Genomic DNA, 72089 nt, shown 5'->3' with positions numbered 1-72089 from the left:
AGGAATTCGTAGTGGCCATACCTCGTCCGAATTGCCGTCTTTTGTACATCTCCTTCTTTAACTTTGAGTTGATGGTATCCGGATCGAAGGTCAATCTTCGAGAACACTTTAGCTCCCTTTAATTGATCAAATAGATCATCGATACGAGGTAACGGATATTTGTTTTTGATTGTGACACGGTTTAGCTCGCGGTAGTCTATACATAGCCGCATAGACCCGTCTTTCTTTTTCACGAACAGAACTGGCGCTCCCCATGGCGATACACTCGGGCGTATTAGTCCTCTGTTTATCAATTCTTGGAGTTGTTCCTTCAGCTCTTTCAACTCAGCTGGCGCCATCCGGTAAGGTGCCTTGTAAATAGGTTGCGTTCCTGGTATTACGTCAATGGAGAACTCAATCTCACGATCAGGTGGCAACCCATGAGATGCTTCGGCAAAGACGTCGGAGTATTCGCACGCTATTGGAATGTCTTCCAGTTTTCGTTCGCCTTCTGGCTTAGCTGTAACATAAGCCAAAAATGCCAACGCACCTTGTCGAATATTTTTCTTTGCTTGAATTGCTGAGAGAAGGGGTGGGGTAGCCCGAACTCGAGTACCGTGAAACCTAAATTCTTCAACACCTGGTGGATGAAAAATAACCTCTTTTTCTCTACAATTTATACATGCATAGTATCTTGCCAACCAATCCATTCCTAAGAGTATATCATACCCGAGGGATTTTAAAACAACAAGGTTAGCAGGAAGGACTCTACCCTTTATCATTATTGGGTAGTTCATTACTATCCTATTACATTTTATCCTTTCTACTCCTGGTGTTTGTACTGACAAATCTTGCTCTAATGGTTGTGTACTTATGTGACAAATCTTAGCGTATGGTGCAGAAATGAATGAATGTGTTTGATAAGCGCCGAATGTTGCACATTCAAGCCCCTTAATTTGCATATGTTAATTCTTTAGCGTTGTTATTTGTTTGATTTTGTTTTGTTTTTGTGTTTTCAGGTTATAAATAAAGATGCAATTAATTCCATTCATTTTGGGCTTAAAAGCACACTTTGAGAAGACCTAAGAAGAATCATGATTAAGCTTAACCAATCATGGTTAAGTTTAATCAAATAAAGGAAGAGATTAATTCGGAATTTCTCAAATTGGAGTCAAAATCGGATTGTATTCAATTTTGGATTCTGCATATGTCTCGGTATTTTGGCCATAACTTTCAGCTCAAATATCCGATTGAGGTGATTCAAGCGGCACTGGAAAGCTAACTCAAATTTCTACAAATCATTGTGAAATATCATTTTCCTAATTCGGAGCTTCGCATTGCCAAAATTGCCCCGCAAGATAGGAACGCAATTCTGGGCGAATCCTATTCCGATTTGGACTTAAGTTTTCTTTATCATAATTGGACTTGGACTTAAATCTCCGAAATTTATAGGATTCCCAGGGCTTCTTCTCTTGTCTTAGAAAGTATTTTACTTTTATTGAAATCAAATCATTCTTGTTTTCTGTGATTATGAGGATGATGGTTATACAATGGGTTTAATTGACATATGATCAATAGGATTTGATAGGCCATGCCTAGGGAAGACAGATTGTACTACACCCTAGTTTAGTGTAATTTAGGTAGACAGTTTGTGCCAACCGAAGATGGGTTATGCTTATTCATTGATTTTGTGTATCCTGTTAAAGAATTTGATAATTTATACCTAGGAACACGGGTCGTACCGCATCTTAGTGGTTAGGTGGACGATCCGTGCCAACCGAAGATAGATTATGCTTATTCTTTAATAAGGTAGTTTCTTGTTTATTTATAACATGCATAAAATGAATTTCTGGGATTAATTATGATTAGCCATTGTTGTGCGGATAGAGGTGAAGTCAATACCCTACACTCTCTCTCTTATTTTTAATCTCTTTTATTTTCATGCACTTTAGTTTTTAAAGAAAATCAAATTAATTCTCCTTTTTAATTAAGTTAATTTTGATCTTTTGAATTTTGATAATAAAACCCCTGCAGTCCTTGAGGTTCGACACCCTCTCTATAGCCGTATCCTACAAAGATTCGTCCTATTGCGAGTGGTTATTTTTATAATTGATATTTTTGGTCACAAAAATACCATATCAGTGTTGCTCCAGAATCAAAGAGAGTACACGCAAGAGTACTAAATAGAGGAATGGTACCTGTCACTACTTCATTGTTTGCTTCATCATTCTCGTCGTCATCCACAGGGGTCAACGTATATACTCTCGCCTGAGCAGGCCTTCTTTGTTGAAAGTTATTCCTTTGTGCTCCAGCTTCTCCCGTGGTATTCATCGGACAATCCTTCTTAAAATGCCCCTTTTGACCACATCGAAAACAGCCGGTACTTTCGCTCCTGCAATCTCCAAAATGCATTTTTCCACATTTGGGACAAGCAACCTTCTGACTTCCTACTAGAGGAGAAAAATTCTTGTGATCCGCCGGTTTGGAGCCAGTCCCTACGACAAATCGTTTGGAGGGGTAGGATGCTTGAGGCATTGACCGTTTCCTATGTTCATAAGCTGCAGATGTCTCACTAATTGCCCTCTCAGCAAGGGATGCTACGTTTACTAATCGAGCATAGTTTTTGATCTCATGGCAGACAACTCTTTCCTTGATACGAGAGTTAAGGCCATTTTCAAAACGTTCTGTCTTTGATACTTCGTCAGGAATAAGATTAATACCAAACCTGGCTAACTCAGTGAATTTAATTGAGTATTGTTCCACTGACATAGTACCTTGCACCAAGTTCTGAAATTCAATAGCTCTTAACTGCTTTTGAGACCTTGGGAAATATTGCCTATTGAATTCCTCAACAAACCTTTCCCATGTGATAACAATACCAGGTCCTATCAGCTCTACCTGGGACTTCCACCATTTAAGGGCTTCACCAGTTAGCCTTAATACGGTGTATGTCAGCTTTTCCTCATTTGTACACTTGAGCGTGTCATGCAGCAGTTGGATATCTGAAATCCAAGCTTCAGCTACTGTATGTCCTTGAGTCCCATTGAAAGTACGAAACTGCTGATCAGTAAAGTCACGCATCGAGCAACCGATACGCTCGACTGGTGCAACAGGTTGAGACATCCGTGAAATTGCTTCCGTGAATTGCCTAGTAATATCTCCCATAAATTGGACTAATGTTGGGTGTACACCATCATGGAATGTTGGAGGTGGAGGTGGAGGTGGAGGTGGTATTTCATTGTTTTCATTATGAGGTGCTTCGCCTTCCTCAACGACAGGTACATCACGTCTTCGTACCATAATTCTGTACAAATTAATTAACAACTTATCTATATCAAAGCAAACAACAAAATCACTCAAACATGTAAATAACATAGTTGTGCTTCTATCGCTAATACTTTATTCTCAAACAAAAGTTTTTATAAAAAAGTTATGAGTATTTTATTTAGTGAAGCTCTTGTGTTGTATACCCTAGTCTAGTATGATACTAACTTTCCCATAGAGCAAACTGCTCTGATACCATAATGTAACGCCCCGATATTTGAGCTAGCAAATATCGAAGTCGTGACGCTGCAACTTTAGAAAATACAATCTTACAGCGGAGTATGTATATTTTTTTCTTTTTCTATGACCTAGGAATAACTTACACAACACAGTTGAGCTGACTGAAATACCTCGAGGTGATATATTATTAAATAAAATAGAAACATGGTTTTCATTACAACATATGTACACACTAGGTGTACCAAATATATGCCACAGACGGCACCTAAATTAACATAGTAATATCTATTAAGTTTACACACATCACCATACATAATAAAAGCGATTAACATAAATGAGACTTGCTCCATAGAGTAAGCATAAATCCTGCAGCAGATGGTCTATCAACCATCAAAACCAGTAAAAGGACCATCGTCCTCACTTTCTATCCCTGCATCAAGATCTATGTAAAGATGACGTTATCATATTTACATAGGCAAACAAGTGAGTAATCTATTTTCCTAGATATAAAGACTAAAAAGACTAGTTTGAACAAATAAGATTAAAGACTAAAATATATAATAATGAATGAGTTGTGAATGCAGCGTAATGACAGATTAGTTTGTGTTTTATGATAATCTTTCTTCAGACCTCTTCTCATGAGCTCTCAGCCCGCTTACGTCCGTTATGTCCCTCACACTTTAGAGGTTTACCTGTTTGGTGCTGGCAACTACACCGCCCCAGCTTAGTTATATATTAGGCCTTTTGGACGGTTATATACCCCCATCCACTGAGATACCGACAGTTCCTCGCGGCAATCCACCCAGCTTGTTCTTAAGGTGGCTATCTTATCAGCCCATTTTATTAGACACATTATGCAGTAGTTGTATTGCAAAATTATATCAATAAGACAAAATAAGAATTCCTATAACAATAAAACAAAGCTAGTACTCAGTAAGTATATCCATACTTACTCTCCTTAGTGTAGTATTCTGCTCCACTTCTGCATATAATACATACATACAAACAATACTTAGTTCATTCTCCAATAATATCATTGTTTAAAGACACTCATCTTTTTATATTTATTTATTATCCGTCACTTCATCTTTACTTACTCATTTTATTATATTAATATAAAATAGTCATATATAACTAGTTAAATGACTGAATGTAAATGTTAAATGCATATTTCGGGGATGAGATCAAATGGTCCTTACCGCCAGAAATATGAACAGAAATTTAAATGACATAAAAGAAATGACTGAATGTAAATGTTAAATGCATATTTCGGGGATGAGATCAAATGGTCCTTACCGCCAGAAATATGAACAGAAATTTAAATGACATAAAAGAAATGACTGAATGTAAATGTTAAATGCATATTTCGGGGATGAGATCAAATGGTCCTTACCGCCAGAAATATGAACAGAAATTTAAATGACATAAAAGAAATGACTGAATGTAAATGTTAAATGCATATTTCGGGGATGACATCAAATGGTCTTTACCGCCAGAAATATGAACAGAAATTTAAATGACATAAAAGAAATGACTGAATGTAAATGTTAAATGCATATTTCGGGGATGACATCAAATGGTCTTTACCGCCAGAAATATGAACAGAAATTTAAATGACATAAAAGAAATGACTGAATGTAAATACTGTAAAGTAAATAATATATAGATAATATTATAAGTCCTTAATTGATTTTGTCCACTAACTCTTTATTATTAATTCACTTGTTCCATTACTTTATTTTACATTATACGCTTTATTGGGTCTTTAAACAATTAAATGAGTACAAGTAATAAAAGCAATAAATCATGATATTTATACATGAAACACTTACCCAATAATCCTTTAGAAGTAAAACTCCACCAAATCTTCTCTAGGTAGCTAGTTTTAGAAAAACGCTTGAACACTACAAGAAAGATCTAGGCTATATGGTATTTGAGTAGAACTAAGAAATAAAATGCAAGGAGGAGCAAACAATTTTACTTGTTCTAAGATTGTAAAAACTCAAGTGAAAGTGAATTTAGCTATAGGCTCTATTTATAAGAGAATAGATGGTTAGGATTTATTTTTACACATTTGATCTAAGGGTTGAGATGTATTTAATCAAAAGAATGAACCTAGTCCATATTTCATGCTCTATACCAATTGATATTTTCGTCCAAAATGAGGGCAGTGTATTCCGATTCATTTTTCAATGTCCAAACATACTCCGATTGACATGAAATTTTGAGAGTAGATAGAGGACTCTGAAACAAAACATTTTATATTTTTGGTTCGACTTCATCCGAGTTCGTTTGAGTCTACTTTTGGCCTATACAAAGTTTCCAATTCAACTTAGGCTTTAACTATTTGCATTCCCACTTGGCCACTTGCTTTATTAAATCATTATAATCATGATATTTACTATAATCATCATTACTAGAAGACTTTAAGCTTTCAACAAAGGTGGCTAGCCTTGGTATCTTTCTTTAGCAGTTTTAATCCCATTTAGACAGTATGAAAATTAAGACACTGCTTTTTAGGCCAAAAACTACAAAGCTTCAAATTAATTTCTAACTTCACTAAACACCAATATAAATAATTTATTTACTAGATTGTGTTTAATTATGCTCATAAACATATTAGTGAAGCTAAATTTTAGAATTGAATGGATATACAAAAGATGTCAAAAATCAATGTAATATACTTGTAACACTAAATAGTTATTCAATATCATTAATCCATATATCATTGATCTAATTTATTCATTTATTCTTTTAATCTATTTAATATTGTTTATATGAGAGTTTTTAAAATCGAGGTTGTTACAACTATGCTCAAGCATCTCATTCTGAACCGAAAGGTTTAAGGAAGAAGAAGCAACTAAGTGTAGTTGGCAAACCGGTTGTTAAAAGGCTTAAGAAAGCTGGCAAATGAGGAAAAGGCAAGAAAAGTGGAAAGTGTCACCACTGTGATAAGCATGAATGCCCCAAGTATCTTGCTTCCATAGGTCAAGGTAATGAATCTTCCTTTTTGGTTGAAACATGTTTAGTTGCGAATCCATCAGATTCCTAGTGTGTGGATTTAGGATCAACTAATCTTGTTTGCAATTCATTGCAGGGGTTCCAAGTAACCAGGAGACTGAATGAAGGAGAGATCTACCTGACGCTAGGAGATGGAACTAAGGTTCCGGTTCACTCCATTGGAATTGTTAAACTATCTTTTGATTTAAGAGTTTTAATATTATCAAACTGTGTCTACGTTCCCAACATTCGTAGAAATTTAGTTTCTGGTACTTTTCTGGGTAAACATGGGTATTCCACTGTTTTAAGGGATATAGTGATAATAAGGAAAGGTAATTACATTATTTGTTTTGGTATTATCAATGATGGCTTATATATTATAACTCATGATGAATATGTTGTTAATAATTCTATTTTAGAACCAGCTCATATTGGATGATGATGACCTATCACCAGTGTCCACACCATTAATGGACGCTAGTGATACCTTATTAGCATCCATGTTAGCTTGACGTTGATACATACTCGATTTTCAAGTTTTTTTTTTTTTTTCAATTATTCTCATGGAGGGTCATCATCGTCAACCCAAAGTGGACACAGATGACCTATCACTAGCATCCACAAAATTAATGGATGCTAATGATACCTTCTTAGCTTCCACTTTGGATGGACGAACATACATACTCATTTTCAATTTTTTTTTTTTTTTAATTATTCTCATGGAGGGTCATCACCGTCCACTTTGGGTGGATGCTGATGATATATCACTAGCGTCCACACAATTAATGGACACTGATGATACCTTATTAGCATCCACTTTGGCTAGACACTGATATGTACTCGATTTTTATTTATTTTTTTATTTTAATTATTCTTGTTAGGTTTTAGGTTGGCCTCATTCAATGACTTGTCTTGTAATGTCCCTTTTGTTGTTGTTGTTGTTGTTGTTGTTTTTCTTTATGTTTAAAACTTTGGATAATAGATTTTAGGCTCTCAGAGGCAGTTTGAAGGAGTTACCGATTTCCCGTCACAAGCTGCGTCAAGACGAAACATGTAATGGGGAGTTACTGTGTTCTTGTCAGGAGTGGCGTTAGAATAGGTATGTGACAGAAGTGAAGCTAAAGCTACTATTTTCTCATTAGGAACCTCGTCAGAATGGGACATTTAACGTGACCATGGCTAAAGCTACTATTTTCTCATCAGGAACCTCTTCAGGATGGGGCATATAACGAGACATGTTTGAAGCTATTGTTTTCTCGTCAGAGGCTACGTTAAGGCGAGACAATTAATGGAGATGAGACATTTGTTCTTCACGTCAGGACTGGACTGCTTTCTCATTATGACGTGGGTTGTTTCAGATCTATGAATCTGGCCTTGACGTCATAATGAGAAAGTGTCCTGTTAAGACGTGACGACGGAAATGTCTTCATATTTAAGGATTTTGCTGCTCTGTTTTCTGCAGACTTTTTGGGAGATATTTTTTTTCTAGTTTTCTGTTGATAGAAGTCTGGGTTTTTCTCAACGGGCACTGGGTCTCGGGAGATTGATTCAAGAGAGGACATGATATAGCCTTGGACTGTCCTTTGCTTTTGATTGTTGGCATGTTGCCTTGATTCGTTTGATGACAAGACGATTGTGGGTTTGGTGAACTTGAAGAAGGAAGTCTACCAAAGGGTCTATGAGGAAATGCACTTCGAGTAGAGGTCCTCAAGGTTTTGAGTATTCTCTAGTCTGCAACTCTAAATCTTCATATAGTGATTTCCCGGGTTTGGCTACCCCGTAGTGGTTTTTACCTTTGAGGTGTTCAAAGGGTTTTCCACTTTGTAAAAAAATTTTGTCTTGTGTTTGCGATGTTGTTTATATTCCGCTGTGCTTGTTTTAATTTGATAATTGCTTAGTTCATTGTTTTGATTATTTGGCGATTAGAGGTAGAACACGATCCCAGTTGATCTTTTAGTTGGCATCAAAGCGGGTTCACTCGGTTTTTTACTAACGTCTTGAGCGTGTTTGTTGACCTTTTCATTATGGAACCAAATATTTCTTTTTCTAGTGCCCTTCCTATTTTTTATGGTAAGGATTATGCTCACTAGAAGGTCCGTATGAAAGCCTACTTGAAAGGGCTTAATGACAATATATTGATTACTGTTGAAAAAGGGTTTGTTCAACGTGATGGTGATTTTGACAAATAGAGTAAAGAAGATACGGTGAAGAGCAACTAGAATAACCAAGGGTTAAGCTGTATCTTCAACTTCATTTCTCCATATGAGTTTCAACGGATCACACTTTGTGAGACCTCGAAGGAAGCTTGGGATTTTCTCAAGAAGACTTATGAAGGTTCAAAGGGCGTAAGGCCAAACTTCAAATGTTGACGTCTCGATTTGAGACTGTTAACATGAAGGAAGATGAAACATTTGGTGAATTTTACACCAAATTAAGTGAGATTGGGAACTTTATGCGAGGGCTTGGTGAGGGAGTCCCTGAAGTTAGAGTGGTTGAAAAAATTCTTCAATCACTTCCTCCACATTTTGAGCCAAAGATAATTGCTGTTGAAGAAAGTAAGGATGTAGAGCTACTGGATGTCGATGAATTGGTAGGTTCTCTCACAACCTATGAGAGCATGAGATTCTCTTCCAAAGCAAAGTGCATTGCTTTGAAAACTTCCAAAAAGGAAAAGAAAGTGGTTCATGAAGAATCGAGTGTTGATAAGTCTTCTGATTCTAAACCAATAGCTATGCTAACTAAGAACTTCCACAAGTATCTGAAGCTTGCTAAACAGGCTAGAAGAAGATCATCTGAGTTGCCATCTAAAGGAGAATCTCAGAAGGATTCAAGAGTCAAATGCTACAGTTGCAAGAAAACCCACTTTCCACAACGCTATGAGTGTCAGGTTTCTGGTCACATCCGGGCTGACTCTAGAAACTTGAAGAATGCCAGGGGAAATGCCATGACTGCATCATCGAGTGATGAATCAGAGTCAAATGACTCCGATGACCAAAAAGGGAAGAAGGTTGTTTATATGGCAATTCCAGCCACCATTCAAGGTTTCAGTGATCGTGCATCTGTAAGTTGTTGTGCCAAATACTACCTAAATTAATAGATAATATTTAGTACGTTTTAACTCGCAAGTGCACAAGATCAAAACAATAGTATAGTGCAGCAAGTACGAGGTCGATACCACGAGGATTGTGATTTTGTTTTGAATTAATTAAAATATCAAATTGTCATAGATTTGATATTAAGAAAAATAAAAAGATATAAAGATAAAGTAAAGGTAAAGGCAGGGTTTTTATATCCACCACTAATCATACTTAGATAATATAACAATATGCCAATGCTTTGATCATGTTATGCATATATAATGTTTGTCAACCTAAGGGCATGTCGTAGACTCCTTAAGCTATAAATTTTCCTAAGCAACGAGTTTGGCATGGCGTATACTCTAACTTTTTTCTTTTCTAAAGGATTTAGCATGGTGTATACTAAGTTGTTCCTTAAGAAAGCATATACTCTATGGAAATCGACAAACACATGAGGCCTAGGGCATGGGTGTATACTCCCGGTTCCCCATGTTGATTAACCCAAGAACTGCGGTGTGGATTCTTTTGTTACTTTTATTAAACCCAGGACTCGGCCATCCAAAGTGATTTAACTAACTAGTCCATACCACATGCATATAATGGCTAGTCACATACATATGAGGAATTCATGAAAACAGAAATTAATCAAGTTAAATATCACAACATGATTACCACAAAGGCGTCAATATTGAAATATTAAATAAGCATAATTAGGGCTACAATCTAGCCCTCCTAAAGAGTTAGTTACACATAATGAAAATAAAACTAATAAGAAAAGGGAAAGAAAGAACCGAAAACCGCTCCTAGAAGTAGCCTCCAAATTCCTCTCCCCAAGTTGTGCATCTTCTAAGGATGTTTTTAATTGTGAGGCTTAGAGGTCTATTTATAGGGCTTAGGAGAGTCCTAGAAGCCCTAGTAATCCTAGCAATTTCGGAGATTTAAGTCCTAGTCCAATTAGGAAAAAGAAAACCTAAGTCCAAATCGGAATAGGATTCGCCCAAAATTGCGTTCCTATCTTGCAGGGAGATTTTGGCATTGCGGCGCTCCGAATTAGGAAAATTCTGCTTCACAGTGATTTGTATCATTTTAAGTTATCTTTCCAATGCCACTTGAATCACCTCAATTGGATATTTGAGATGAAAGTTATGCTAAAAATACCGAGACATGTTCAGAATCCAATTTTGCATCCAATCCGATTTGACTTCAATTTGAGAAATTCCGAAAATCATTTCCTTTATTTGATTAAACTTAACCATGATTGGCTAAGCTTAACCATATCTTCTAGGTCTTTCGAATTTGCCCTTTAAGCTTTGAACTTTTCCGGAAACGCTTTCTTTTCTTCCAAAAACCTATAAAACAAAGAAAATACAAAAATGAAGTAAAATGGCATGAATTAACTAAAACTAAAGGATTAAAACGTGTAAGTTAAGGGCTAAAAATATGAATATTTTAGCACTTAACACAGGTGTTGATGGTGTGTCATATGAGAAGGACTCGGATGAAGGATTAGTGAAAAGCAACGGTCATCTTGTGTCTCATGACACCCTTGTCAGAAATTGCACAAATGCTAGGAATAAGTGCAAGGAGCTCCTGAAGTAGCTGACTGCAACTGAAGAAGAAAACATTTCTCTTCAAAACCTATTGGCCTACAAAACAGAAAAAGCCTTAAAGGTAGAAAATAATTCTTTGACTACCAAGTTGTTTGATGCTAATAAAACTTGTGCGAGTTTGCTGAATGAAAATCAGTTCTTGATGAACAGAATGGATGGAATTAAGGGATCCAAAGATGCCCAGAAAGAGGACTCTATCAATGAATCCCCTTCTTCTAAATTGAACACCATTCGGAGCATGCAAATTCTATTTGGTGATAAACATGAAATTGGATATGATCAAAATGCCTCCACTTCAGGAAATGCGATAGCTTCGAAAATTTGATAAATTTTGTTCTTGCCTCACATGCTCACATGTTGTGTTAAGTACTCTTAAGAAAAATGACAAGGGAAAAGGTAGAATTACTAATAGACCTCCAAATTTTTCGGGAATGAGAGGGTCCAGTGGACAAATCTCTCATGCTCCTATGAGGAGAATACATTTTTAGAGGAAAGTTTCCATTTGTAATTTTTGTGGCAAAATAGGTCATATCCGGTCTCACTGTAACGGTCTCTGTCATAGATCTGCAATTAGGGAGAACTCATATGATTATGAGATTGAGACACACAATGACTCCCTTAACCAACTCATTTCCTTTATGAAGGACTTTACCTTTAGGTTGGACAAACTTGAAGGTAATCAGGCTCCTATCTAAATCGGGTTGGGGTTACATGGCTAGTTCTCCTTGCTTATTGTGATATTGTGTGTTCTAGCTCATGCATTGTGTGTTGCAGTGATTTCATTTCGGTGTTTATCCTGTTTCTGGTTGTTTCCTATTGTTACCACTGGTGAAAATTCTAAAGATGTGCTCTTTGAGTCAAGATAGCTTCCCTCCTCCATATTTTTTTGTGTTGGTTGTCCCAAATTGATGGAGTGAGATGCTTCTTTTGTCTAATTGACACAATGTGAACACTATTGAACAGATTTCTTACATTTGAGATGATTCTGTGTATAAGTTTTTGTTTTTGTTTTTCTTTTTTTCTTTTTTTTTGTCAATTAGTCAAGGCATTTCACTTAAAACACATGTTTCAAAATGACAATATTCTTTTTACCAAGGATTTCATGACTTCTTAATTTGAAACTCTGTTTTTGATCTTTTACAAATTGACCCCAATGTTTGTTTTTTCAAATGTTCATGGCATCACCTCCTACAATGACAAGCAATTGATTAAAGATTACGTGTACCTTCTAAATAGTGAATTTCAAATGATGACTTAATTTTTCATCCTTAAAGAAAAAGTTGGTGTCTATGCATTGCAGTAAAAGGTGAAACACGTAAGGGATTGATTCCTCTTCTTAATAAATGACTTAGACAATTGAGGAGGAATGGGTGTGTGACTTTTTGCTCAAGAACCAAAAAAGAAGTGTTCGACTTTTGTCTTAAGTGATAAGCATTTTCCTTTGTGAGTTCTTGACATATGAGGTTTGATTTATGCATTCTCTATTTTTGAAATGATCACTCACTTCATTAATTATGCCTTTGTTGGATTGTTTCCTTCAATTCTTACACGTAAGAATTAAATCAATGAATGTGTCTTGTTCTAATTTGTGTGATCAGAGGATTAACTGATTCTTGAATCTCTCTTTTATCTCTTAAGGAAAGCTTTTTTACTTCACTTATTGTTGTTGGCCTTTTCAAAACAAAAAAGGAAGAGAAGAACAAACAAAGGAGTTTTTGTTTGGGTGCCGTCTTAACAGAGAATGGTTTATGTTTGTCAAACAATTTATTTCCTTTGGTTTTTTTATGTGTTTGTTTATATTTCATCTTGTGACAATTTGGTTTAAATTTACGTTTTATACAATACTGAATGTCTAGTTTTTCTTTGAAGTATTGAATATGGTGCGGTAATGCGTCCTGTGTGAAATTGACGTCAATTGTCTTTTGACTATGTTGAGAGATTTCAATTGATCATTCACATGCTGTGATTGTGAGTTTGTGCCATTTTTGTTCGAATGTGCTTGAGATCTACAAGTGCTATGTTGGCTGTGTCATGTTCTTTGCCTTTGTTTTCATGCATCTCAACCTTGTTTGGATGACTTGAATTGGATATTTGAATAAAAGGTGTTTCTTCGAACCTGTTTGCAATTTTCATGTGCATAGTTTTAACCTACCATGTCCTCATGTTTGTGTTGTGTGCTCATAATGTTTGTATTCCCCCCTAGTTTATACTTTCCAAGGATACAAGTGACACCACTTGAATTTCTTCTTTTTCTTTTATGACAAAATGAGGAGAATGTGGTTTGTTGGAACACTTGTTAGGGAGAGGTTGCTTATGTTAAGGGTATGTTAACATTAGAGCCGGGTTCCTTTTGTGATATCTTTCATATCTCTTGTATTCTTTGTCATGAGATATTTTGGCACTAAATGTTTCATGACACATGCTTGTTTTTCTGTCGTTCTTTGCACTAAATGTGCCATTGTTATTGTTGTTTTATTCTCCTTCCTCTTGTCCTAACAATCGAGTTATTTTTATGCCGAGCATGTGTATTATATATCCCTTTGTCCATTCTGGCAAAAAGGGAGAGAAGTTGTTAGTGTTGAGGGGGAGACTTTGTGGTTATAGGGTTGAATAAATGATATCCATATTTGGTGTGATTATTCATTATTATTCCCCATATGTTTAATGAGTTTGTTTAGTGTTTCTAGAGAATAGGTACAATGCACTTCTTCGATCAACCTTAGTCTAGTAGTGGTTTGTTAGGCTTGGGTGGGATTGTAACATGTTATCATTTACTTGTAATTGTTGTTGTCTCTGATGTGTATTAGTTTTGTCATCAAATGGCCAAAGGGGGAGATTATTAAGTTTTAGAAATTGGCCTTATTCATTGTGCAAAACTTTGCTTGTAACCCTTCTCATCTTCCTCAAGTATCCAGATTAATCAGGACAGGATCGAGATAGTGTGTGGTCTTGACACTTTTGGGATGAGTGCAACAATGATTTTTCGTAAAGTTTCTCATGACCTAGCACTTTGGTTTCGAAGGTTTGCACTTGGATCTCCTTGGGTTTAGTTGGTTTGTTGTCCTTGATGTTTGCGTAAAGTCTTAAACCTCGGATAGGGTTTTGTCATTGAATGGCCAAAGGGGGAGATTGCTAGGTTTTAGGTTGGCCTAATTCAATGACTTGTCTTGAAATGTCCCTTTTGTTGTAGTTGTTTTTCTTTATGTTTAAAACTTTGGCTACTAGATTTTAGGCTCTCAAAAGCAGTTTGGAGGAGTTGCTGGCTTCTTGTCAGAAGCTGTGTCAAGACGAAATAGGTAATCGGGAGTTACTGTTTTCTCATTAAAAGTGGCGTCAAAATGAGGATGTGACAAAAGTGAAGCTAAAGCTACTGTTTTCTCGTCAGGAACCTTGTCAGAACGGGACATGTAACAAGACCATGGCTAAAGCTACTGTTTTCTTGTCCGGAACCTCGTCAAGAGAGAACATGTAACGAGACATATGTTGAAGCTACTGTTTTCTCGTTAGAGGCTACGTTAAGATGAGACAAGTGACAGAGAGGAGACATTTGTTCTTCATGTCAAGACGGGACTGTTTTCTCGTTAAGACGTGGGTTCTTTCAGATCTACGAATCTGACCTTTAAGTCAAAACGAGAAAGTGTTCCATTAGGACGTGACGATAGAAATGTCATCATATTTAAGGATTTTGCTGCTATGTCTTTTGTAGACTTTTTGGGAGAAATTTTTTCTCTGGTTTTCTGTTGATAGAAGTCTCAGTTTTTCTCCATGGGCGCTGAGTCTTGGGAGACTGATTCATGAGAGGACGTGATATAACCTTGGGCTGTCCTTTGCTCTTGATTGTTGGCGTGTTGCCTTGATTTGTTTAATGACAAGAAGATTGTGGGTTTGGTGAGCTTGAAGAAGGAAGTCTACTGAAGGGTTGGTAAGGAAATGAACTCCGTGAAAATGGTCAGGATGGAGACAAGCTGGGATGCTTGTTGTACTTACTAAGTTTAGAGATCCTCAAGGTTGTGTGTATCTTCATATAGTGCTTTTCCGGGTTTTATTGCCCCTGAGTGGTTTTTACCTTTTAAGTTCTCAAAGGGTTTTCCACTTCATAAACAAATCTTGTGTTGTGTTTGCCATGTTTTTTATATTCCACTGTACTTGTTTTAATTTGATAATTGCTTAGTTCGTTGTTTTAATTATTTGGCAATTAGAGGTAGAACACGATCCAAGTAGATCTTTCAATTCTCATGGAGGGTCATCAGCGTCCACCTAAAATGGACGCTAATAACCTATTATCCGTGTCTACTTTTGGTTGTCATCGCTAATAATAGTTAAGAAAACACATTAACCTCAACATTAAAGTGGACTCTGATAATTTATTAGTTGGGTCGACATTTTTCGACCAAAATAGGTAATTGTCGCTGCTATTTGCTTCCCCGCGGGTTGCATAATTTCCCACCAGGATATCAGCGTTGACTCAAAATTGGACGATAATACTAAGCATCATGGTCGACTGGTACCGTCCGCTTTAAAGTGGACAATAATAAAAAGGGAAATTATATATAAACTCCTTAGGTCAACGCGCTTTTTTAAAAAACTCTCTAGGCTTTTTTTTCGCAATTTAGTCCTTGGGTCACTCAAAACTACTAGAAAACTCCTTACCATCAATTTTTGTTAACTGCCGTTAGTCCACTCAAAACTCCATGTTTTATCCGATTAAAATATTCATTTTTTTTTAAAAAATGAAGGATGGCGTTTGCCCACCCCCAGGTGGTTTGGGGAGCCACCCCATGGGTGGAAAGGGGTGGCCGCGAGCCACCCCATGGGTGGAGGGGTGGCCTGCGCGCCACCCCAAGCCACCCAAGGGGGTGGCCGCGAGCCACCCCATGGGGGGTTTGGGGTGGCCTCCCTCCACCCATGGGGTGGCTCCCCAAACCACCTGGGGGTGGCCGCAAGCCACCCAGGGGTGGGTAAACCACCCTCGGGGTGGCTTACGGCCACCCCATAGGGGTTGGGGGGTGGCCAGGGGTGTGGCACTTACCGCCACCCCTGGCCACCCTTCAATTTTTTTTTTTTTTAAGATTTAATTTTTTGAATTAAATTAATAAAAAATGAATATTTTAATCAGATAAAACGGAGAGTTTTGAGTGGACTAACGACAGTTAACAAAAATGGACGGTAGGGAGTTTTCTAGTAGTTTCGAATGACCCAAGGACTAAATTGCCAAAAAAAAAAAACACCCAATGAGTTTTTAAAAAAAACGCGTTAACCTAAGGAGTTTATATATAATTTCCCTAATAAAAAACTATTAGCGTCGACTGTGGAAAGTGGACGCAAATAATGTCGCTACTAAAGAACAGCTTTCTTGTAGTGATCGGCCCTGATCACATGTGTCAAATTCCAAATAAATTTTCCACCATTATTTGCTTGTACAAAATGGATTATTACATGTATTAGTGAATATTTAAACAAACTGCTACAGAAGTGATGTGGTCTTTTGTATACCAAAATATATCAAATAAAATACTACTCGCAATAATACGAATCCATGTAGGATAGGGCTATATTGAGAGTGTCGAACCTCAAAGACTGTTAGGAATTGTTATAAAGTTTTCAAGATCAAAAGTAACTTAAGAAAAGATTTGTGATTTGTTTAGTAACAAAAGTGCATAAAAATAAATGAGAGTTGAAATATAAGAAAGAGAGTGTATGGTGTTGACTTCACCTCTATCCGCACAACAATGGTTAATTATATTTAATCACAAAATTTATTCTATGCATGCTATAAATAAGAAAATACCTTATTAAAGAATAAGTATAATCCATCTTCGGTTGGCACAAAACGTTCACCTAACCACTAAGATGTGGTATGACCAGTCTTCCCTTGGTATTGATTATTTAATTCTTTAATAGGATACACACAATCAAAATGATAAGTATAACCCATCTTCTGTTGGCATGGATCATCCACCTAACCATTAAGATGCGGTACGACTTGTCTTTCCTAGGTATGGCCTATCTAACCCTTTTGATCATATGTCAATTAAAACTGTTGTACAACCATCATCCCCATAATCACAAAAATAAGAATGATTTAAGTTCAATAAAAGTAAAAGACTTTCTAGGACAAGATAAGAATTTCACTAATATTTATTTTGGAATTTAAGAACAATTGCATTTAAACATTAAGAACAATATCAAATTGTAGCAATTCTCATAGTTATACAACCAACATGCATAAACTGAAAATCTATAGATTAAGATACAATCAAACCACTGTATTTGGATAGGGTTACAAAAATACCCCACTAGGGGGTTTAGCTCCTCATGACTTCGCTAAGCCTCCAAGAACTATTTACTGAATTTTTACTCTAGGCAGTGGTGTCTTTCTTCAATGTTTAGAGGCCTATTTATAGGGATTAGGAGAAACCTAAAAGCCCTAGAAACCCTAAGAAAGTTGTAGGTTAGTCTCCTAGTCCAAGTGGGATACTGAAAACCCAATCTAAGGTGGAAAAGGACTATTGTCCTATGTTGTACGCCCGAGTGCGCTTGATCCCAAGGGACTTGCGCTCGAGCACAAGTGAGCTCAAGCCTAGGTGGTGATGCACTCGAGCGCAGGTGCGCTCGAGCCTAACTGGTGGTGCGCTCGAGCGCATGTGCGCTCAAGCCCCTGTCTGGTGAGCTCGATCCCAAGGCCGCCAGAATGCATTCAAATGGTCTTTTAAGCCCAATTTTCACTTGAATTTTTGCATCTATAAAATAAAACCCCGAAACACAAAAACAAAGCAACATCAAACAAATAACAATGCTAAGGAATTAACATATGTGTGTTAAGGGGTTTGAATATGCAACATTCAACGCTCATCACACCCCCAAACTTTCATATTGCTAGTCTCTTTACAATACAAAATTGGAAATAAAACTGAAAAACAAGATAAATCCTTCTTTTGTGGGATGTGCTACTGCATTTAACGTATGCAACAAGCCTTTTAAACCCTTAGGCATCCCTAGAGGACGAGTGAAGCCTCGTGAGGATTTAACTAAATGATACCCACAAACATTGTTCCCACCATGTTATCGCCAAAATGCCGTATCATAAAAATCATGGTTCTCATTCATTAACAAGCTTAACAAAACAAACTCCATCTTCACAATTTCAGGGAATTAAAAATCAAGCTACTAACATGGCATTATGAGATATCACAAGATTCAACTAGTGTAAACTGAACTTAACACATAGTTATGGGGTTTCAAAAATTAATCTCAATAATGCATGGCTCAATACTCAAAATTCCCTGGACCACCCACTGGATAAAACAACCAAGGCTTTTATTATTATTATTATTATTTTATTTGCAGGCTATGCAGTTCTTAGCTCCCTTAAGCTTTCCAATGGACCCATGTATCGAGCATTAAGCCAATGATTCCCAAACCAAATGGCTTTAGGGCATTAGGTGTAAACACCTATAAGGGCTTACTTACTCGAGTCAAAAAGGCTACGAAGCTAAACTAGACATGCTATTAAGCAAACCAAACTTCCAACCTTTTGATGCGAACACTCTCTGCTTAATGAGGCAAGAGGTCCAATTACTCAGTGAAAGTGATCAATATTATTCTCTCTCTCTTTTTTTTCTTTTTTTCTTTTTTTTTTAATTTTTATGCCAAGGTTATTCCTCCAATAAGTAACCCAGCTACATCCAAGATATTGACAACTGACATAATTGATTTCAGATTTCATACCCCACAAACTACATGCTAGTGTACTTGTGAGAATCAAATTGAAATAGGTAATATCTCATACTGCCAAAGAAAGTAACAAAACTCTAAATTCCCTGGTCAAGTGATCATGTGTTCATCATGTTAAGCTCACCAATGAAATACAAATTAGAATTTAAAATCAACAGCATGCTCAAGAATAACTTAGCAAAATATTGGACAATGTTTTGTTCTTCTATACCCCCAAACTTGAATCACACATTGTCCGCAATGTGTGTATAGAACTGAACATAAGAGTAAGATGATAGGAATACCTGAATGAGCAGATATGGGGCATATCATACCCTCAAACTTGTATGCAAAAACACATGTTCTGAAAAAGAAAGTGATACTCCAACCAAGAAACAATCAAATGCACACATTGTTGTCAAAATATAATCAAACTATAGAAATGGAACAACAATGGATAAGATAAAACCTGGAAGTAGATCATGTACCCTGATGAAGTGGGGAGTTAAGCGATAGGGTCTGCGCTCGATCCTATGAGGTATTGCTCAATTTAAATCCGAGTTCTGAAGGATCTTACCTCAATCCTTCAGAAGTCCAATCAAGCTCTTCCAACCCAACTTCTTTATGATCATGTAGCATTACACAAGGAATATGACTCCTCTTATGACCCCAAAATTGCTTCTATCAACTGGGAGACCTTGAGACTTCCCATGGCAATACTCAATGAGTTTGTCCCGAACAGGTTTAGTGATCAATCTTTGGTCTCTATGGGGTCCTCAAACACTAGGACAGCCAAGGAAGTTGACAAAATATTTTCCACCCCAATGAAATCAACTTCAGAAACCTCTGAATGAAATATGTCCCCTATGGGCTTTTCATTAGGCGGTGGAGTACTTGAAGTGAAAGGCACAGATTCCGATCGGTTTCTCCATGATGAGGTTTCAGTTAGAGTATGAGGAAGTGGATCTACAATAGTTTCTTCAATGTCATCCAAGAAGAAGCATTCATTTTGCTCAGGTGCATGCTGGAAGGCATTGAAGATGTTCAGTCTAATCTTCATATTCCCAAAGGAGATCTCCATTACTCTGGTCTGACAGTTGATGCATGCCGCACAGTTGATCTCCCTCAGAGTCTAATTTTGAGGCTCGGATGCTAAAAATGATGAGTGAGCTAGCAGGTGCGATAAAGCAGACGGTGAAATCTCAACTGGAACTTTATACTCTTCAATTCTTCACCGAGATAGACGCCAAGATGGAAGCTCATGTTGAACAAATCATCAACCACCTCAATAGGATGGAAGAAGAAGAGCTTCAAAGTCAGCTGATGGCCAATCCTGATGAACACTACATTGTGGATAAGAGTATTTCTTATCATGAGGAAGCTATCACCACACTAAGGAGTGGAGAGGAAATCGAAAACCACGTGGAAGAGAGGAAGGAGGAGCAAATTGAGGCACCACAGGATCTACATCAGGAAAAAGGCAAGGAAGTGAGCACTGAGGCTTCTTCACCATCAACTCTTATTCCCAAGATGCCATATGAGCCCCGACCACCTATTCCAGGTAATCTGAAATCTTCACTTTTAGGGACATATGACACTCTCCCGATTATTATTGCTTATGACTTACCAAGAGGCCAGGAGAGTAATCTGCAAGAACAAAAAGAGACCATCGAGGTAGAAAAATTCCCTGAGTATTCTCCTCATTTTAATCCAGTTCATGATTCCTTTCTGGATGAGAAACTGCTTGAGAATACTCAGAGTGATCTACCTTGATTTGCGAACATTATGAATTACCTTTCTATAGGTAAAATTCATTCTCTCTGGTCCAAGAGAAGAAAAGATTGGTGCTTTAAATTTAAATTTAAGGGTCAGAGAACACTGTGCGCATCAAGGATGTGGATTCCGTTGACTTGGCAGATTCCATATATTTTGACTAGATGAGTCAGTTTCATAAGATCGAGTGCAGGCCCTGTGCGCTTGACTCCTCACTCCACTAGGGTACATGATCTCCATCCAGGTTTACTTTATCCATTGTTGTTTCATTCCTTGATTATATTTTTACAACAATGTAAGCACTTGATTGGTATTTGGTTGGAGTATCACTTTGTTTTTTAGGACATGTGTTTTTGCATTCAAGTTTGGGGGAATGATATGCCCACATCTGCTCATTCAGGTATTTCTGTACTCTTGATCTTATTCTTTAGTTCTATACATACATTGGGGACAATGTATGATTCAAGTTGGGGGGTATGGAAAAACAAAACACAGTCCATTATTATTGTTATTCTTAAGCATATGGTTGAGCTTTGATTTTGGTTTGAAATTCATTGGTAGGCTTAAAGTTGTGAACACATGATCATATGACTTAGGGATTTTGAGTCTTATTACTTACTTTTGGCAACATGAGATGCTTCTTGTTTCAATTTAAATCTATCTTGAGCACACTAGCACATATCTGTGAGGTATGAATTTTGAGACCAATTATGATTGTTTTCAACATCTTGAATTCTGTTGGGTGACATATTGGGTGAATAACTTTGGCATGCTATAAAAAAAAAAAAAATCAAGTTTGAATTTTCGCTGAGTAACCGGACCTCTTGCCTCATTAAGCAGTGAATGTTCGCGTCAAAAAGTGAAATTTTTGGGTTGATTAATAAAATGGCTAGCTTAGCTTCGTAGCCTTTTTGACTCGAGTTAGTAAGTCCTTAGGGGTGTCTTTACACCTAATGCCCTAAAGCCATTTGGTTTGGGAGACATTGGCCTAACACTCGATACATGAGTCAACTAGAAAGCTTAAGGGAGCTAAGCATTACAAAAACTTTTTTTTTAAAAAAAAAATGTATGCCTTGGTTGTTTCATTTGATATGAAGTCCAATGAATTCTGAGATGGTGATTCATTCATATTGGAATTATTTTGAAGCCTCATGACTATGTGTTGGTTCACTTTGCACAAATTGAAATTTGTGTATCTCAATCTGCCATTTGTAAGTGATTTGACTTGTAAATTCTTTGGAATTTTGGTTTATAATTTTAAGCTTGCTAATGAATGAGAACCATTATTTTTGTGATGCTTTATCCTTTTGAATGACATAATGATGACAATGTTTGTGGGTATCATTCCTGGAAAACCCTCACGAGACTTCACTCGTCCTCTAGGAAATGCCCAGGGGTTTAAAAGACTTGTTGCATATGCTACATGCAATCGTACTTCGTACGAAAGATGGACTTATCTTTTTGTTTCTCAGTTTATTTTCTGTTTTGTATTGCTAAGGGACTAGTAATATGTAAGTTTGGGGGTGTGATAAGCGCCGAATGTTGCACATTCAAGCCCCATAATTTGCATATGTTAATTCCTTAGCGTTGTTATTTGTTTTATTTTGTTTTGTTTTTGTGTTTTCAGGTTATAAATAAAGATGCAATTAATTCCATTGATTTTGGGCTTAAAAGCACACTTTGAGATGATTAAGCGTAGCCAATCATAACAGAGGACTTATATGTTGTGGTTAAGTTTAATCAAATAAAAGAAGGGATTAATTCGGAATTTCTCCAATTGGAGTCAAAATCATATTGGATTCAAATTTGGATTCTGCATATGTCTCGGTATTTTGGCCATAACTTTCAGCTCAAATATTTGATTGAGGTGATTCAAGTGGCGTTAGAAAGCTAACTCAAATTGATACAAATCATTGTGAAATAGTACTTTCCTAATTCGGAGCGCCACAATGCCAAAATTGCCCTGCAAGATAGGAACGCAATTTTGGGCGAATCCTATTCCGATTTGGACTTAGGTTTTTTTTATCCTAATTGGACTTGGACTTAAATATCCGCAATTTCTAGGATTACTAGGGATTCTAGGACTCTCCTAAGCCCTATAAATAGGCATCTAAGCATTGAGAAAAAAGACACACCGCTTCCTAGAGCTAGAAATCAAAAAATTGTCTTTGGAGCTTAGAAGATCATGAGCGGCTAAACCCCTTCGTGGGGTGTCGATATAACCCTATCCAAGCACAATGGTTTGATTGTATTTAATTTCTAGATTTTCAATTTATGCATGTTGATTGTATAACTATGAGGATTGCTACAATTGATTTATGTTCTTAATTATTAAATGCAATTGTTCTTAAATTCCAAAATCAATATTTGTGAAATTCTTCTCTTGTCTTATAAAATATTTTACTTTTATTTATCTCAAATCATTCTTGTTTTCTGTGATTATGAGGATGATGGTTATACAATAGGTTTAATTGACATATGATCAATAGGATTTGATAGGCCATGCCTAGGGAAGACGGGTCGTACCGCATCTTAGTGGTTAGGTAGACGATCCGTGCCAACCGAAGATAGATTATGCTTCTTTTTTAGTAAGGTAGTTTCTTGGTTATTTATAACATGCATAGAATGAATTTCTGTGATTAATTATGATTAACCATTGTTGTGCGGATAAAGATGAAGTCAATACCCTATGCTCTCTCTTATTTTAAATCTCTTTTATTTTCATGCACTTTAAGTTTTAAAGAAAATCAAATCACTCTCTTTTTAATTAAGTTAATTTTAATCTTTCGAATTTTGATAATAAAACTCCTGCAGTCCTTGAGGTTCAACACCCTCTCTATAGCCGTATCCTACAAAGATTCGTCCTATTGCGAGTGGTAATTTTATAATTGATATTTTTGGTCACAAAAATGCCACATCAGTATGCTCTTCTAGCAAATTAGAATTCCTTTCAGACCCAAGTTGTCCAAGAGTGAGTTCAATGTTGGGGTCACAAATAAGTAAAGGCAAAGATAGTGAATGGCGACCCGACATAAACTAAAAAGGAAAAAAAAATAAAAAAAAATAAAAACTAAGACAGAAACTAAAAACTCACAAACGGCCAATAGGTGTGCTGGAATTGAGGTGTTGTAGCTGCTAGAATCTGGCAGGCTGGCGCTAGTGTGCTCGAGTGCACTGCTGAAGATAGGTGCGCATGCAGGCATGAGGGGCTCGAGCGCAGCTTGTTGGGATTGGGCAGTTTGCTGTAAATTCACTTGATCGCACTGGAGGGTGCACTCGAGCTTCGCTGCTACAGGTTTGAGAACAGAAAGTAAAATTAAAAAAATAAAAATAAAAATAAAAACAGAAATTAAGATTAGAAAATAAATAAAAGAAGGAAATAAATTAAGCTAAATTTAATCTTTAAAACATAACAACGAAACCGTTAAGCAATCCCCGGCAACGGCACCAAAAATTGATAAGGTCTTTTGTATACCAAAATATATCAATAATAAACTACCACTCGCAATAGTATGAATCTTTGTACGATAAGGCCATATTGAGGGTGTCGAACTTCAAGAACTGCTAAGAATTATTATCAAGTTTTCAAAATCAAAAGTAACTTAAGAAAAGATTTGTGATTTGTTTTGTAACGAAAGTGCATAAAAATAAATGAGAGTTGAAATATAAGAAAGAGAGTGTAAGGTATTGACTTTACCTCTATCCATACAACAATGGTTAATCATATATAATTAAGAAATTCCTTCTATGCATGCTATAAACAAGAAAATACCTTATTAAAGAATAAGTATAATCCATCTTCGATTGCCACAGATCGTCTACCTAAACACTAAGATGCGGTACGACCTATTTTTCCTAGGTATGGATTATCTAATTCTTTAATATGATACATACAATCAAAAGGATAAGTATAACCCATCATCGGTTGGCACGAATCATCCACCTAACCACTAAGATGTGGTACGACCCGTCTTTCCTAGGTATGGCCTATCTAACCCTCTTGTTCATATGTCAATTAAAACCGTTGTATAACCATCATCCCCATAATCACAGAAAATAAGAATGATTTGAGTTCAATAAAAGTAAAAAACTTTCTAAGACAAGATAAGAATTTCACTAATATTGATTTTGGAATTGAAGAACAATTGCATTTAAACAATAAGAACAATATCAAATTGTAGCAATTCTCATAGTTATACAACCAACATGCATAAACTGAAAATCTGTCGATTAAGATAAAATCAAACCATTGTGCTTGGATAGGGTTACATTAATACCCCACAAGGCGTTTAGCCGCTCATGACTCCGCTAAGCCTCTAAGAACTATTTGCTAAATTTTGCTCTAGGCAGTGGTGTCTTTCTTCAATATTTAGAGGCCTATTTATAGGGATTAGGAGAACCTTAGAAGCCCTAGAAACCCTAAGAAAATCGTAGGTTAGTATCCGAGTCCAAGTGAGAGTCTAAAAACCCAATCCAAGGTGGAAAAGGACTGCTGCTGTGTGCTGTACGCCTAGTGAGCTCGATCCCACGGTCGCCAGAATGCATTCAAATGGTCTCTTAAGCCCAATTTTCACTGGAATTCTTGCATCTATCAAATAAAACCCTGAAACACAAAAATAAAACAAAATCAAACAAATAAAAATGCTCAGGAATTAACATATGTGAGTTTAGGGCTTGAATATGCAACATTTAGCACTCATCAAGAAGCAGTATAAAAACTAGCAACAATATTGTATTTTATTTACATACTTTCAAAGTATCTTAAAAGACTTTACACTACTATAAAATAATCTTAATTAAAAATACATTATTGAATTGTTCAAGGTATAAATATATGCCCATTTAATTGGTGTTCCATATTCTTTTCTGAATGCTGACAAACACTCCCAGTAGTTTGGATCAATTAGTAAATTCTTGGTGGATTTGTTCAATAATTTAATTCTAGAACATCTCAGAATTTTTTTTTTTTTTTTTTTTTTCAATGTACTCAAAAAAATGAACGGTTGTACTTCACAAATTTAATTTGCTAAAAGAAACACAGTACATAATTAATTAATTAGCGGACAAAAAGTAGCTAGTGCATGCAAACAAATCTACTAAAGTGACATGTGTTCCTAAACTATATGAGAAGCACGTGTTTTCTTATTAATATTGCTATTAAAAAAAATATGCGAGAATCAGATGTTATTAAAAAAGCATGTGCTTCTTACATGTTAAGTAACACAAATCACTTTATTAAACTGGCTTGTATGAATTAGCTAAAGCATTTTTTGGATATGGGTCTCGAATTTCAAATTTGTAAAATTAAAATTTGAGTTTTATTGTAAAATATACAACAAGCACAAGGAGATTTTATCAATAATTTTCTATTTTATATCCTTTTTTGTGGAACTAAAAGAATCAAATGACTTTCTTGCTATCTTACATGCACTTACTTTCATTTCAAACCATTTAGATATATCAACTTCGAACATCAAGTTGGTAATCTTGATTATTTTGGAATGTTGAGTTGTGTAGGTTTTAATTACTCACAAGTGCATGAATCATTTGCAATAAAGGGTTTTGCAAGTGCGAGATCGATCCCACAGAAAATTGTGTTTTTGAAAACAATTTTAATCTAAACTAATTAAATCCTAACCTAGTTCCGAAAGGTTTTTGATTTTTGAAATTGAAAACAAACCAAAATAAAATTAATCAAAAGATAAATACTAAGGTTTCAGAATTTACACTCACCAAATCAAAGCACACATTATTATATTTGTTCATACATCTGAATTTCAATAAAATCCTATGCATGTTTTTTTTTTTCTTTTTTCTTTTTAAATAAAAACAACCTATTGAAAGATTCCATGAATCCATCCATTATACAAATCGCAATGCATATCCAACTTAAATCAAAATCATCCAATGTATCCGTTTGATTAACAAAAGACAACGGGTATCCAATTTAAATTGAAAGATGCAATGTATCCATCGGATGAAACACATTGAATATCCAACTTTGGCACAAATGTTAATCTAAACAAGCAATTACCCAAACTTAATCAAATAATTGAATTGAACTTAACATACATTCGACTAAACATCGTAATTGTACGAACACAACATAAAAACATGCAAACAAATCAATGGTGAGGCTTCATCTTCAAACTTAGTTGAAGGTTTAGCCTCTCATGACAAAAGGAATCATAAAGAAACTAATTAACTTTATTAAAATCAAAGAACTTACAAAAGAATTGGTGTTCAGAGCTACAAAAACCCAGAAAACACGAAAATGACAAAGAACAGCGCCCCTGGCGCACCTCCGTGCATTTACAATGAAAAGAATGATATTTATAATGTTAATTAGGGTTTCAGCACTGCCAGGTCGGACAAGTGTGCTCGAGCGTACTCGCTCGTGTCTCAAGGCTTCTGCAGCACAGCGCCTAGGTGTTGGTGAGGGTGCGCTTGAACGTGTCCCTACTGGGCTCGAGCACTGGTGTGCTCGAGCTTACTCACTGGCACTCGATCCCACTTCCCAAAAGAATGCACTTTTTCAAATTCTTTGCATTTTTTCACAATAATACCACAGTTTTCCCTTAGCAACCTGCAAAACACTAAAACATTAAAACACCAAAACTAACAAAAACATCTGAAAATAATAAAGCTAAAGGTTCGACAAATGTAAATTAAGGGGCTCAAATATGCAATATTTGGCACTCGTCAAATATTCCCAAACTTACATTTTGCTAGTCCCTTAGCAAAACAAAATGAAAAACAAAATCAAAGCATGAAACATCTGCTGTCTTGGGACAGATGATTGCATTTAGCATATGCAACAAGCCTTTTAAACCCCTAGGCATCCCTAGAGTACAAGTGAAGTCTTGTGAGGGTTTAACAGCAATGATACCCATAAACATTTTTAGCACTATGTTATTGACAAACATGAACTTCTACGCAAACACATGGTTTTTACATCATACGCAGGTTTAACAAACTGAACACCGCAATCACATCATCAGAACATCCAAAATCACTTCACTCATAGATGGAAATTTAAGACAACACATGCTCCATTTAGTGCAAAGTGAGATTAACATAGAATCATGAAGCTTCAATCTACTCAAGGTTTTTGCGCATTTCGAAATTCATAGGAATTCTATCAGATGAAAACAACCAAGGCTTAAGTCAAGATTTGCTTCTTTTTTTGTGTAGGCTGTGCAATGCTTTGCTCCCTTAAACTTTCTAATTGACCTATGCAACGAGTATTGGGCCAGTGACTCTCAAACCAAATGGTTTTAGGGCACTAAATGTAAAAATATCCTTAAGGGCTTAATTATTCAAGTCAAAAAGGCTATGAACACAAACTAGCCATACAAACAACCAAGTTGAATTTCTCATCTTTTTACGCAAACACTCAATGCTTAGTGAGGCAAGAGGTCCGTTTACTCAATGAGCAACTCAAACTGATTTTTTTTTTAAGCCTAGGTTTCATCAACAATTTATTCTACAGATCTCAAAATACACACTATCCAATTCAAATCTCATACCTCACAGATTCTATGCTAATGTGCTTATGATGATCAACTCAAACATGTGAAATCTCTCTAATCAAAAAATGAGTCAAAAGACTCAAATTCCTAATGATGATGATGGGTTCAAGATGTTTAACAAGCCAATGTAATGTAAACCAAAGTTACAGTGTAACTCATGCTCAATCAACAACATAGCACAATATATATATATATTTTTTTTTATTGAAATAAACAAATAAAGACAAACAAATAACAGACAGTGTATTTTTCCATACCCCCAAACTTAAATCGCACATTGTTCTCAATGTAGGAAGAGACACAATACCAAGAGGTGAGGAAACTGGAGTATGCAAAGGCTAGGATGTCCCCCAAACTTGAACACCAAAACACCTGTCAACAAATCTAATAGCAATATTTTCTCATGAAATCAAACATCAAAATATTAATTGCTCTCAGAAACAAAAAAAAAAAAAAAAAAAAAAAAAAAAAAAAAAAAAAAAAAAAAAAAAAAAAACAAAACAAAACAAGAAACAAATGACAAGAAATAAAATGACAAAAGGAAAAGAACTCAAAAATGAAGTGCGGAAAATAAAAAAGAAAAAATACCGCACTTTCCCCGATTATTTAGGTGTCCAACCAATCCCTTCTACCCTTTCTTCTTTAGAATTTGATATCCCTCTGGAAGGATGTTTCGACATACAGGTAGCCTAGTTGCTTACTTCGAAGGATCTGCTTAGGAACATAGTTCCTAGATTTGTGACCTTGTGTGCATCATTCCTTGAAGATCTCGATATAAGATGGCTCTTCGAGACATTGAAGAACTAAAGCTTGGGGCTCATGAAGTGTCTCAAGAGGGATTGTGATGAAGGAATGAGCTGCAGTACTCACTTCCTTGTCATTGGACAAACTTAGAGTTGACGAGGGCTCACTTTTCTCTAGGTTCTCATCTTGCTCCTCTTTTCCTTTATCCTACTTGTTATCAATATTGAGAGGTTTAGCTGCTTATGAAGATGGGTTAGGGAATGATATCTCAAGGGTTTCCCCATTCTCTGTTCGCATCTCAAGAGTGGAATACAATAAGGCTTCAGGTTACTCACGTATCATATCAAGGTCTAGATCAAATTCAAATTGAGCAAAGCACTCTCCCAAAGGATCATCCAGACTTAGTTCAGTAATAGTTTCCTCAATTTCTTCACTCCCAAGTGTGTTAGTGGATTGGACATGCTTATGATCAGAATTGCTGGAATCATCCTCAACAATCATGTAGTGCCCTCTAGCCATCAACTGACCTTGAAGCTCTTTTCCCTCTATTCTATTATATTCAACAACTAGATGATCGACTTGTCCTTCCAACCTTGTAATTTCTTGAGTGTTTGCCATAGTGGCATCTTTGATCTCTTGAACGGCTTGGTTGGTTGATTGTATACCCTGGTTAATCATTTGCCTGAACGCTTTGAGCATGTCTTCCAATGATAATTGTAGCATTTGAAGGGTGGATTGGCCGGATAGTTGCTTGAAGGATATGAGAGAGTCTTCCAACGAAGATTGATAGCCATATGATAAAGGAATAGAAGACGAATTATCGAACTATGGATATTCAGGATGGTATAGCTCATGAGATTGAGGAGCATAATTTCACGTGGTCTGAGTTGACCATGAGAAATCATAGTGATTGTTCCATCCCGGGGTGTAAAAATTTGAATTTGTTTCAAATCCTGGGCTGGAGAAATTGGTGTTCATTTGCTCATACGAAAAATTGGAAAATTATCTCCAGGACGGACAATTACTAAACCTATGATAAGGGTTGGAGCAGTATGAACATGGTTCATGTAGGTAAAAATTTTGAGAGTAGTTGGTAGAAGCTAGTGTCCTACAACTAAGGGAAGCGTTAAAATTACCAAACGGGAAATTCATGCTTCACCCTCACTCTTTAACATGCAAATTTCCCACATACAAAAATAAGTAACAAAAATACCAAAAACAAAACTCACAAAACGAATCAAAATTCAATTTTGGCAAGAATTCAGCTACTGATCCGTTTTGGTGCAGTCTGCTGAGGTGCGGTCGAGCGCAGGCTAGGTGGGATCAAGCTTAGTTGCACTAACCTGTTAGTGATGCTGTCTGCTGTGTGAGTGCGCTCGAGCACAAAGTGGATAGGACCGAGCACAAGAGAACTGATCTGTCTGCTGCTGCTACCTTGAGTGTTGATGCGCTAGAGCAGATGTGTGAAGTTGTCTAGCACAAGTGTGCTAAACTGCATCACTACTGCCTTGACCACGAGTGCGCTCGAGCATACTGCAATTGCGCTCGAGTATAAGTGTGTTGATGTGCGGATGATGGTTCGGTAGAACTGCAAAACAGTGATAAACAAAAATGAAAAACAAAAGAAAAGAATATATATATTATCAGCAACAGGAATTAAACAAAATTTAAAAAAAAAAAAAAAAAAATTGCAAAATTAAAATCCTAATTATAACAAGTAAAAGGATAAAATCAATTTAGAAATAAATTGAATTCAAAAATCAAGCAATTTCCCGGCAACGGCGCCAAAAACTTGTTGTGCAAATTTTAATTACTCGCAAGTGCACGAATTGTTTGCAATAAAGAGTTTTCCAAGTGCGAGGTCGATCCCACGAAGAATTGTGTTTTTGTAAAAAAAATTTATCTAAACTAATTAAATCCTAAACTAGTTCCAAAAGGTTTTTTGATTTTTGAAATTGAAAACAAAAAAATATAAAATTAATCAAAAGATAAATACTAAGGTTTCAAAATTCACACTCACCAAATGAAAGCACACATTATTATGTTTGTTCATAGATCCGAATTTCAATAAAATCCTATGCATGTTAATTTTTTTATAAAAATAACTTATTGAAAGATTCCATGAATCCATCCATTATACAAATCACAATGCATATCCAACTTAAATCAAAATCACCCAATGTATCCGTTTGATTAACGAAAGACAATGGATATCCAATTTAAATTGGAAGATGCAATGTATCTGTTGTGCAAAATATCTACCTAATTAATGGGTAAATAATTGTACGTTTTAACTGCAAGTGCACAAGGTCAACATAGTAGTATATGGTGCAAGTACAGGATCATTCCCACGAGGATTGCTGAATTTATGTTTAAAAATAGATTCCTTAAGCAAAACAAAAATTGATTGTTGAACTGATGATAATAAAGGGTTAGGCTTCGATATCCACCACTAATTATATTTAGCTAATATAGCAATATGCCAATGCTTTGATGAAGTTATGCATATCTAATGTTTGTCAACCTTAGGGCATGGCGTATACTCCTAAAGCTATAAATTTCCCTAAGCAACGAGTTAGGCATGGTGTATACTCTAACTCTTTTTATTCCTAAGGGATTTAGCATGATTTATACTAAGTTGTTCCTTAGGAAGGCTTATGTTCTATGGAAATCGACAAACACATGAGGCCTAAGGCATGGCATATACTCCCGGTTCCCTATGTTGATTAACCCAAGAATCCAGTGTGGATTACTTTTGTCACTTATGTTAAACCTAGGACTCGGCCAACCAAATTGATTTAACTAACTAGTCCGTACCAGATGCATATGTTGATCAGGCACACACATATGAAGAATTCATGCAAGCAGGTATTAATCAAGTTAAATAGCACAACACGATCATCACAAAGGCGCCAATATTGAAATATTAACAAAACATAACTAGGGCCTCAATCTAGCCCTACTAAATAAGTTAGCTACACATAGAGTTGATGTTAAACATCTTCATAAAATAAAAGAAAAGAAAGGGAAAGAATAAACCCGAGACTTGAACTTGAAGAGCTCCTATTCTTCTCCTTCCCAAGTATATCTATTCTAAAGGCTTAAGGGTCTATTTATAGGCTTTAGAAGTCCTAGACAAAGTAGTAAACCTAGGGATTTCGTAGGGTTTTGAAACCTATTACAATTGGGAGTTGGAAAGCCCTAATATGGAAAGAGTGTCAATCTAGCCGCCACTTGATAAGTCTCCTGCGCACGGGTGCGCTCGATCGCAGCCCGTGTGTGCTCGATCGCAAGTCTGCGATTGATCCTTCTTCTAGCATGCGCTCGATCACTCCTGGCCTGCTTGATGCTGTGTCCTCTTGGGTATTGCGCTCGATCGCAGGTACCCTGCGATTGATCGCAGTATCAAGGAGCTCCAATTGTCTCCATCTTCTCTTTTGAGCCCAAATCACCTAGTTTTACTTCATTTTCTTCTAAAAGCCTGTAAAAGTATGAAAAACACAAAAAGGAATTAAAATGGCCTAATTAACTAAAACCAAAGGATTAAAACATGCAAGTTAAGGGCTGAAAATATGAATATTTTAGCACTTATTAGTATCCGTCGGATGAAATGCATTGAATATCCAAATTTAGCACAAATGCTAATCTAAATAATCTATTACAAGAACTTAATCAAATAATTGAATCGAAATGAACATACATTACACTAAATGTCGGAATTGTACGAACACAACTTGAAAATATGCAAACAAATCAATGGTGAGGCTTCATCTTCAACCTTAGTTGAAGGTTTAGCCTCTCATAACAAAAGGAATCATAAAGAAACTAATTAACTTCAAGCTATATCACGTCCCCTCTTGAATATCAATACCACCAGGACCTAGTACTAGTGGAGAAAACGAGACTTCAGGGAAAAGAGAGCTTCTCAAAATAAAATTCCAAAGTCTGAAGAATGAATAGTGACTAAGAGAGTGTAAACCAAGAAAGTATGACAGCTCTCCAATCATGCTCATATCAAAAATGTTCTTCATTTCCTCAGTGAAAGAGTGAGAATGAGGGTCAACTATAGATTCAAAAACTATGTCGTCCACATAGATTTGAGCAATCAACATATCTTTTCCTTTCTTTCGAATGAAAAGAGTGGAGTCAATTGTTCCGCGAGTAAACCCATGTGAGACAAGATAAGCTGTGAGTCTCTCGTACAATGTTCTACGTGCCTGTTTCAACCCATGCAAGGCTTTCTTCAGCTTGTACACATGATCAGTGTGATGGAGATCCTTGAACACTTTAGGCTATTCCAGTTAGACTTCTTCTTGTGGAATCCCATTTAGAAGGCACTTTTAACATCCATTTGATACAATTTAAAACCAAAATTGCACGCTATTCCAAGAGGAATCCGAATAGACTCAAGTTTGGCAACTGGAGCAAATGTCTCATCAAAGTCTATTCCTTTAATTTGAGTAGAACCCTGAGCAACCAATCTAGCCTTATTTTGTATCACTATGCCATGTTCAACAGACATGTTCTTGAAGATCCATTTTGTACCTACGAAATTCTGGTCACTAGGTCTGGATACCAAGGTCCAAACATTATTTCTAGTAAATTGATTCAACTCCTCGTGAATAGCTTCAATCCAACTTTCATCTTGTTGTGCTTCTTCAACCTCCTTTGGTTTGAATTGAGACAAATAACACATTTGAGAAACTTGATTTAAAACCCAGTTCTGAAGCCTCTTTCCTTCTCCAATTTTTTCTAAAATATTTTCCTTAGGATGATTCAAGATTAGACGTAAAGGAGTATCTTTATAAAAAACTTTAGGGCTAATGGGCTCATCATTTTACTCTGGAGAACCAAATTCCACTATTTCTTTTGGTTCATCCACAGCTGGTTCTGCACTTTCAAGGGGGTGAATCTTGACATCAGAGGATTCATCATGAATCACAACATTTATAGATTCCATGACAATGTCTATTCTACTGTTGTAAACCCGATCTGCTCTACTCAAATGAGAATATCTGAGAAAGATTCCTTCATCACTCTTGGTGTCAAATTTTCCAAGATTTTCCTTGTAACGGAGCTTGAAGTATTTACTTCCAAAATTATGGAAATATTTCACTGTTGGTTTAGTCCCCTTCCAAATCTTGTACGGTGTCTTCTCAATGCTAGGCCTTCGATAAACTCTATTGATAATGTGACAGGCGGTATTGACAGCTTCTCCCCAAAAATATGTAGCAAGGTTCTTCCAGTGTAGCATACCTCGAGTCATATCTTAGATGAATTTATTCTTCCTTTCAACAACTCCATTCTGCTGAGGAGTGATGGGTGAGGAGAATTCCTGTTTTATGCTTGTCTCTTCACAAAGTTTTTCAAAACAATGAGTTCTCAAATTCCTTTCCATGATCACTTCTTATTCGTTGAATGGCACATCCCTTTTCATTTTGGATCCTTTTGAACAAAATTTTGACTTGATCACATGCTTCAAACTTTTCCTTCATTTCTCGTGGGGCTCATTAGATCCATGTGAAGCAACTCCAGAGAATATGTGGTGTGGATGGACTTTATTGCTCTGTGTTGAGACTTGATTTGTTTTCCCAACTGACAGGGTCCACATACTATTTTCTCAAGCTTCCTTAACTTGGGCAGATCACTAATCAGCTCATTCTTGGATGCCCTAAAAATATCCTTGAAATTCAGATGTCCCAGACATTGATGCCATAGTTCAACAATGTCAAACTTGGCTGGCTTACAACTGAGAGTGGTTGAGGGAACAATTCCATAGCAATTATCAGACGTCCTCACACCTCCCATAATCCATTTTCCATCCTCATTGAACACATTGCATTCTTTTTTCGAGAACTAAACAATACAATCTTCATCACATATCTTCCAGATGTTGAGAAGATTTGCTTTTAGATTCTTCACATAGAGTACTTCATGAATCTCTGGAACCCCTTTGATTTCGACTAAGCCCCCTTCCAATAATCTGAGCATGATTATCATCTCCAAATGTAACACGGCCACCCATGTACTCATTTAAACACAGATTTGTCCCCCGACATGTGCTTAGAACAAGCACTGTCTAGGTACCACATACATGAATCGAGAGCTTTTAAAGAAGTGTGAGCAACAAGATCAACATGATCATCTTCTTCAATAGGACACTTCTTGAAAGAGCAACTGCATTGACTAACTGTTGACTATGCACAAAAGAGGAGGGGTATTTATCAGAAATGACACTAGTAAGAAAATCCAATTTGGAATTTATGAGTTTCAACTTTTGTTGAACAAGATTAACATTTTTCTTATTATAGACAATCTTAAAAGACTTGGCATTCTCATGCATCAAAAGAAGACATTTAGCACGAAAATGTCCTTGGACTCCACAGTGAAAACAAGATCCACGTTTCTTAGAGAGACACAAATCATGAGGTGAACAGTCAATAAATCTACTAAGAGACACCCTAGATTGTTGAGCAATCCTAAGATCTTCTCTTTTCATCTCATTAACCAGAGTGAGTCTATCACTATCAATATTAACTCTGTTCAAGTCTTCCTTAATAAGATCATTGTCAGAATTAACAGTGCAAAGTTCTTTAGACATCATATTATAGGAATATAACAAGGCTTTCAAAGAGAGAGTAGGGTTGTTGTTATCAATTTCAATACATTCAGCAGAATTAAGAGATTCAGCAACACTCTCACAAGAAACTAAGGACATATCGAAGTCTTTTCAAAACTCAAGTTCATCCAGAAAAGGAATATTCAAAGCTATGAGAACAACAATCAAAAGAAGATTAAGAACACGCTCAAGACGTTAGTCAAAAATGAGCGAACCTGCTCTGATACCAATTGAAAGCTTATACGGATCATGTTCTACCTCTTAAAACCAAAATATTCAATAGAAAATACTAAGCCATGTTATCAAATAGAAAAACATGCACAGTGGAAGTATAAATCAAACACAACCACAACATAAGGTTTGTTTACGAAGTGGAAAACCCTTGAGCACCTCAAGGTAAAAATTACTCTGGGGCAGCCAAACCCAGGAACCCACTAAACGAAGATTCACAATTATAGAATAGACGATACCCACACCCATAAGTACCTCTAAACTTAGCAAGAACGACAAACCTCTCAACTTGTCTCCATCATGACCACCTTCAAACAGTGACTTCCTTTACCGACCAAAGATACCAACTTTATCATCATCAAGCAAGCAAGGCAACACGCCAAAGGCTAAGTCGCCAAACAAGAGAAAGGGTAGCTTCGAGCTATATTACGGCCCCTCTTGAATATCAACACCACTAGGAACCAGTGCTAAAGGAGAAAACGAGACTTTAGAGAAAAGAGAGCTTCTCAAAGTAAAATTCCAAAGTGTGAAGAATGAACAGTGACTGAAGACTATTTATAGGAGATCCATTTTCTTCATGTCCTAACGGGACACTTTCCAGTTATGATGGAAAGAACAGATTCGTGGATCTGAGAATTCTACGTCTTAACGAGAAAGTAGTTCCGTTATGACAAGAAGAACAAAAGTCTCTTCTTTGTCACATGTCCCATCTTGACGTACCAGCTGACGGGACTCGAGGGAGTCCAACTTTGCTTCCATTAGATTTCCCGTCCTGACGGGGTTCCTGATGAGAAACTAAGGGCTTCAATTTTGCTCTTGTCACATGTCCCATTCTAATGAGCTTCTTGACGAGAAACTAGGGAGTCCAACTTTTGCTTCTGTCACATCCTCGTCTTGACATAGTTCCTGATGAGAAACCAGGAAGTCTAACATCTGCTTTCGTCACATCCTCGTCTTGACACAGTTCTTGACGAAAAACTAGGGAGTCCAACATATGTTCCCATCACATCCTCGTCCTGACGCCGTTCCTGAAGAGAAACTAGTAGCTTCATTTTCCACTCCCATCACATGTCTCGTCCTAACAAGACTCTTGATGCAGCGACAGTAACTTCCCGTTACATGTCCCGTCTTGACAGCAAATCTGATGAGAAAACATAAGCTTCAACATCCAAGCCCATCGTATGTCTCGTCCTAACGGGGGTTCTGATGAGAAAACAGAGAACTCCTCTAAAGACCCTAAAAACAACATAGACTACCCCTCAAACAACCCTTAAGGATTTACACACAAACACTCAAAGTTTTAAACACACAGACAATACAAGAACAGTCATTGAATTAGGCCAATCTAAAACCTAACAATTAAGAACTAAATATTCATAGTATTCTGAAGAATAAGTTTAAATTTGAAGAGCAAGATAGGAGTCAACACTCTTAGATATTATTAGTCATTAATAAGATGATTTCGATGTCTCATAATCCGTGAGGTTGCACGCGTTTTTCATTGGAGGAGTAAGAAGAAAAGTTTTGCCTAATAGCCAACTAGTGGTCGAAATACCAAGTAGTTCTTGCTTTTATAGTTTATTTTAAGAGGACAATATACTTTAGCCCCTTAACCTATTAATACATTTCCATTTACACCTCCAAACTTTAAAAAGTCATATCGGGGCCCCCTGAACTACCACCACGTGTCAAATTAAACACTTTTGCATATCTCTCCCCAAAACAACCCTTGAAGTTATTAAAAATAATTTATGATAAAATTAAATTAAATAAATAAAAAATTGTTTGAACAAAATTTAAGAGAGCTAATATGAAAAAGGCAACCCCTTTTCTGGTATTTTTAGTGTTTCCCAATTTTTGTTTAATTTTTTAATTTTTTTCAAATAGTAATTCTAATAACTTCAAGGGCATTTGAGGCAAAAAATGAAAAAAAGTGCCTAATTTCACACGTGGTGGTTGTTCAATGGGCCTCGATGTTACCTTTCAAAGTTTGGAGGCATAAATGAAAATAAGGTTATAGTTTAGGGGACTAAAATATATTTTCTCTTTATTTTAAAATAGTATAGTTCTTCACATGTTCTTCTTAAAGTTCAATCTTGGCATGAAAATTTATATTTTTCGTTGCGCAATTATGTTTTGCACTCATATTCCCAACAATTAAAACCATATTCATCTATCATATCCGTTACAATATATTACATCAATCTAGTATTCAATCCGAGAAGCAAAAAAATTCCTAAGGGAAACAATTAATTATACCCTAAATCTGGAGGATCGATCCAGATTTAGCATTGAACTAAATGATATAAGTAGCTATTTGACTCACTTCTTTGTTACAAATATGGTTGATATTGGTTTTCCATTTCAGGACGAAACATTAATAACTCATCGTTAGCAGGATTATGATGTTGTTGTTCATCGCAAGAAGGTTGATACCATCTTTCCCAAACATAATGGAAGATGAATATCAAAAGAGCAATGGTGGATGTTCCTCCGGTGATGACAAAGAGGCCCCAAAAACTATTTATTCCAAGACTATCATGATTATAAACAAGCTGAGCGGTGGAGCAATTGAAGGATGAGTTTAAAGAGCACTCAAGCTCTTGCAATTTTCCACTTTCAGACACTTTAAGAACTGCTTTGGAAATATCAGGTAGATAAGGAGAACTCCTCGCAAAAGCCTGAGACATGAGAATAATCTTTTAGACCACACATAAACTTTAAGTGCTTGCAACTTTTCACATTTATACATCTATTTTTTATATTTCTGGAAATGTATATCCAAAAAAAAAAGGACTTTTAATTGGAAAAGCAAAATTAAAGAGTAATTCAAAGCAGATGATGGCTTATTGGGCACTCACAAATCCGAAGCCTCCAACTTTGAATGTTGGTCCCGAAGTGGTGAAACCATCACAATATTTAGCAAGATACATTTTAACATATGGGACCTCAACAAAGGCTGCTGCTATCTCTCCCGACATGAGAGCCTGTGGATAATCATCTTCTGTTCGCATTCTCTTTATGTTGTTTGGATCAAAACCTACGACCACCTCCAAATATTTCACAACAAAGGAATTCGCATCACACCCAACTTTGGCTCCACTCTTTATAAGTGTCTCGACGTCGACCTTTTTTGGATCAATTCTTTGAACGGTAAGCAATGATGTTAGACTGGCAGTGAAACTTTGCGTGATGACTAATGCAACAAATAGCCATACTGCCATAGCCATCCGTGACAAATTGCTGTGTAATTTCTCTCCTACAAGTAAACACATGACTTCATGATTTCCTAGTTTTGAGGGACATAACATACATGAGATCAAGGAAATAGTTATGTAGCATTCCATAGCTTGTACACTATTTATGGATTCTCTAATGTAGTTTAATTTATTTCAGATTGATTGTATTACTGGAAACTTATTTTGTGTATCACACAAACTAGTGTTGATATCTTTGTTGCGTAGATTTCAATGACTTTAAAGTATAAATTACCACTTGTTCCAAAAGTTTAAACTTATAAGAAATAGTAAATTAAATCATTTAATATTCTAAAACTTTTCCTCAAGTGTGGGCTCAAACTCTCCCATAGTAAATGAGACCCAACACGTGGCATACTTAATTAATGGAGACAAGATTTAAACTCAAGATCTTTGCCTCAGATACATAGTAAATTTAATATTTTAATTAATATTCTAACACCCCTTATTTTTTAAAATGTACCTGTAGAACTTTAATTGTTACTATCGTTGTAGTTTAATGGCTTAATGTAAGTAATTAAGAGAAACAAAGAAGGAAGATAAATATGCTTACCATGTAGTGAGAACAATGTTGTGAAGGATAAGGAAAGCATGGTTCCAATTTGGTTCCGTACACTGCCTCTAAAATTTGGGTGGTGATTCCGCTCTATCAACCATACCACAAATCCATTATAAACATTAATGATCCCTGTAAAGGCCCATAGGTAGGTGGTGAATGGCTTCTGAAACAACCAAGCACTTTCTAATCTTTTAGGTTTTGTATATATTAACATCTGGAGACCCGACTCAGCATATGGTTGCGAAAATTCTGCATCTTCACAACGATTGGAAACTATAGCTATATCTCCAACAACTGCATCAAAATGCTTCACAAACACAAGGTAAAAATTCAGCTGAGGCAACTACAGAGATGCAAATTTTTCATTTCATTCTACCAAGCTTTTTGAAGACATAAAAAATTACCCTAACATGCCAAATGAAGCCATTTTGAAATGATGTAATCATAAATGAGATCTAATAGTCATTTATGTTAATGCAAAGCAAAGTTAAGCAAGAACAAGTGTTTAGTATACTGTTTAAATGGACATGTAGTATAAAACGTTTGTAGTAGATAAATAATATAATACCTTAATGTGGACTTGTTCCACCAAAGAATCATAGGTGCCGTCAAATGGTATAAAATCATATGGCAAGTGATATGGAAGAAGTGCTAATGTGGATTTGAAGACTTCGATGGAAAATCCATTGATGATTGGGTTGCCCCCATGATGATCATTTGTCACATTCACAAATTCTCTAAATGTGCTCCCCGTGGGTACTCCTATTTTCAGTCGATGTGAATGATTAGTTGGTATTGCCCATCCTTTTGGCATTGACCAGGGGCTGCCTGGCCAAATCACTTGTCCTAGAAGGTTCATTGACTTATTGTAAATGCTTGGCTTATGGATGCTCTTTGAGAAGCCCAATCCCTCCGTCCAGTACCCAAGTTTCCTGTAACTTTTTCCGGCAACATTAACTATTTGAAAAATGTGAATTGGAGCCAATTTCCACTCAGTACTAAAACTGAATAAACCAGTCAAGCCCTCAAATTTGGTTTTCAATAATTTTTCTAACAACTCTTGTCCATTCCATTTATCCACACAACCACTACTTTTTAAATATGCTGCATGGGCAAGAGCCACTGCCCATGCAGCATCATAGGCCTGCAAAGTAGAAGCTCCTGGCTTTGGAAGTAGCCCATTAGGATATTGCGAACGAAACATATCCTCAAATCGAGATTGGAAATCTTTTGAGCCTTTATTAGAGGTAGAAAAGTAGCTCTTGACTCCCAAGACACCTTGAATCGAGGTAATGGATGACGCATTAAGTGAATCTATTTGACTTGTAATGTCATTGGTGGTGATCCACACAAAGTCCTTCCCCATCATTCCCATCTCATTAGCTTCCTTGAAGATTTTAGTAGCTAATGTAATGGAAGTGTGAACAATGAAAACTCTACATTGTCCATTTTTTAGGCTCTCCAACTTTTTAGATATATAAGCGTAAGGAGAAAAAGGGGAGAAAGCCACAAGTTCATTAATCTTTGCATCGACTTCTTGTATAGCGGTGATGATGTTGGGATTTATGCCACTGGCAACTGGGTTGAAGTCTTCATAGATGATGTTAACTTGTCGCCATTGCCAACTCTGAATTATAGCTGCTACAGCTTTCATCTGAGCATGTACGTTGCGAGCTGCACTACCCAGGAATGGCCATTGGGAAAAGGCCCAAGGTGGGACCTCATTTGACAGTGATACAATAGGGACTTGGGATTCATTGCCAAGCTGAGCAACAAAGACTGCCTCCTGCCATGCTCTAAAGCCTATGATTGCCCTTGCATGATGCTTCTTAATAAGGGTCTTAGCTGCAATCAAAATTGTGAGTTATTCCAATTAATCAAGTGCATAATGGGAAAAAAATGATCTTTTAGTTTTATTTAGATTATTAGTTTTATTAATTTGGTTATTAGTATTTAATTTATATTTTAAGAGTTTAGTGTTATTTTGTAATTCAAGAATGGATTTAGCCTAAAGTTAATAAGACTAGGGGTTAGGATTTTTGTGATTTTCTATTTATTCATTAAAATTGATGAATAAATAGATTTTGTGTCTTGTGAGTTGTAATTACTCTTCTCTAGCTTGTACTCTGACACATAGCATTTCCATGGTGTGATATCAATTTTTCTATTTGATGAGATGCAAATTCTTTATCTTTCCTATATTTTTGTGACAAATCCTTATCATGCTACGTCAATCTTGGTATTAGACAAACATACGCTATACCAGGATGAACACACGAAGCTTGAGGCAATATGGGAGCAACCATTTGCGTTCTTTGCATTCTACAAACTTCAACCACCACAAAGCCCATCCTTTTGGAAAACCCAGTAGCACCCCTAAATACCAACACCCAACAGGCAACCACTGTCATTCAAAAATCAAAAGAAACCAATGAAAAATCCCAAACAGAACCCCAAAGCCTCGATCTTTTGGCAAACCCAAGCCGTGAACAACAACACATCTAGGTGTTCTTAAAGAAGTCATCCAAACTCTTTTCAAGAAGTGGTGAATTAGTGTTGTAGGATGATATTTAATTATATTCTTGGTAAAAACGAAAATAAGGAAATATCAAAAATAATATTGAAGTAGCGCCACTTGATCAGAATTTTACCCGTTCTCAGCCAATCGAAGTACAAAAGGAAAGATTGTCACGATTCCCGCTGATTGTCAATTTTATATCAGGATTTTATTTTATTTTATTTTATTAGGACTTCATTTCCTTAATAGGGTTAGATTTGCTTTAATTATGTCATTTTCTTATTAGGATTTGGTTTACTATTGCTACTAAGATTTAGTTTACTTTCTCTACAAGTATTTCTCTTCTATAAATAGGCTAGGTTATAATGTAAAACTAACTCATTGAATCATTATCAAATCAAATAATTTTCTCTCAAAACTCTTTGGAGTTTGTATTCTTTTCTCAACTTTCAGGTGTGAGCTTATCTTTGGTAGAAGACGAAGACGCTTCTCTTTGCAGAATTAAAGATGCTACTCTTCTGTTAGTTACCTTAGTCTTCCACTACGTTAGTTGGTATCAAAGTAGACTTTATCCTGATCATGGCCAATTAGCGCAACGGTGACAACCTTCTCCAACAACACCGCTTGTAGGGGAGGAGCTCTTTCAAGAGCCAAATTCATAGGTATCCAAGATGGCATTATCCGGATTCGAAGGCCAACTTATACTACAACAACAACTTCTATAACGACGCCGTTCGTGAGAGAGATGTTGTCTCGAGATCCAACTACCAGCAATACATCAAGCGGTCAAAGGCTTTTTGGAGAACTGAATTCCAAGAGCTCTAGCAGACAGTGCAGACGATGCAACAAGAGATGCTTCAGTTGTGGGAAACGTTGGAACGCATGCAGATGGGTTCCCTTCGGAATCACAGGGACAATGATACCAAGATGACTTTGGGATCCGAAGGAAACCCATTCAATATCCTTATGTTGACAGGTTTCTTAATGATAAAGTAAGTCGCATTCCACATTTCCGTAACCATATTCTTGAATCTCCAAATAGGCACTCCGTCTATAAAGTGAATATTAATTATGATGAAAAGGATGTTGAGGCTATTAATTTGGAGTTGCCTTCAGAGAAACAATTTGTGTAGCAACAAATATTTGTTCCAACGACTACACCAATGGAAGAACAACCATCACCACCTTCGTCATTGGTGCAACTCATCACGATCACCACGAAAATTGGCGATTCCCTTGAAGAAAACTGTGAAGTTGAAGATAACATCCAATAAGAAATCGCTGGAGAAATTTTTGTGGAAGTAGACGAAAAGGAAAAATTGTGTGCTGGTGCTATTTATTTAGATTTATCAAAGTACCCTTCTTCGGAGGAGCTGCACATGCCATGTTCCAAAGAAAACTCGAGGACGAGGTTTTTTCAAGTGGTGGTGTTTGATGTACGACGATATTTACCTATATTTTAGGTAAAAATGAAAATAAGGAAAATATCTAAAATAATATTGGAGCAACGCCGTTTAATCAAAATTTTATCCGTTCTTAGACAATGGACATACAAAAGGAAAGAGGAAAGATTGTCACGATTCTCGCTGATTGTCAACTTTATATTAGGATTTTATTTTATTTTACTAGGATTTTATTTCCTTTCCTTAATAGGATTAGACTTGCTTTAATTATTTTCGGTTCCTTATTAGGATTAGTTTTACTATTGCCATTGGGATTATGTTTACTTTCTCTACAAATATTTTTTTTTCTATAAATAGGCTAGCTTATAATATAAAACTAACTCATTGAATCAATATTAAATGAAAGAAATTTTTAAATTTGTAATTCAATGGAGATAGATCGATTAGAATTGATGAATAAACAAATTTTTTTTCTTTGTGAGTTATGAATGCTCTTCTCTTGTGGTGACAATTATCTTGGTCAGAGACGCCAATCCTTTATCTTTCTTGTTTTGAATCTATTTTATGAAAAATCCTTCCGATCAAAAAGGATAGAAAATTATTGATCTGAGCGGTACAATAAAAAATTCTCTTTGTGCAATATGTGATGATAATTGTATTAATGTGTGTATGTGAATGATTACAATTAGCAAAGCATATTGGTAACAAACTCATGATCTTCAGATAACTATTCATATCTGCATTGTGTCTATAAATCACATGCATGCATGCATGGTATAATTGATGTTAGATATTGTTAGTATTTTTGTTGGCTTAATTCGGTTCCAAAATGCAGAGGTTAATATCTACGGGCTCAAACGCTGATATAGAATGCTCAAAATAAAATCTCCATAGTTCGTAATGTAGATTCATGTGTCATGAACATCCTTGCAAATTTCAGCTCAATCAGACCACAAACACTCATTGATCGAAAATATTGATCAAGGACCGACGAAATTTCCAGATTACTGATGATTGATGATTTTCACCCTCTGCAATCCCTGTCTAGACAGGCCCTTCCCTCTTAGGACAACAGTTCTAGAAACTCAATTTCTGTCCTTCGCAAGGCTCTGTCCGGATAGGCCACTAACCTGTCCAGACACCCCATTCCTGTAACAGTTTTAAATGATTTCAAACTGTGTCCTAGGTCTTGGGATTGTGGGGCTATTATAAATACACCTCTATAGAAATAGAGAGGCACGAATTTTCACCCTAGAGAGTTCGTGAGAGGCTGTGTTTAGAGAGAATTATTAGGAGCCTAGTTGTTCCTCTTAGAGGATCTTTGTTATTTTGATTATGAGCGTTATTGAGCAGCCTATCGGAACGGTCAGATAAAGGAGAATCACGTTGAAGAAGATTGTGAGCAGAGGAGACGAATTGGAGGCTTGTCAATTTTACAAAGTCAAGGTCTTGCATCGATTGTAAGTATTCCTAATGTCTGTAATCTCTGGATAATATTTTGATAGTGATTTCCTAACTTTGGCTACCCCGGAGAGGTTTTACTTTTAGATAGTTTTCTAAAAGGTTTCCTCTTCGTCACCAAAATCCTTGTGTGTGATTGCTCACATTTTGGTGATTGTTTTGCTTGGATAAATATCTGTAAATTCCATATAAATTGTGATAAACACATTTTTGGAGTCGTTTAACATTTTTCTATTGGTATCAGAGCGGGTTCACTTCGTGAAGGATTTAATTCCTGAGTGTGATTGTAGTGACCCAAATAATTAACTAAGCTTAGGTAGCTTAGTTACGGGGAATTTGGACTTTGACTAGGATCAGCTAAGAGGGTAATTTGAAAATTTTGGATTGTTTGACTGGACGTACGCTTGGGTTGCCGAACGTATGCTCTTGTCTGTAGTAAAGGACGTACACTAGGGTTGCTGGATGTACGCTTCTATTTTTAGTGCGGACGTGCGCTGACAATAGTATGCCGTACATTGCAAATAATACACGGACGTACGCCCCAATAGTACGGGACGTACGCTACTGTTGGAATACCCCTTGGATAATACTTGGATCGTACGCTACAACCTTTGGACCGCTCTCTAAACAGTACAGGACGTACATTCCAGTAGTACCATACGTCCGCTACTTTTCAGAAAAGTTGATAGTGCCCTCTACTATAAATACCCCTCCCCCCATACAATTTTCTCACCTAGACAACCCCCAGGCTCATCGAAAATCCCTCCTTGTGAGTGTTTTGTGTGAGGTTTGTGAGTTCAGTGCTATCACAGAGGAGGTTCTTGAAGTTTCGCTTCAAGCAGGTAATATCCTAGCTCAGATTTACGTCGTTATGTTGCTTCAATGTTGTCTTAAGTTGCTAGTTTTAGTTCTAGCTGGGTTGCGTTTTAAATCTTGACAAGGCTAGCATTTGACTTGGTTTAACATGATTTCACATGCATGGAGGTTTCATTTTGAGTTGGGAGACCCTAGAGAGCCTTTTGGTAACCTTAAAAATTATTTTGGGAGGATAGGAAGATGGTTGAACCAAATGAGGTTCTACCTGAAACTCTTTGAGCGGACGTATGGCCTCGAGCCCGGACGTATGATCCGAAGTACTTTAGCAAACGTACTTTTCCAGCATTGCATGTCTATTTTATATATATCAAACATGCATATTTTGCAACTCTCATGAAATACATTTTGGAACTACTGTGAACTCTCTTTTGTTGAAAACATGTGTTGATTAATAAGATAAGAATGAGGCTTGTAGAACTATGCATGTAAAAGACTGATAAGACTAATTGCATCGTATGACATGGTACAACGGTACATGCGGGATAACGGCCATGGGCTTACTATACAGGTTAACTTTATGGTCAAATGTGTGTATGGGCTTTGGATCCAATGGATTCGTTACCAAGACGCAACCATTCCCAGTGGATGGACATTATAGGACAGACATCATTAGCGGTGTGGGCCACCCAAGGTTGGACTCGGTCGTGCCGCTAGTGTTATGTACGGCAGACTTACAATATTCGGTGTACCGATGTTGTATTATAGGTCCCTCGGGACAGCGTCAACCCTACTGAAAATGGGTAATATCTTGGGTAGACCATACAGTTGAACTATTACTGTTACTTATGATTATAAGCATATATTATTATATCTATATCACATTCATGATAAACTGTCATCTCATAATGTTGCATGTGCTTTATAAAAAACTGAGTTCACCATTTAATGATAGGTACGTCATGTGCATTTATACTCACTAAGTCGTCGGACTTACCCTTGTATTATTTCCCTTTTTTTTCTCCATATGTACAATTATGTTGTTATAGATAGCTTAGCAGAAGATGGATATTGTGAAGCATCCGATTATCTTGGAGGATTCGATCCGGGAGATGCTTGAGGACTTATTGCAAGCATAGGCGAGCGCTCATGGTAACTAGTACTTTGAGTTACGTCGTAGACTTAAAGCTTTTATGCATGCTTGCATATTTAGGTATAGCATGAATCCCTTGTAACGATGATGTGTATAGTATGATTTCCGCTACTTAATGGTCTTTGGTAGATGCTCTTGTTGTAATGATTGATGTTTATAGAACTTTAATGTTTTTCGCTGCTTAGTATCCTTTGTCTTTTGGAGGAGTAAAGGTCCCTGAGTCTTGTTCAGAGTGGAATAACGCTGGGAGACGAACTGTAGAATTAATTACTAGTTAATTAATTTTTGAGGCGTTATAGTTGGTATCAGAGCTGTTGCTGTTTAGACAATAGGAATTGATCTCTTAAGTGTTAGGCCATGATTTATCAGAGCTTTTGGCTAAGCAGACTCTAGGAATTGATCTAATAGGTGCTAGGAAGTGATCTACCAGAGCATAGGATCGATTTAAGTGTATACAAGGGATACAAAGTTTTGAATCTTGATGATCTTGAGGATGTTGGACTTGAGGATTGTAGGAATTTGATATGGTACTGAAGTCGGGACTAGGACCAATTTGATGATGTAACTTTGGAGATTAGGAATGATCAGCACTAAGATAGGTATATATGGTCTTAAGCATAGATCTACACTAGGATAAGGTTGTAGCAGTGTAGACGCTTAGTAAGGATAGGTTTGCGATTAGGTTTGACGCTTTAAGCGATACACGACGTAGCGCTTTGAAGTAGGGGATGATGATCATTGTGACTGCAGAGATGTCACTGCACGATGGCAATAGGAGCAACGATGGTAAGGGACCATCGCAGCCTGATGCAAAGATGAGAAACATTCTAGACGCCACCCAAGCATTGGAAACTATGGCAAGTCTTTTGGTGGAGGCTTTGGTGAACGTACGAGGAGAAAGGACTTCAAGTGGAAATAAAGGTTGCTCTTTCAAGGAGTTTTATGAGCATTCTATCCCTGCGTTTAAAGGGAACCTGAACTGGAGAAGCGAGGGATTGGCTTAGGAACTTGGAGAAGCTACTACAAGTTATGGATTGCACTGAGGAGCAAAAATTCAAGTATGCGGCCTACAAGTTCTCTAGAGAAGCCAGGCAATGGTGGTACGCTAAGAAGAACTCGCTAGTGATGGAATTAGGAAGCGAGGAGGCCATTACGTGAACCTGATTCAAGGAAGAATTCTATCGGGAGTACTCATGATGCTTAAGAAGGATGACCCCCCAAGAGTTGCAGCCCAGCAAGAAACAGAGTTGTTGGTGTCATCGGGGTGGCAGGCTACATTTTGGTAAATGTGGATCGAGGAAGAGTTTGTGCTACAGATGTGGCAAGGTGGGACACTTCGTTTGAAAATTGCAACCAGGCCAAAAGGAATGGTACTGGGATAAGCGCAACCACTAGGATTGTTTAAGGCATGAGGTTCGCTTTGTTTTGGGATTTGAGGCTCTGTTACTAGTTGTATACTCAGACATCAACCAGTTGTATTTTGTTTTGTACTTGCACTTGTTTTGGGGTTTTGGAGCTAAAAGTGTAACATTAACTAAGAGTTTTGTTAATGCATGATGGTTGTTACGCTATGTTGATGTGTGATGATAAGATTCAGGATTTTGTTAATTGCCCATTAGAAGGATGTTAAGGCTTGATATTTTTGAACTTCGATTCTGGTAAAGGGCAATTGGTGAATCTAGTACCTTTGGATCTTGTATGCATGGATTACATGATTTTGGGTCATATATGAGCTAAGAGATTCTAGAGAATCTTTTTGTACCTGAATGGACTAAGGAGTTCTCGGGTACAGTTGTCTATGGAGACAAAGGAGATGGCTAGAGCTAATCTAAGGATTATAATCGTAAGATCAATTATCTTCCTGGCAAGGCGTAGTAGCTGACACATTAAGTAGGGAGTTGATGGTAGAGCTTGCCGCTCATGGAATTTCCAAACCCTAGTTGGTTATGGAATTCACTAGGATGGGAGTAGAAGTGGTAGATGAGGGTGCAATCAGAATTGCTTACTAGGATTAAGGTTGCTCAATTGGAGGACCCTGAGTGCACCAAGGTCAAGCAATTGCTAAGGCACAAGGGTTTTGTCTTAAGAATGATGGATTGCTCACTCATTTCAAGCAATTGTATGTACAGAGGACGGATGGTCAGTCGAAGCAGACTAACCAAATCCTGGAGGACATGTTACGGGTTTGCGTGTTGGACGTCAGAGGTAGTTGGATTTAGTACCTACTTTTGATCAAGTTCGCTACAAGCGACTATTGGAATGCCGCCTTACGAAGCACTTTATGGATGTAAGTGTCAGTCGCCCTTGTATTGGGACAATGTTGGAAAGAGGTAGATGTTGGGATCTGAAATGATTCAAGATACTCATGACAAAGTGCTTACGATCAAAAAAGGATGAGTGCATCCTAGAGTCAACAAAAGAGCTACGCCGATAACAGGAGACGACCTTTGAAATTCGAAGTAGAAGATTGTGTGATCCTTAAGATGTCATCGATGAGGGGAGTGATGCGATTTGGGATGGAAGGATAGATTGGCATACAGGGTTGCCTTACCCCCAGACTTGGTTAGAACATATGATGTTTTTCCTGTCTCGATGTTAAGGAAGTACATCGCTAATCTAGACTTAGTGGTGGACTACGAACGTTTGAAGATACTGGAAGGACTGACGTACACTGAGGAGCCGGTGAAGATCATGGATTGGAAGGAACAAGTACTATGGACCAAGACAATTCCCATCGTCAAGGTATTATGGCATAATCACGGAGAGAAGTGAAGTAGGACATGCGAAACTATTATCCGCATTTGTTTAAGACTTGATTGGGTATGACTCATTTTCTCAAGATTATACTTGGACAATATACCTATTCCTGTTTGGGTTAAAGCAATAGTCAAGTAAGAAAGAGTTTGTTTTCCTCTATAGGGTTATGGAATAGACCACCGATCAGAACTGTATGTGGAATTACTCATTCTGTAAGTTGATCAACTTGGGTTTCGAGGTTAACGAGGACTGGTACAGTGTAGGAAACAGTGAGTACGATGTCTTTGATGTCTTTACATTGAGGTTCAACGATTTTATTCATATGGTTAATTCTTTTTGGACTGTATGCCTATCTATTACGGTTATGGGTAACCGTTACAATTGGATTATCTAAGAGTAGTCGATTTAGATAATTTGCTTCTGGTTAGGAAGTATAGCATCATGTCAAGGATACCCACGAGCTTGTCTCCAGGTTGAGCTACCGATTTTGGTGAATTTAGGGGTCGTTAAGTTTGACGATGGTTGATATAGTGTGTGTAACCCTTGGTGACTTACAAAATGGATTTGCTACAATTTGTGAGGATGCCAATGTAGATCACTTTATATTGGACAAAGGAGTTCAATGCCAGAAGATCTGATGGGATAAGGTTTTTCCAAGGATGGACTGAGCATGAACCTTATAAGACTACGGACGTTAAGGTGATGTTACTGTTTCTTCTTGTGTCTTGGGCCTACGAAATTTCGTGGAAGAAATTTTTTTAAGGAGGGGAGAATGTAGCAACCCAAATAATTAACTAAGCTTAGGTAGCTTAGTTAGAGGGTTAATTTAGACTTTAGGTCACTAGGATCAACTAGAAGGGCATTTTGGGAATTTTGGATTGTCTGACCGGACATAAGCTAGGGTTACCAGACGTACGCTCTTGTTTGTAGTAAAGGACGTACGCTAAGGTTGCCAGACATACGCTCTTGTTTCTAGTGCAGAAGTACGTGGGGGGACCACCAGACTTACATTGACAATAGTACGTTGTACTCTGCAAATACAACACGGACGTATGCCCCAATAGTACTAGACGTACGCTACTTTGGGAATACCCCTTGGATAATACCTGGATCGAACGCTACAGCCTTTGGACCGCTATGTAAACAGTACCGAACGTACGTTCCAATAATACCGGACATCCGCTACTTTTTAGAGAAGTTGGTAGCGCCTTCTTCTATAAATACCCCTACCCCCCTACGAATTTCTCACCCAGACAACCCCAGGCTCTGCGAAGATCCCTCCTTGTGAGTGTTTTGTGTGAGGTTTCTGAGTTCGGTGTTATCAAAGAGGAGGTTCTTGAAGTTTTGCTTCAAGGAGATAATACGACTAGCTCGTTTTTACGTTGTTATGCTGCTTAAATGTTGTCTTAAGTTGCTAGTTTTAGTTCTAGCTAGGTTGCATTTTAAATCTTGACAAGGTTAGCATTTGACTTGGTTTAACATGATTTTGTATGCATGGAGGTTTCATTTTGAGTTAGGAGACCCTAGAGAGCCTTTTGGAAACCTTAGAAATTAGTTGAGGAGGATAGGAGGATAGTTGAACCAAATGAGGTTCTACCTAAAACTCTCTGAGCGGACGTACGGCCTCGAGCCCAGACGTACAGTCCGAAGTACTTCAGTGGATGTACGGCCAGGAGCCCGGAAGTACGGTCAGAAGTGTTCCAGGGAATGCCACTTTGGCCAGTTGTCTGATACTCTCTCTTTTGATGTTCTAAGTTCGTTTTAGTTGGATTTAGAACTAATAATAGGTCGATTCTCAATATTCGAGGTTATGGAGCCTTAAGGGAATTTTATGAAGGAGCCTTATGGCACATGTGAGTGTAAACTCACATGGATGCTTGTTGTTACTTTTCCCGCATTGCTCGTCTATTTTATATATATCAAACATGCATATTTTGTAACTCTCATGAAATACATTTTGAAACTACTGTGAAATCGTGTGTTGATTATTAAGATAAAAATGAGGCTTGTAAAACTATGCATGTAAAAGATGGATAAGACTAATTGCATCGTATGACATGGTACACCGATACGTGCGGGATAACGGCCATGGGCTTACTATACAGGTTAACTTTATGGTCAAATGTGTGTGTGGGCTTTGGATCCAATGGATTCGTTACCAAGACGCAACCATTCCCAGTGGATGGTCACTATAGGACAAACATCATTAGTGGTGTGGGCCACCCGAGGTCGGACTCGGTCGTCCCGCTAGTGTTATGTGTGGTAGATTTACAATATCTGGGGCATCGGTGTTATATTACAGGTCCCTCGGGACAGCGTCAACCCTGCTGAGAATGGGTAATATCTCGGATAGACCATACGGTTGAACTATTATTGTTACTTATGATTATAAGCATATATTATTATATCTATATCACATCCATAAGAAATTGTTTTCTCATAATGTTGCATATGCTTTATAAACAATTGAGTTCACCATTTAATGATGGGTACGTCATGTACATTTATACTCACTAAGTCGTCAGACTTACCCTTGTATTATTTCCCTTTTTTTCTCCATATGATTCGATCCAGGAGATGCTTGAGGACTTATTGCAAGCATAGGAAAGCGCTCATGGTAACTAGTACTTTGAGTTATGTTGTAGACTTAGAGCTTTTATGCATGCTTGCATATTTAGGTATAGCATGAATCCCTTGTAATGATGATGTGTATAATATGATTTCCGCTACTTAATGACCTTTGGTAGATGATTTGGTTGTAATGATTGATATTTATAGAACTTTAATATTTTTCGCAGCTTAGTATCCTCTGTCTTTTTGAAGAAAAGAGGTCCCTGAGTCTTGTTCGGAGTGGAATAAGGCTGGGAGATGAACCGTGGAGTTAATTACCAGTTAATTAATTTTCAAGACGTTACCGTGATCCTTGTTTCATGTTTAAGATGTCTTAAACCCTTAACACTGTGCCAAATTTTGATGGATCAAATTATGGCTATTAGAAGTCCCGTATGATATTTTTCTTAAAATCCATAGACATTTGGCATGTCATTGAATCTCGATTTACTGTTCCAGAGAAATCGATAGCTGAATGGTCTATTATTGAAAAACAAATTCGTATGGCGAATGACAAAGCTATGAATGCTATATGCTTGGCAATTTCACAAATTGAGTTCTCCAGAATTTCTAATTGTGATAATGCCAAGGATGCATGGGAGATCCTAGAAACTAATGAAGGAACTAATCTTGTTAAAGCTTCAAAACTTCAAATGTTAGTTTCTCAATTCGAGTATATTAAAATGTTAGAGGATGAGACATTCAATGAGTTTTTCGGTAAACTTAGTGAAATTAGAAATTCCATGATAAATTTAGGAAAGAAGGTTTATGACACTAAGCTTATTAGAAAAGTTATGAGATCACTCCCTGAAAGATTCAAAATGAACGTAACTACCATTGAGTCATGCACTGATCTTAATACCATGAGGATAGAAGAGTTAGTTGGTGCCATTCAGACTTATGAGTTTTCCTTGCCTCAACCTAGGAAAAATAAGGATCTTGCCTTTAGAACTTTTACGAAGAACTCTGATGAGTTATCTGATGAGGAATCACCAGATGATGAGGAACTTGCCTTGACAGCTAGAAGGTATTTTAGGAATGAACATAGAATTTCCAAGAGATTTGGAAAACTAAAAAAATAGTACTCAGAATAGAAATGAAAGAGACCCACATGGTCCAAAATGTTATGAGTGTTCTGGCTATAGTCATGTGCACAAGGATTGTGCTAATCTCAAGAGTAATAAGCCAAAAGAACAAAAAGCTTTCAATATTACCTTGAGTGACACTGATGTAGAAGTCCTAGATGAATCTCCTAATTATGTAGCCTTTGTTGCATCCTATGAATTTGATGATTCTAAACAATCAAATGGCCAGTCTGTGTCTGATAATGAATCAAATAGGGTTAGTGATCTTCAAAACTCCTTTGACAATTTAATGGAAAAATTTTCTATGCTTAGAAATACTAATTTGAAAATTGTCAAGGATGTTAAGAATCTTGAGCTTGAAAGGGATAATTTGTTGAAATATTTGAGTGATTCACATGTTGTTTGCAATACTCTTAAATTTGAAAACCATGTGTTAATTTGTTGAAACTAGAAATCACTTGAGCACATTCTCTAGTGAAAAGCTTAATCAAATGTTACATGTTCATAAGCGTTCTAGTGACAGATCTGGTTTAGGATTTGGTAAAATTGCTCATATGTCTTCTAATCTTACTTCTACTCCAAAGACTGTGTTTATTAAACCTATGATAGTAGAAGAAGTTTCTGTTAATGGACATCAAGCAACTGATCAGACTCTACAAGGTAAGAAAGGTAAGAAAATTTTGGTTGAGCCTCATACATCTTACTTTAAGCCTAGAGTCATGCATCCTCCTAGGAAATTACCTTCTCAAAGGTTTGTCCCTACATGTCATCATTGTAGAAAAGTTGGTCACATTCGACCCAACTGTTTTAAATTGAAACCTCAAGTGCATAAGAACAAAAATTATGTTTCTAGGAAAGATTGTGAGGGTTTGGTCATGATGATGAAAGGAGTGCTATCTAGGTTAGATGAGTTAGAAAAAGGCCATAAACCTAGACCTAAGATCACTCAAGTGTGGGTTAGGAAGGATGAAACCATTCACCCCTTGAGGGGGAGTGGTAGTGAACTCACCTTATGTTAGGTGAGTCAATAACATGCCTAGTTTTGATTTTCATGCATATCTTTGCATATCCTAGAGCATGCTGTTTTTTCTTTTTACATTGCATTTTTGTTAATTGTTTTGCATGTGTTTTTGTTTGTGTGCATTTCTTTTGTAAAAAAATTTTAAAAAGACAAAAATATTTATTTGGTTGTTTTCTTTTCCTTCTTTTGTCTTATGAACCTAGATAGTCCATTAATTTTTCATTTTGCTTTTATGGATTTAATTCCTTGCGTCTTGGAATGCTCTTAATATGCATGAGGCGAATTTTTGTTTCAATGGACTTGTTCTTGTGGTTGCATTTTGTTCTCAAGTTTTTGGAGTCGTTAAACGTTTTTCAATTGGTATTAGAGGGGGTTCACTATGTGAAGGATTAAATTCCTGAGTGTGATTCATGTTTCTTGTCTAAGATGTCTCAAACCCTTAACATTGTTCCCCATTTTGATGGATCAAATTATGGCTATTGGAAGTCCCATATAAGATTTTTCTTAAAATTTATAGACGTTTGGTGTGTCATTGAATCTAGATTTAAAGCTCCAGATAAGCCAACAGCTGAATGGTCTAATATTGAAAACCAAACTCGTATGGCAAATGACAAAGTTATGAATGCCCTAAGCTTGGCAATTTCACAAATTGAGTTCTCTAGAATTTCAAATTGTGATAATGCCAAAGATGCATGGGAGATCCTAGAAACTACTTATGAAAGAACAAATCTTGTTAAATCATCAAAACTTCAAATGTTAGTTTCTTAGTTTGATGAAATTAAAATGTTAGAGGATGAAACATTTAATGATTTCTTTGGTAAACTTAGTGAAATTAGAAATTCCATGATAAATCTAGGAAAGAAAGTTTTTGACACTAAGCTGATCAGAAAGGTTATGAGATCACTCCCTGAAAGATTCAGAATGAAGGTAACTACTATTGAGTCATGCACTGATCTTAATACTATGAGGATAGAAGAGTTAGTTGGTTCTCTTCAGACTTATGAGTTTTCTTTGCCTCAACCTAGGAAAAATAAGGATATTGCCCTTAGAACTCTTAGGAAAAACTCTGATGAGTTATCTGATGAGAAATCACCAGATGATGAAGAACTTGCTTTTATAGGTAGAAGGTATTTTAAGAATGAACATAGAATTTCCAAGAGATTTGGAAAACAAAAAGAAAGTACTCACGATAGAAATGAAAGAGGCACACGTGGTCCAAAATGTTATGAGTGTTCTGCATGTGGTCATGTTCACAATGATTGTGCTAACCTCAAGAGTAATAACTCAATAGATTAAAAAGCTTTCAATATTACCTTAAGTGACACTGATGAGGAAGAAACTCCTAATTATATGGCATTTGTTTCATTTTATGATTCTGATGATTCTGATCAATCAGATGTTAAGTCTGCATCTGATAATAAATCAAAAGGGGTTAGTGATCTTCAAAACTCCTTTAACAATTTGATGAAAAAATTTTCTATGCTTAGAAATACTAACTTGAAAATTTTTAAGGATGTTAAGAATCTTGATTTTTGAAAGGGATAATTTGTTGAAATCTTTTAGTGATTCACATATTGTTTGCAATACTCTCAAATCTAAAAATCATGTGTTAATTGCTAAAAATAAAACCCTTCAAAATGATCTGATTGCATTTAATAATCACTTGAGTAAATTCTCTAGTGAAAAGCTTGATAAAATGTTGCATTTTCAAAAGCATTCTAGTGACAGATTTGACTTAGGATTTAATAAAATTACTTCTTTGTCTTCTAACCGTGCTTCTACTTTAGAGATTGTTTCTGTTAAACCAATGAAAGCAGAAGAATCTTCAGGTGAAGGAAAGCCAACAGTTGCTCAAATTCTTCAAGGTAACAAAGGTAAGAAAATCTACATTGAGCCTCATGCATCTTACCCTGAACCTAGAGTCGTGCATCCTCCTAGAAAATTACATTCTCAGATGTTTGTCCCTACATGTCATCACTGTGGAAAAGTGGGTCAGATTTGACCTCATTGTTTTAATTTGAAACCTCATGTGCATATTAATGAAAATTCCTATTCTAGGAAAGAAAGTGAGGGTTTGGTCATAATGATGAGAGAAGTGCTATCTAGCTATGACAGAAGTGACATCTAGGCTAGATAAGTTTGATCAAAGTCATAAGTCTAGACCTAAGATTTCTCAAGTGTGGGTTAGGAATGATGATACCATTCACCCTTTGAGAGGGAGTGGTGATGATCTCACCTTATGTTAGGTGAGTCACCCACATGCCTAGGATTGGTTGTCATGCATTCTTTTGAATATCCTAGAGCAAGTTGTTTTCTATTGCTTTGTTCTGGTATTTTTAGTTTTTCTTTTTGCATTGATTTTTGTTTGTTTGTTTGTGTACCTTTTTGTTTTGGAAAAATTCAAAAAGACAAAAATATTTTACATTGGTTGCTTTCTTTTCTCTCTTTTCTTATGCACATACTTAGTCCATTAATTTCTCTTGTTGCTTCCATGGTTTTAATTCCTTGCGTCTTAGAATGTTCTTAATATGCATAAGATGAAAATTTGTTTCAATGGACTTATTTTTGTGGTTACCTAAAGCGTGAGCTTATGTGATACGTTTTGCCTATGCTTAATCTCTTGTGCACATTTAACCTTATTTTGAGGTGTTTGCTTAACTTTATTTGTGAGGTCTGTTAGGTAACCATATGTGATTTTCGACTAGACATATTTTTCAAATTAACCATATGCTAGTTGAACCTAGGGTTTAAAAATTCCTGCTTTCTCTTTTGTGATAAGCACCACAAGTTTAAGGACACTTTCTCAAGGAGAGAAAGAAACAAAATAGTGAAACAAATAAAATTAAAATATCATATTCCAAAAGGAATTTATTTCACTATGTCAAACTTGTGTAAAGTGTTTTACAAAGAGAAATGTATAGGATGAGAATGGTTAGACCCTAGTATGATAATATTTCATTTTTGATTAATTTGTCTTGTCAAAATCTCGTATTGGTGAAACTTTCTCCTCTTTTTCTAGGATGATAATTTTTTCTCATTTGATGGCTTACATACAAACACTACACAAGCATAGGTTGAATGGAACAATTGTTTTTGCTTAGGTTAAACAATATGAGTTTCTTGTCTTTTCTAGTCTTATGTATATTTTGCATATTTTGAGCATGTTTGGAATATTCATTGTTACAATACATGAGTCGTTGATGTGGTTATCATGTGTTCATTTGACGTTTGAGGGGGAGAAACTTTTTTTTTTTTTTTCCAGTTTCTTGTTTATTATTGAGTCATTAGTTGAGGGGGAGTTTGTGGTTGTGTGTGTTCATGATCTTGCCCGCATACTTCATGCATTTTCGTTTATTTTGTGATCATGAGTTGAGTTTTTTTGTGTTATTCCTATTCCACATAAACCTTGATGTAGTTTGTGAGTGTTTCAGAAAACCTGAAGACCTTTTGTCATTCTGTGACAAAAAGGGGGAGTAATGATGGGAAATGATGGGATGTCTCGGCATATAGGTTTTTGTCACCGAATTGCCAAAGCGAGAGTTTGTTAGTATTTTTGTTGGCTTAATTTAGTTCCAAAATGCAGAGGCTACTGTCCATGGGCTCAAACACTAATATAGAATGCTCATAATCAAATCTCCACCAATCATAATGTGGATTCATATGTCATGAATGTCCCTGCAAAGTTTCAGCTCAATCGGGCCACAAAAACATATCGATCGAAGGTGTTGATCAAGGACCAACGAAATTTCCAAATTGCGGATGAGTGCTGATTTTCAACCCTCTGCAGGCCCTGTCCGGATAGCAGTTCCAGAAACTCAGTTTTTTCCCTCCGCAAGGCCCTGTCCGAACACCACATACCTTTAACAGTTTTAAATGATTTCAAATTGTGTCCTAGGTCTAGAGATTGTGGGGCTATTATAAATACACCTCTATAGAAAGAGAGATGCACAAATTTTCACCTCAGAGAGTTCGTGAGAGGCTGTGTTTAGAAAGAATTATTGTGAGCCTAGGTATTCCTCTTAGAGGATCTTTGTTAGTTGATTCTGAGCGTTATCGAGTAGTATATTAGAATGGTCCGATAAAGGAGAATCATGTTGAAGAAGATTGTGAGCAAAGGAGATGAGTTGGAGGCATATCGATTTTACAGAGTCAATGTCTTGCATCGGTTTGTAAGTGTTCCCAGTGTCTGTAATCTTTGAATAATCTTTCGATAGTGATTTTTTGGATTTGGTTGCTCCGGAGAGGTTTTACTTTTAGATAGTTTTCTAAAAGGTTTCCTATTCGTCACCAAAATCCTTGTGTGTAATTGCTCATATTTTGGTGATTGTTTTGCTTGGATAAATATCTGTAAATTCCGCAAAAATTGTGATAAATACGTTTTTGGAGTCGTTAAGCATTTTTCAGATATTTATTAATTTATTGTTGATTAACTAACACCAGAGAATTCATATATTGAATTTGTTGTGTGATAACTTTCTTTCTTTTTTAATTTTAAAATAGTTTATTAAGACCTATTCGCCCCTCGATCTATAGAGACCCGAAAGATATACATATACTTGTGGAGAATATGCTGGTTGACATGAACTAAGAAGCAAGACAACGAAAAGTACTAGTTCTCACCAGAAGAGGCTGCTCCGATGGGGTCTCCTCGAGAGTTTCTCACATGTAGAGTCACGTTAAGCCGGAGACTCGTCCTCCGGCCATAAAAATCCTTAAGCGCCATCTCCAGTGCTAATTTCTCCTTTTTTCCGGCAAGGGAGGTGTAATCTACAACAACACCTAAACTGAGCTTGCAGTCAAGTTGGCGTTTCTCCAAAGCATCATCCAGTGCGTTGGACGTCCCATTTGAAGAACTAAATACCAAGATGAACAAGAAGATATATAAACAATGGATTGCATGCATTTCTCCTGCTCTTTTGGGCATTTTACACGGACTCAGAGAGTCAGAATATATATATAGATTCTGTCGATCTAACTCATGTCAATATAGCAGTGCCTTCTACGTTATCACCATAAATGGACTTATTCAAAGTTCTTAATTTCCCTAAGATGAACCTTGACTTCCAGCTTTTGGTCGAAAGTCTGAACGCGTTTAATTGACGCTGATTCTAACTATCGCTGTACTTCTTGAGTAATTAATCCCAATACTTCCTCACTTTCTTATGCACGGGTGGCCTCCTTTCCCTTTTTTTTTTTATTTATTTTTTATTTGGGAAAAGTTTACTTTACTCTCGGTAATTTTATGTATTTTTTAATTTGAACTCCAATATTTAAAAATTTGTAATGTACCTTCTTAATGTTTCAAAAATTTACAATTGAGACCCTCCGTAAGTGGACAGAGTCTCAGGTGAGATTTTTATGCATTCTCTTCCAATTTTACACCAATCTAGATATTGAAATTATATGATTACTCTCATTAAAACCCCTCATTATCCCTTGCCCATCCTTTGGGTGGCTTGCGGCCACCCTATAGGGGTTGGGGGATGGTCATGGTTGGCAGCCCCACTACTGGCCACCTCTTCAATTTTTTCTTTTAATATTTAATTTTTAAATTAAATTAATAAAATATTATTATGCTGATGTAGCAAAATGATACTTTTTTATTGGGACTAACGGTGGTTACACAATTTTGATGTATGAATTTTATTGGCATTTTGATTGACCTAGAGAGTAAAAAGTTAAAAAAAAAAAAAAAAAAAAAAACTTAAGAATTTTTTAGTTTTGGCGGATTGACTCAGTGACTTATAATATATTTACCTTTATTATTATTATTATTATTATTAGTTTTTGGTCGAAAATTGATGACTTTAATAGTGTTGGGGAGCTCAATCGGCTGGGACCACGCTTAATGAAGCGGAGGTTATTAGTTCGAATCCCCATTCTCCTCTTGTGTGGACATATCAAAAAAAAAAAATAGTGTTGGGGAGAAAATATCTCACCATGGGCTCCACTCACTCACATTTATTTACAAAATGTCCTAACCACTAACCTAATGACACCTATCCACTTCACTTTAACACTCTAGAATAGAAGGAAAAGAGACAAAGGAGGGAGGGATTTTAGTTTTGGTGAATAGACTTATAATATATTGACCTTTATTTTTATTATAATTATTATTATTATTATTATTGTTAGTTTTTGGTAGAAAATTGATCATGAGCCATCAGCCTTGAATGTGGGAATTGCTTAGATTCCCTATTGCTAGAATATTCCTGAGTATGACAGTTATAATATGACACCTAGGTGTCGACTTTAATAGTGTTAGGGAGAAAATATCTCACCATGGGCTCCACTCACTTACATTTATTTACAAAATGCCCTCACTATTCACCTAATGACACCTAGCTACTCCACTTTAACACTCTAGAATAGAAGGAGAAGAGACGAAGGATGGAGGGGACTTTTCTCCTCTTGCTCCCTCTCACGTCTCTCCCATGAAGACAAAGAAGGGTTCTCCCTTCTTCTTCTACCTCTCCCTCACGACTCTCTCTTCCTCCTCAAAGACGAGCCCTTCCCAGGAACTCTAAGAAGACTACTCCATCCCACGCCTCTCTCTCTCTCTCTCTCTCTCTCTCTCTCTGAGGCTCATCTATCTCTTGTATATCTCACTCAACACACATTGATGCAGCAATAAATCACCATTATATTTTTCCTATCCACGTATAAGATGCTAATTATAATTTAGGCATCGGAGAGTTTTTGACCTCAACCGGAGACCCTCTCACCTTGCCTTTGTTTTGTAAGATCACCAGTGATGTACAAAAAGTCCTCAAATAGCGCAATCATGAAGAAAAATCGTCGAGACATCGAATCCTTGGACCAAAAAATGCATCAACAAATATGAAGAATTAGACCAAGACCAATGTTAATTAATACTACTATTATTGTTGTCTAGCGTGGATGTTCACAGTGATTGAGTTGAAAATCACAAAAATTATTAAGACAATTTCAAAGGACTTAAACCACTACAAAATATCTGCTCAATAAAGATCCAATTGTTGACGCTGTTGGTCTTTAGCGATGACATGTCGATGCTAATAACATCGAAAATATTAATTCAACGATGGTCGACCATTAGCGTCGACTTTTGTGTCTATCCTATTGATCACATATCAACGGGCGACAAATGTTGCAACTAATAATTGAACATTAATGATGACTAATAAAAAAAAATTAAATAAATTTTTAGTTTTATTTATGTAGTTTCTGATGCCAAATTTGCATGAAACTCCTACATACTACTATGTTCTAGAAATGATCTGTCCCTATTGCTATCTTGTCTAAACCAGAAGTCTACAAAGTGAACTTATCTTTGATTCCATCTATAATGCTCTCAAGAATTAACTAACTAGTAATTAACTCGGTGAATCTCCCACTACTTATTTACAACATAAATAAGCCCCATTGGATATATATTAGAAATAGGATTATAGTGGATGAATCTTGAAACGTGACATGTGTTGGATCGGAACTAATGACCATATCAGTGCCAAGAATCATCAGGATCACCTAGTCAGTAACCATACCCATCCAGGCCGGTAAAGTTCACCAATTCAAGGAACATCAATTGCACCCCGCTGCACGGCATTAATAACTGGCCAAATGACATAGAGGAGCTCTTGGAAACTATTGGGTGCACCAACGAGCAGAAGGTGACATAGACTACCTTTAAGTAGTGTGGGAAAACTAAGTGATAGTGGCAAGCAAGGAAGGCATTGCTCATTATTGAATTAGGTACGAAGCAAGCCATTACGTGGGATATATTGAATGATGAGTTCAATAGGCATTTCTTTTCAAGAGTGGTGCAAAAGGCTAAGATGTTGGCTAGATCTCAAGAAACACCTTAGAGAGAGAGAGAGAGAGAGAAAGGTGAAACGTGTAACACTCCGGTCCTAACCCTAGTTAGAAGACTTTAATTTAGACCTTAGGGTTAGTTGAAATCAAGTTGGGCTCAGTTAAGCAAAGTTTGGACTTGAACCTCTCTGGGGGACAGAGACGGAGGGGGGGGGAGGGGGGGTAGGCCATGGTCCTCCCCCCCCCAAAAAAGGAAGGAAAAAAAAATTATAAGTAAAAATAAAATAAAAAAATAATAAAGTAAAGTTTTAATTTTAGTCATTTGGCCTCCTCCAAAGAAAAAATTGGCCCTATTTTTAAATTTTTTGGTCATATCTAATAAAAACTTTTGACCATATTCTTAATTTTTTTTGGCCTATACCCATTAAGTTTTTTTTTTTTTTTTTTTGGCCCTTACGGTAGTCTTTAGTTCATAAAAAACAACCAAAATAATTTTTTTTAATAAAAAAATTCTAAAGAACCAAAAAAAAAAAAATTTTGGCTGGCCCCCTTCCATAAAATTTCCAGGCTCCATCCCTAACTTATACTTAAATAAAATTCATACAAGAATGTTGAAGGTTCGCTGAGAGCAGGCAAAACTTTTTATAACATTCAAAGTCGTCTACGTGATCAAAGCGGCAATGTTATACTTCAATAAAATTCATACGAGAATCTTCTTTCTCGTCAACACAGAAGGTTCGCTGAGAGCAGACAAAACTTTTTATAACATTCAAAGTCGTCTACGTGATCAAAGCGGCAATGTTATAATTAGAGACAGAGGGAGGGGGGGACCGGGGTAGGCCATGGTCCCCCCAAAATAAGGACAAAAAAAAATATAAGTAAAAAAAAAATAAAGTAAAGTTTTAATTTTAGTCACTCGGCCTCTTCCCAAAAAAAAAAATTGGCCCTATTTTTAAATTTTTTTGCCATATCCAATCAAAACTTTTGGCCCTATTCTTAATTTTTTTGGCCCATGCCCATTAAGTTTTTTTTGTTTTTGTTTTTTTTTTTTTTTTTAATTTTTGGCCCTTACGGTAATCTTTAATTCATAAAAAACAACCAAAATAATTTTTTTTTAATAAAAAAATTCTAAAGAACCGAGAAAAAAAAAAAAAATTGCCTAGGCCCCTTTCATAAAATTTCCTGGCTCCGTCCCTGCTGGGGGAGGATTGCAGATAGAGGATAACCTCTATAAGGAGGTGGTGTAAACCACCTCCTTTGTGCCCACCAATTAGAATTGGACAGCTAGGATTATCACATCAAAGCAAATGAGGTGAAAAACACCGGATTAAAACACCAACTCACATCATTCACAAAAGACAAAATCCTCTTTTTTCTCCTCTCCCTCTCTCTTTCTCTCCATTGGCGCCGTGCATCCCAGCCAGAGCTTGCCAACACAAACCCAACCGGTACTCCCCTCTCTCTCTCTCACTCTCACAGACACACATCGGCAGCAGAGAAAAAAATTTCTCTGCTGCCCAGTGCTTTCTCACTCTCACAGACACACCCCGACCCAGCGCTTTCTCACTCTCACTCTCACAGACACACACCGGCAGCAGAGAAAAAAATTTCTCTGCTGCCCAGTGCTTTCTCCTCTCTCACTCACGACACAATTTCTCTCTTACCGAAATTATTTCTCTGATTTTCTCTCACAATGTGATTTTTCATTTGCACAAATACAATTTGATTTTTCATATTTCTTTGTTTTCACTCTCACCGAATACTGTGTGATTTTTTTTTTTTTTTTATTTCCTTGAATTCTCATTTTAGTTGTATTGGTAGGGTAGGATTATTGGCTATGATATCAAAAGCAAGATGTTAAGTTTAGATTTTTTATAAGAAAAAATGTATGAAGTTGAGATTTTAGTAGTTATAATTTAAGAATGTTGTTATCCTCTGGCAGGATCTCTAGGATGAGTACTAGTATCGAAGAACTTGACAAAATATCATTTTGTGATGAGTTTATTGAAGATGGGCATGTTGACAATGAAATGATAAAAGATCAAAATGATTTGAAGCAACCAATCGCAAGTATTGCCTCATTTAATGGTCCAAAGGAACCATGTCTTGATATGGAATTTGATGAATTAGAAGATGCTCGTGCATGTTATAATGCGTATGCAAGGCGGAATGGTTTTAGTATTCGAATAAGTCATTCTCGACTAGCTAAGGATAAGTCAGTAAATGGGATAGAATATGTTTGTTCAAGAGAAGGCTTCCGTCATAAAAGTTATCAAGAGAAAACCTATACAAACCCGAAGCCTGCTGAAACAAGGATAGGATGTAAAGCAATTATGGGTTTAAAGAAAGTGGGATTAAAATGGATTGTATGTAAGTTCAAAACTGAACATAATCATGATCTCCTTAGTCCTAGAAGTACAAGTTTACTTCGTGGACATAGAGTGGTAACACATGCCCAAAAAAGTCTTATAGATACACTTAATAAATCCGGTGTACCTCCAAGAAAGATAATATCGGTGTTGAGTGAAGAATCCGGTAGTGACCATAATGTTGGTTGTATTGCTAAAGATGTGCAAAATTATTTGGGTAATAAAAGAAAGGTTCTTTTTGGAGGGGGAGACGCACAAAGAATGTACAATTTTTATCTTGAGAAACAAAGTAAAAATCCGGGTTTTGTTTATGCAATCCAAGTGGATGACAATGGATGCATGGGCAATTATTTTTGGGCAGATGCTAGATCACGAGCTGCATACCAATATTTTGGAGATGTTGTTACTTTTGATGCTACCTACTTGACAAATTGTTATAAGATGCCTTTTGTTTCTTTTACTGGAATTAACCATCATCATCAATCTATGATGTTTGGATGTGCTTTGCTTGTAAATGAAAAGGCTGAATCTTATACGTGGTTGTTGAAAACATAGCTTGAGGCAATGCTTGGACGTGCTCCCTCTACAATTATCACTGATGATGACAAGGCTATGGGAAAAGCAATTGCAGAGGTATTACCAAATACCACTCATAGATTATGTTTATGGCATATTTTACAAAAGGTTCCAGTACATTTGGCGCATATATATAATAAATATCCATCTTTTCAAAGAGACTTTCAGCATTGCATTCATAATACACTTACAATTGAAGAATTTGAGGCGGAATGGAGTGAAATTGTAGGCAAGAATGAGTTGGGAGAGAATGATTGGTTGAAAAAACTTTATATGCGACGTGAAAAATTGATGCCGGCTTACTTGCGAACCACATTTTGTGCCGGTATGTCTACAACTCAACGGAGTGAGAGTATGAATAATTTTTAAAAAAAATTATGTTCGTTCAAGCACAATGGTGAGTGACTTTGTCTATCAATATGAAAAAGCCTTGGATGCACGTTATTTTAAAGAGAAAGAAAGAGATGTCAAGACAAAAACTTCTAGACCGATTTTGAAAACATGTTACAAGATGGAAGTAGAGGCGGCAAAGGTTTACACACGGGAGTCTTTTTTGATGTTTCAAGAAGAGCTATTTAATAGTCAAAATTACTACTCATCTAAACATCGGGAAGAAGGAGAAGTGAAGATATATAAGGTGGCCCTTCATGGGAGAGAAAATCCATTTTATGAAGCTGCATTTGAATTTCTTGAGAAGAAAGCAACTTGTACATGTCACAAGTTTGAATTTGTTGGAATTCTATGTAGACATATTCTTCAAATTTTTGTGAAGAAAACTCTAGTGGATACTATTTCCCAACATTATGTTTTAGAGAGATGGACGATCAATGCCAAGAGTCGCATTATACATGGCATTTCTAATGATGATATGCAAGTAGAAACACAAAATTCTTCCACCTTGATGAGAAATAGCTTAATGTTGCAAATTTATGAAGTTGTAGAAGTGGGGTGCCAATCAAAAAGAAAGTATGATCATTTTAGCGTTGGTTTACAAAAGCTGCATCATGAGCTTCTGATAATGCATGATGATTGTGATAAAGATATAAATGATGCTGATGTAAGAAGTGTCGGGGGTCATGTCTTCAACAGCCAAGTACTATCAAACCTTTCATTCACTTTGCAAGATCCTCCGCATGTTAGTTGTAGAGGAAAACCCAAATCTTTAAGACAAAAAAATCCAAAAGAAAATCAAGCAATCAAGAAAAGGACATGTTCTATTTGCAGGAAGACCGGGCATGTGAGAACCAATTGTCCTTTAAATAAGCAAGCAAGGTATTTTTATAATCTTTTTTTATTTACAATAATTTACATGAAAATGCATTTTGATTTAATGAAAATCTTATTTTCTATAGGGATATTTTGAATACCAATTTGAGGCCAACTAACTTGGGGTTGATAAATGAACAAAGTTTAGAAAAGGTATTTTTTTATTTTTATTATTATTATTATTTTTTATAACATATCCTCCATCAAGTTAATTTTTGTCTGTTATCTAATTTTATTTATTTATGAATTATTTACAGTGCTCTTTGCCAACTATGGAGTACCATCTACCACTACATTTGCCATGTCTCAAGATCCTGGATATTCATCTACTACAATTAATATTGGTGCAAATAACATAAACGCATATGGAACTCCTTGAAGTTATTGTGATTTGTGTGGTGTAGTATTTTTTGTGAGGTTGTCATACACAAGATACTTTTTGTGATTTGTGTGGTTTGGAATTTTTTGTGAGGTTGTAATACACAAGATATTTTTTGTGAGGTTTAATACACAATATATGGTTGAATGTAGTTCAATGTGACTACATCTGATTGGTTTTTTGAACATCAATGTTTTTGAACATCAATATTGCCGAGGGACACCACAAGATTAATTTGACATATTCTTGTTTGGAGGCTTATGCCCTGCCATTTAGATCAACCAAAGATTTTGAAAACAATCAGAACTTCAATGTCTCTTCTGTCCATTGCTTCAATTGCAAGAATTACAATGTGCTGCCAACACAACCTCAAAAAGTAGCTTGTAATTATTTGGTCACTAATCATCTTCGTTTAAAGAAGCAATTTATAATGTAAAAAATAAAAAATAAAAATCAGACATTTAAACAATTATTTGACACTAAAACCAGATTATTTGACACTAAAACAATAATTTTTTTTTTCTTCGCCAGTGAGAAGGAGAACTGGAACCGGCATCTCAGCTGTCACCAGAGAGAAAACTGGACCACCGGAGAGGTCTGGTCTCCGGCCTCGGGCTGGGATCCGGCGTCTTTTTAGAGAGAGGTTGGGCTCCGGTTTTTATCTCTACTTCCGCCGGAGAGAGAGAGAAAGAGAGAGCACCGGGAGAAGTTCTTAGCCGATTTGAGGAGAGAAACCCACCAAAATCCAGTTCTTAGCTTGATGGGAATAATTTTTCTGGGATGCACGGCGTCGCTTGATGGGAATAATTTTTCTGGGATGCACAGCGTCGCTGGAGAGAGAGAGAGAGAGAGAGAGAGAGAGAGAGGAGAAAAAGGAGGAGTTGGTGTTTTAATTTCCTTGAAATGAGAATTCAAGGAAATTAAATTTAAAAAAAAAAAATCACACTGTATTCAGTGAGAGAAAATAGAGAATTATGAAAAATCACATTGTATTGTGCAAATGAAAAATCACATTGTGAGAGAAAAACAGAGAAATAATTTCGGTGAGAGAGAAATTGTGTCGTGAGTGAGAGAGGAGAAAGCACTGGGCAGCAGAGAAATTTTTTTCTCTGCTGCCAGTGTGTGTCTGTGAGAGTGAGAAAGCACTGGGCAGCAGAAAAAAATTTTTCTCTGCTGCCGGTGTGTGTCTGTGAGAGTGAGAGTGAGAAAGCACTGGATTGGTGTGTGTCTGTGAGAGTGAGAAAGCACTGGGCAGCAGAGATTTTTTTTCTCTGCTGCCGGTGTGTGTCTGTGAGAGTGAGAGTGAGAAAGCACTGGGTCGGTGTGTGTCTTTGAGAGTGAGAAAGCTCTGGGCAGCAGAGAAATTTTTTTCTCTGCTGCCGGTGTGTGTCTGTGAGAGTGAGAGAGAGAGAGAGGGGAGTACCGGTTGGGTTTGTGTTGGCAAGCTCTGGCTGGGATGCACGGTGCCAATGGAGAGAAAGAGAGAGGGAGAGGAGAAAAAAGAAGGTTTTGTCTGTTGTGAATGATGTGAGTTGGTGTTTTAATCCGGTGTTTTTCACCTCATTTGCTTTGGTGTGATAATCCTGGCTGTCCAATTCTAATTGGTGGGCTCAAAGGAGGTGGTTTACACCACCTCCTTATAGAAGTTATCCTCTTGCAGATAAACCCAAGCAAGCTTCGGCAAAAGTATTATTCCGATCCTCACCTACCCACCTCATTTCCCACTGCACAAGGAAAAAGGGCGGTGTCATGTCACTCTTTTCCCTCCTTTATTTCCAATACTAGAAGAATGGCTCTCTCTTCTATATACGATAAACACCCCATGTAATGAGTTAATATTATGATATTTTTGGAAAAATTCACGTTTACAAATTATGCATGAAAATGAATTTGTTGGATGAGTAAGCAATGGTAGGGATGAGTATAAGTACAATATTGAAAGGTATACATAAATAAATCATGTTGTTTAAGGGACCTTTGTTCTCGGAAAATCATGTTGATGTGTTATACATAAATAAATAGATATATTTGTGGTCATACGTCTCTTAAACATGGCTTATCCATGTACTTAACCCATTCATGGTAGGGTTTGCATGTTTCTTGGGATTACTAATACAATCCTGCAACCTACGAGCAAAGCACATAATAAGTCATCTCCTAATTGTGAGGATGGCTTTGACACTATTCGGATGGTTTCAACGAGTTTTTCTCCCATAAAGCTCCCATTTTTCACTCTCACTCAGCCCTTGGTGCTCTAAAATCATCAAAGTGCCATCTTTACAATTCCTAACACTGTTTACACCTCAAAGATTACAACTTTATCACCAAGTCTTAATGTTCTAGCTTTCCTCTTCCTTTCACATATTCCCTTTTTTTAAACAACCTAAAGGTGTCTTGTTAGGAAAATCTTGTATAATTTACGTTTTTAAGAGATATCGCAAAATATAAGGCGTTTGGAATTGTAATTTAAAAAAATACTTAATCTAAAGTAGGAAGAAAAAAAAATGTGATTTCTATAAGCAGGTTAGATGGTGTTTATTTGAAAATGCACAAATTTAAACAAAAATCACGATTTAGTATAACAAATATTTAATAAAAAATATACTTTTTAACATATTTTACCAAACGTCTTTGCAATTTCAAAAACGCAATTTTTAAAATCGCATTTATTGAAATTGTAATCCTAAATGGACCCTTAAAATGTTATTATAGCACTAACAACAAACACCTTATAACCCATTCCCTTCCTTATATATAGGAAAATCTCAAACGAAACCACAAAAAGTCACTGCTTCCCTAAACATTAGGAATGCTATAGTGCTATCCAATGTATAGGGAGCTAAATGAGATTTCATATATATTATTTTAATATAAATATTTCTCTTTCTTTTCTGCTTTTTCATATTTTTGCCTTTTATTAATGACTGTGTTGGAATTTTGTAAAAAATGAGAGGGTAGGTATGAAACTTGTATGTTGTAAAAAAATAATATTTTAATGGTATAGAAAAATGTAATGGAATCTATTGTGAAGTATATTTGAATAGAGAAGCAAAAAGTAATTTTGGTCACTAAACTTAGGAAAAATTAAAGGGAAGTTGCTGTTAGTGCTCTTATAGGAACAATTCACGAATTATAAGACTAGGGTTAGCTTCTCTTACCCCAAAGCTTGAAGCTCTTAGCTCTTTAGTCTCCAACCCCTAAACATCAAAGAAAATGAATGCATTCAAACTAAAAACAAAATGTAAAGACCTTACCTTTGAAGCTTTCTTGCATTCCTTGTGCGCCACAAGCCTTCTCTCCAGGGACAGAACTAAGAATTCTTATCAAGGGGGTCAAAACATAAAGCCAATAACTTTTTAACCTAGAGTCTTGCAGTAATACAAAAGCTTCTCTTCTTTAATTGTGAGTTATTTTTTTCTCAGCTTTTTGGTGTTTCTCTGTTGTCTGAATTTTCTTTTCTCAATTTTCTTCTTTTTTTAATTTTTTTTATATCGTTTGTTATAAACTAAAAATTATTATATTTATTAAATAATAATTAGATATATTGTAGTGATCAATTAACTGATCAAGAACCTTTTTTTTTTTTTTTTTTATTTGAAGTTCTTTTATTTTGGTTGTTTTTGTGCCGTAACTTACTTGATTCCCATATGATAATGTATTTCACATTTTAGAATCATCAATTGGCTTAAGATCCCATTGGATTTCCGTAGAAAACTTATTTAAATTGGAAAAACTTTGAGAGTAAAATGTAAAAGCTTGTGCTTTTCAAGAACTATCTCAATATGATATGTCATGTAATATTCATTCACACTTCACTATCAATAGAATTCATCAAGGTTATTAAGTTCTTCAAGTCAAAAACAAAGACTTTTTTAAAAAAAAAAAAAAAAAAAAAAAAAAAAAAAATCATGCAATTATCATACTTCAATATGCAAATAACAACGTATAGAATTTTCATACATAGATACATTGCGAAAAGGGTTAAGATTGGGTCTTGTTATGAGTTTCTAAATGAAATTTAGATATTTAATTATAATAGCCGGCCATAAAAGGGTTGAGTCCGTAAGGGCCAAAATTAAAATTTTAGCCCCAATATAATATATATTTGTCACTATTTATATAACATTTGTGAAGTTTCTCCTATAAGTTTTGACTTAAAAAATAAAATAAAAAATATTGAGAAGTGGGGGTTGGCCATGGCCCCTAGCTATGGGCTATCCCTGTATTCGTCACTGCTTCTCTCACCCTTTCTCCTTCACACACTCTCCCCCCCCCCAACCGTCATTTTTGGTAGCTTATCTCACACATTTAAAACTTGGTTCAATTAACCTAACTTTGTTCAGACCGGACAGAGTTTTCTTTCAAACTGGAACGTTGAAGGAATTTCCTTTAACCCAATCTATAAAATGATGTGTCTTTTTTTTTTTTTTTTTTTTTATAACATGTGAGATGCACATAAATTTTTAATATTATTTATTCCAACTTTATTTCTTCTGACTCCTATAAATAACTACCTTCTAATTGACCATATAATTCTCCATAATAAAATTAAAAGCCTAAATTAAAACCCTTTTTATCATTTATTTCGATAAATCCTACAATCCGTTCAAAATCCTTAATAATTAAAAATAAAGCCCTATAAATAAAATTTATGAGTCAAAAATCATCACAATAATTCCTAAAATACTTTCTTAGAGTCCTCCAAAATTATTATTTCATCTATAAAATATAAAAAATCTGCCTTATTACCTTTATTTTAAAGAATAAAATTTGGGGTGTTATTCAATTAGTACCTTGTCAGTTATGTCCAATTGTATCCATTAAGTTCTTCACATTCAGAATTGATCTTCAATCGATTCGAAATAAAAATATTATGATTGATCAGGATCCAAATTTTAAAAGAAAAAAAAATTAAAATTCACTATTTGCAATCACAAATGGGATAATTTTTTTTTTTTCCTATTTCTGAATCGGTATGACAAATAAATTAAGTTTATTATACAACCAAGAAAAACAGTGAGAAAAGTACAGTAGATCCGACATCAAAGTACCAAACACTTCCCTGACAACACTTTCTTTCATACATCCCAACACAAACCCACCATCCTTTGCCTTACAACATCAATACATAAAAACAAAAAAAAATTAAAAAAAAAAAAAAAGAATCTAAAAGAATCTGAGAGTTATAAAATACTAAAAGAATCACCACCACACCCTTTCCCTAATCTGTTAATAAAGCAATACAATCTCAATTTTTTTTTTCTTTTGTTTAAAAACACAGAGGCA

At 36.3% G+C, this 72089-nt stretch overlaps 3 protein-coding genes and 1 long non-coding RNA gene across 4 annotated transcripts; 2 read left to right on the top strand and 2 right to left on the bottom strand.

Annotated features, from left to right (window-relative positions):
• Positions 1–3635: 3635 nt before the first annotated feature.
• On the bottom strand, positions 3636–5432 carry LOC132183316 (uncharacterized). The gene is made up of 2 exons (XR_009440396.1): positions 5316–5432; positions 3636–3925 (listed from the first exon to the last, which is right to left on the bottom strand). It is a non-coding gene; the product is annotated as an uncharacterized LOC132183316 (long non-coding RNA).
• A 3443-nt stretch (positions 5433–8875) lies between these two features.
• LOC132181814 (uncharacterized) lies at positions 8876–11495 on the top strand. The gene is made up of 2 exons (XM_059595045.1): positions 8876–9544; positions 11307–11495. The coding sequence occupies exons 1-2, from the start codon at positions 8876–8878 to the stop codon at positions 11493–11495; spliced, it is 858 nt and encodes a 285-aa protein (XP_059451028.1).
• Positions 11496–38115: 26620 nt separating this feature from the next.
• On the bottom strand, positions 38116–59343 carry LOC132181813 (glutamate receptor 2.8-like). Its single transcript, XM_059595043.1, has 7 exons — positions 59040–59343; positions 41862–42002; positions 40167–41443; positions 39815–39905; positions 39593–39685; positions 38644–39041; positions 38116–38463 (listed from the first exon to the last, which is right to left on the bottom strand). The coding sequence occupies exons 1-7, from the start codon at positions 59341–59343 to the stop codon at positions 38116–38118; spliced, it is 2652 nt and encodes an 883-aa protein (XP_059451026.1).
• Positions 59344–64165: 4822 nt separating this feature from the next.
• Positions 64166–65137, top strand: LOC132181812 (protein FAR1-RELATED SEQUENCE 5-like). Its single transcript, XM_059595042.1, has one exon. The coding sequence runs from the start codon at positions 64166–64168 to the stop codon at positions 65135–65137; it is 972 nt and encodes a 323-aa protein (XP_059451025.1).
• The last annotated feature ends 6952 nt before the right edge of the window (positions 65138–72089 follow it).

The sequence above is a fragment of the Corylus avellana genome, chromosome ca5, assembly GCF_901000735.1.
Source record: "Corylus avellana chromosome ca5, CavTom2PMs-1.0".
NCBI classification, from domain to species: domain Eukaryota; kingdom Viridiplantae; phylum Streptophyta; class Magnoliopsida; order Fagales; family Betulaceae; genus Corylus; species Corylus avellana.
The sequence above is the reverse complement of the archived record's forward strand: the minus strand, read 5'-3'. Positions and strand labels throughout refer to the sequence as shown.

Coding starts and splice junctions, on each gene's coding strand:
- LOC132181814 (XM_059595045.1), top strand. CDS start 8,876: ATGAAGGAAGATGAAACATTTGGTGAATTTTACACCAAATTAAGTGAG. Junction 9,545..11,306: donor GTTTCAGTGATCGTGCATCT/GTAAGTTGTTGT, acceptor AATGAAAATCAG/TTCTTGATGAACAGAATGGA.
- LOC132181813 (XM_059595043.1), bottom strand. CDS start 59,343: ATGCCCAAAAGAGCAGGAGAAATGCATGCAATCCATTGTTTATATATC. Junction 39,042..39,592: donor AACATTGTTCTCACTACATG/GTAAGCATATTT, acceptor GTTTACTTGTAG/GAGAGAAATTACACAGCAAT. Junction 38,464..38,643: donor AAGTTGGAGGCTTCGGATTT/GTGAGTGCCCAA, acceptor CTCATGTCTCAG/GCTTTTGCGAGGAGTTCTCC.
- LOC132181812 (XM_059595042.1), top strand. CDS start 64,166: ATGAGTACTAGTATCGAAGAACTTGACAAAATATCATTTTGTGATGAG.